Source organism: Trematomus bernacchii, unplaced genomic scaffold (assembly GCF_902827165.1).
Source record: "Trematomus bernacchii unplaced genomic scaffold, fTreBer1.1, whole genome shotgun sequence".
Classification (NCBI taxonomy): Eukaryota; Metazoa; Chordata; class Actinopteri; order Perciformes; family Nototheniidae; genus Trematomus; species Trematomus bernacchii.
Window position 1 is genome coordinate 3847398 of NW_022988043.1, and position 72089 is coordinate 3919486.

General features: G+C 40.9%; 3 protein-coding genes across 11 annotated transcripts; all 3 read right to left on the reverse strand.

Moving 5' to 3' along the window:
* Positions 1 to 3899: 3899 nt before the first annotated feature.
* Positions 3900 to 31202, reverse strand: gapvd1 (GTPase activating protein and VPS9 domains 1). Of its 8 annotated transcripts, none has more exons than XM_034117573.1 (28): positions 30988 to 31202; positions 25711 to 25929; positions 24875 to 25142; positions 23815 to 24387; positions 23639 to 23722; positions 23409 to 23543; positions 22463 to 22655; positions 21776 to 21856; positions 20179 to 20333; positions 19761 to 19890; positions 19359 to 19484; positions 19080 to 19253; positions 16455 to 16592; positions 15129 to 15260; positions 14402 to 14521; positions 13999 to 14073; positions 12874 to 13220; positions 12617 to 12704; positions 10776 to 10847; positions 10194 to 10325; positions 9979 to 10105; positions 9759 to 9871; positions 9121 to 9280; positions 8624 to 8811; positions 7927 to 8140; positions 7397 to 7469; positions 7092 to 7289; positions 3900 to 6795 (listed from the first exon to the last, which is right to left on the reverse strand). In XM_034117573.1, exons 2-28 carry the CDS (start codon positions 25893 to 25895, stop codon positions 6655 to 6657), a joined length of 4422 nt encoding a protein of 1473 aa, XP_033973464.1. In that variant the 5' UTR covers positions 25896 to 25929; positions 30988 to 31202; the 3' UTR covers positions 3900 to 6654. The 8 variants fall into 8 exon arrangements, with proteins under 8 accessions (XP_033973464.1, XP_033973463.1, XP_033973462.1 ...); XM_034117572.1 differs by having other exon boundaries at positions 15129 to 15263; XM_034117571.1 differs by having other exon boundaries at positions 16443 to 16592.
* Positions 31203 to 35672: 4470 nt separating this feature from the next.
* On the reverse strand, positions 35673 to 42036 carry unm_hu7912 (un-named hu7912). The gene is made up of 2 exons (XM_034117578.1): positions 41833 to 42036; positions 35673 to 39056 (listed from the first exon to the last, which is right to left on the reverse strand). Exon 2 carries the CDS (start codon positions 39011 to 39013, stop codon positions 35819 to 35821), a length of 3195 nt encoding a protein of 1064 aa, XP_033973469.1. The 5' UTR covers positions 39014 to 39056; positions 41833 to 42036; the 3' UTR covers positions 35673 to 35818.
* A 7058-nt stretch (positions 42037 to 49094) lies between these two features.
* Positions 49095 to 59212, reverse strand: syn1 (synapsin I). Of its 2 annotated transcripts, none has more exons than XM_034118673.1 (14): positions 58961 to 59212; positions 58173 to 58689; positions 57150 to 57207; positions 56483 to 56574; positions 55794 to 55950; positions 55585 to 55674; positions 55018 to 55080; positions 54787 to 54929; positions 54626 to 54700; positions 54428 to 54530; positions 54201 to 54338; positions 53783 to 53852; positions 53198 to 53648; positions 49095 to 52114 (listed from the first exon to the last, which is right to left on the reverse strand). In XM_034118673.1, the coding sequence occupies exons 2-14, from the start codon at positions 58547 to 58549 to the stop codon at positions 52087 to 52089; spliced, it is 1845 nt and encodes a 614-aa protein (XP_033974564.1). In that variant the 5' UTR covers positions 58550 to 58689; positions 58961 to 59212; the 3' UTR covers positions 49095 to 52086. The 2 variants fall into 2 exon arrangements, with proteins under 2 accessions (XP_033974564.1, XP_033974561.1); XM_034118670.1 differs by having other exon boundaries at positions 49095 to 52152.
* Positions 59213 to 72089: the final 12877 nt, after the last annotated feature.

Consider the following 72089-nt stretch of genomic DNA (forward strand, 5'->3'; position numbering starts at 1 on the left):
AAGACAGTGCTATTAGTCATTGGCTGTCTATTATTTAACCATGGCTATTCAGAGCTACAATAATATAAAACAGAACAGAGATGCATTCAATGTACATAATTATTATCATTGGTATAGTGCCAATTTTTAAAACCAAATGCCCCTCCACACATTTTCTTTTACGCTTTTTCCTAGATCTTGCTTACCTTACCATTGTGGTGTCTGTTTACCAGCTCCAGAGATCAGAGCTCGCCATCGCTGCAGCTTACAGTGCTGTCCACCAGATGGACTGTAGCCTGAATACCAGGCCATGCAGGGCTCATACAAAACACATTTCTGTGCCTGGACATACAAAAAAGCCCCCATCACTTATACAAGTAACATTATACAATTATATAAGTTACTCCAGTTTGTACATTTAAAATCACACTGGTTGTAGGATACATATTGCACACACTTAGTGCAATGTATTGCTTCTCGGTCACAATTAAAGCAGCGTTATTAAGCATGTATCTCAAGGGTAATTTTCTAGACATTCCCAGGAGGAAATATCTGCACAGCCTCTCTTCAGCGACAGAGAGCTTGATCCATCCCGAAAGGGGGATTGAACTCTCACAAGATGAAGACATGACATGTTGGGCTTACTTGATGTCAATGATAGGACAGCTCACTTGTAGATCGGGCATGCTGCCAGCCAGCTCTCCCTGGGTCCTGAATGCTGCCTCTGAACAGAGGCCAACGACACAGATGACATCCGGGGAAGCCCGTCACCTGTTACTTAAGGACAGAATAATCAAAGTAGGTCATACTGGGACGCTGGCCTCACAGTGGGTGCAAGGGCTGATGTGTTCATCTAATGCATGCATGTGCCCGTGAGTATGTTTCCTAAAGTTGTCAGGGCAGCAGTCAGAGCTGAGCCCTGAAATCCACCCCAGTGACAGAGATCATCAGCATCAGCAGAAGATCTTCAGCCTGGATCATGTTCACAATGCGAGCTGTGCCAGGCAGTGACACCGCTGCACTGTCCAGTTGTACAGAAAAAAAATGCCAGCCAAGACATTTCTGAACATTGATTTACAAATGCTCAAACTAGCAAACGTGTGTAAGCAATTTGAGCATTGCTCTAGGCAATGACAAAGGTGGTAGTTTAAATGTAAACAATAACTTCATTGATTTGCATGCATGCAGGTAAGCCATGTTATTGTTGTCCGACTTGCCCTGAAGGAATTTTCTCTTTCTTACGATCCAAGTTTGACACGTCCCTTACAATATTGCTTAATTGCAACCTCAATAAAACATGCATGCACAATCAGGGAGGGAGTTTACTGTCGAATTTATGGAAATGCGTGAAAAAGGCCTGTGTTAGTTGTAGGGTACACCTGCACTTGTCAAGGTACTCAAGTACGCTGGGTAATTGGCTGTTGATTGCTGCCATTAACATCTGATGGCTAAGTGCATCTAATTCCTGTTCTATTTCCGCGGTTCAATTTGATGTCACCACCCACTCTTTCCCTCGCAGGTGATTAGCTGTGCCTGTGAAAATTGTTCTTTTTCTAATGATATCAGCGCAATATAAGGAAGGAGTGGTAGCCTCAGAAGCACCATTGTAACTGACACCTTTGCTTAATTGATATCCTTTGTGGTGAGCAATAAAGGAAGACATGGGGAATGTCATTTATTACTACTATTTTGGACTAAACCCAGTAGGTTTGATGCCACAATAAAAGTGCAAAGGGATGCAATAATCTATATATCTGTCCTTTGGAATGATGCTATAACAGGACTGGGTTAGCATTTTTCCATGGTTTAATATTTGCTCTATAATGAAACAGAACTATTTTGTTATTTGTAACAAGATACAAATCTCCTTTGTCTTTGTCGTTTAAACTGAAATTATTACAGAGAATGGTGCTCACTTTTACTATTTGCATCTATTACAGTATCACCACCTCCAGGCACAGAGACTTGGTATCCCTTTGAGTTTAATCTCCTACTCTGCCTGCATCCTTGCGGCTATTTCATTTAAGTTTTAATATGTGTATTTGACATTTTTGTTCATTTAGGCCCCCTCCCCTGCTGCTCCACACTGTTAATTTAATTGACGTGCTGCTGCCTTGTGTTGTTTATTCTGTCCTTTGTGAAGATTTCCCGCCACCAACAGCAAATAACTCCCAACGAGATATTTACATTATGGACGTGTACCGTGAAGTATGCGCGCGTGATGACACTTTTCACGATATAAAATGCCACGCGGAACCTAAGGCAACAACAGACCATTCTTATGAGCGAAGTAGTCAAACAAAAAAAAGTATTTGACTTATCTGCCTCTGCATTAAGCTTTAAGTGTCAAATGTCCCTTCTACTACTACTAAAATAATAATAATACAGACTATATCCTAATATTTATTAATTTGAAGAATACCCGAATGAAGAATACAGATCCAGTTCCAGACAGCGAGTCCCACTGATTTTAAATGTCAAGCCGTCGTGCCCCGTGGTGTTCTTTGTCTGAGCCGCTCTCAGATCAGATCTGCAGAGCGTCCTCGGGAATGGTGCGTCTGCCATCTGCAGGACACCGAGGGAGAAACACACACTGTACAGACCGGCGAGAGTACAGTCAGAGAGGACAACAGTGCTGATTATGTGATTCTTCCTGCAGCTGCATAGTGATATAGTGTATATGCAAATCATGAACCGCTGCTATAGAGAAAACATTGAACACATATTATTGAACATTGAACAAAGTCATTTCCAGGTAATGTGACTTATTGAATAATAATGTGATGTACTTTTAATCATGCTTTATTGCATTCTTGTATTGTCCCAGCTCTTGGGTCACTTCAATTTAGGCCCACCTTTGAGGATATCTTATCACCCAAAGTTAGCAATTGATTATTAATTATTTTCCATCATGGTGTGAGTGGCAGTTCTACTGTGGAATCTACAGTAACTCTTAAGTGAGGGTGAGCTTTATAAAGAGGCCTACAGGAGGGACATTTGTGTGATTTAATGAGACCGTTCTGTCTTATGCTGAGCTGGTGTACAGTTGAGGAGGGGAATGGGGGAGGCCCTAATTCACTGTACAGCCAGGAAGTACCAGACCAACGTGTGAAGTCATGCACGAGTCCCACTGGACTGATCATCTGTCTCTGCACAGCCATCTGGGTGAGACCTCAGGCCTGTTTATGTCTTCAAGCTACAGAACGACATCAATATAAAACTCATACAAATCTTTCTCACTTTATCCATCAGCCATCACCTGAAAAACAAACTCCAGTGCCCTGTTGTCTTATCTGGAATACATTTGTACACCTTATGTTTGTTTAGTTTATCGCTCGAAAGAGTATCAGACAATCATAAATGTGGAGCAGCATGAGGCAAAACAAAAAACCAAGCCTCCTTGTATCTTAAATCAGCTAAGTGCCACATAGTGGAAAGATCCAATCTCCAAATCTGGCCTATCTAGCCATTGGCTTAAGCAACTAATTAACTTCACACACCAAAATTTGAATTTAAATTAACAATTGAGAGATATCATCAGGGGACACAAAGCACCCCGTGAAGAAGTTTATGATGAGAAAAAAAGATGAGTATTAACCGGTGAAGTAAGGAGGGCTTTTAGATGAGGGGATATCTCCAATTACAATCCAGCGTACACTTGTCAGCAGTAATGAAATGTTTGCTGAGAGGTTGCTATTTGTGACTGCTAGATTGGAAGATGCTGCTCCACTGCCCCCACCAACAATTATATTCCACGCATACATTTCCCGACTCTCTCTTCTGTCGTTTAAACTGTCGGCAAAATATACCTACAACTGTCCCAATAAGCCTCGGAATAATTAAACATCATGTACAGTAGGTACGACATTATCCCCCTTGCAGTGGACATGTATATTAAGAGCCACAGAAGAATAAAAAAATAAAAAGGAAAAACTTCTGCTTCTTTTATTGTTTTTAAAGAATTACATAATGCATTAATCACAGTAAAGACAAACCGGCTTTCCCCGCATGTCATATTGTGCAAGCTTACAATAAAATGTCAAATTAGATGTAAGATGTAAAACTCTTTTTTTTTCTTCTCTGCTCAGCTTTTCGACTCAATTGACCAGGGAGCAGAGCAGTAACGATTTGACAGACTAACAATTTAGTCGGTTCACTTGACACAACTACCCTGTGGTTTGCATACAATCAGAACTTATATTACAGTTTGATCATTATAGCCTTGTGTAGATTTGTGTAAATGATCTGGTGTTTTAATCAGTACTTGACTGGGGACATCTGCAGCTGCTGTGATCGGCCATCTGAGGAAACACTGAAACATAAGCCAGGGCCAAATAATTTCATCAGATGTGTGCAGTATGTATTCCACATTTAGGTGACATCACATAAACCTAATTAGTATAGATGCAACCTGCAACTTGATTTTCCAGTGCATGGTTTTCTCATCAGATTGATTACAGACTCTGCAAGAAAGTATACTGCAAATGCAAATCTGGTGCTACTGTAGACCAATATATATACAATCACATTTGAGATGTGCCCATTAATGTGGAAAATTGAGATAGTAACACATTTCTGTAGTCACAATATGCTTATGTTAAAGGGCATAAGTATTGATATTTCAATGCACTGCTCCCTGTCAATTTCTCAGGAAAACATCTGTGTTGTGCAAAATAAATCATTGAGTTCTGATATGCAAGTATCACGGACACAAAGAGAAGCTTTGCATCCTCTTGCAGGTTCAATTACTGGCCTGTGGCAGATGTTAATCCTATTAAACTGTATATCATGATACAGTATGTACAGACCAGTCAATTACTTAATGCAAGAGGAGGCAGAGGGTCAACCAATCACACGTTCATCTCACACACACTCACTATATATAAACCACGCTCACATACTACACCAACCACGTTAGCATAAAATGAAAAGAAAAAAGGAAATCAGTAACAAGTCAATAGTGTTGATTATTTGCTCTTCTATCCTACCGTGTATTGTGCTGTCAGTTACCGTGAAAAGTAATGGGTTGTGAAAAAACTATAATACATGTGGCACGTCTGTGCACAAAAATGAAGCAGAGGAATTCAAGAGAGAGATGAGTTTTAGTCATTTCTGGATAATTAAAGACATGCTTGTACTATATTTGGAAAGATACAATGACACTGGGATATCACAGCACGCCAAATTGGGGATAAGAAAAAGAAAATATATAAGTGCACATAAACACGAGTCCCTTTCTTGAACTTATGAGGAGGTAGAGAGCTAATATCCAATAGTTCACTAGTACGCCCATTCGGACACATGTGGCATCTCAGGTATAAGATTGGAAACTAAAACATCTTTGTTTGCTAACAAAGTGTAATTTAAGGGTGATGTGAACGCAACAAGCATCACAGCAGGTAGATCACTTCCCCTCCCTGCCCTTTACTGTTTCACTATTTCTTACCAGTGCAAAAATGACCCAGTACTCCAACGCAGGGCAGTCATAATCAGGCTCATCGGTTTTAACTCTGAGGTAGGACCTAAAATTCCAAAGGGGGATATTTGTTCAAATTCAAGTGCATTAAAGGGACTGAGCCGTGACAATCAGTGAAGCCCGTGCTCCTGCAGAGAGGGCTGGACTAAGGTTTCTCTGTGGAACGCGATTGGCCCGTTGGGGAGGGTGTAGGGTGGGGATAATGCCTATGCTGGGTTAAAAAAAGAAAAATAGTCAAAAATAACTACCTGTACAGAGCGCCCCACATCAAAGGCACAATATTTCCAGAAATGCCACCACTGCTCTGTGCATGAGTTGACCCTGTATTATAATCCCCCAGCAGCCCCGCCTACTCTTTGCTAAGGTGCCTTCCTAACTCAAACAAGTTTATTATAAGTACAACACTTGCCTCAGACATCATGAATGGGCATGATATGCATTTTCACTTTTTCTTTTTTTAAATTAAACAAAAGCATTCAATAGAATTACAGAAATAAATACATTTTTATTTCATATAAATATGTGGGCCCTTATGTCCAAATTATCACCGACACTTGTTTTCTGGGAATAAGATGAAGTAAACAATTCATGAAAAAGCTGCCCTATATGTTTGACACACTTACCTTATGAGTATTATGGTTATTGTGAGGTAATCTCAGTGTTAACGAGTCACTAAATCCCTACAGTAACTCACGCACTGTAAATCCCCACGTTACAACGCATTTAATGAACATTATATTGTAATTTAATTGGAAGCTCTTCCCTCTTACTCGGGGGGGAATTAAAAAAAAATCAGTGATCACATCAAGGAAGTCTGGTCCCTTTATATAGGATTATCTTTTAAGTTGATTTAATGTCATATTGGTAATTATGTATATATAAAATTCCTAATACAGACCCCAAACGTGAAAGATGATTGAAGAGACAAAAAAGAATAATCCAAATCAGGTTAACATCTTGCTAATTCTTCCCCCGACGCCATTTTTTCAGCACAGCTAAAACCTGGATTTGTCCACATACATACAGTAATATATATTTTGTACTCTTTCAACGTCTCTGGCTATGTACAAGCTATACAAATAAAGAGCAGGCTGAGGGCCAGGTTTCATAAGCTGTGCAGAGGGAGCAGTTGGTTGGGAAGTGTCCCAGTCTCCCGGCTCCTTCCCCCGCAGTCTGCCCATACAGGTGGCTGTTCTGCTTCACTTGCGATCATCGATGGTCTTAATGAATTCCAGCGCCGCGGTGAACTGCATCCACCAATAGCACTCCTCCCCACTCAGCCGGCTGGCATAGAAATTATTGATGTACTGAACGGTGGACAGCAGGCAGGGCGGGTTTGCCTGGAGGGGAGGAGATGTAGGGATGGGCCCACATTAGCGGCTGGAAGGAGCTCACGCAACGCCGTGTGGATTACAATCATAAATATGTAAATATGTAAAGAATATCCACACCGGTTAGCAGATAGCAGACTTTATGATGCCTCGGAGTTAAAATGCAGTCATTTGGGAAATACTGTTTCTCATAATTATGCTTAGCCTCTATTTATTTATTTTTAAAAGTCAATAGGAGATTAATATGCAAGTTTTACTGAATGCGTTTTCAACAGATTGTGTGAGAGAAGGAAGATCCGACTCACCCTTATGAGGACAAAGACGAGCACAGGGACAAAGTCATCGGCTCCGGGGACTGAGTCCTCGTTGGCCAGACTGAGGAGGTTCATGATGGTGGAACACATGCGCAGTACACACTGGACTTTGTCTCGAGGCGTCTTGTATGCATTGATGGTCCTGATCTCAGACTGGGCGGAGGGCCAGGGAGCCTCCTTCAGGTACACCTGCAACCAGAGGAGAGAAAAACACATTCAAGACAACTTTAAACAGTATTTTCTTCTTCTATAAAAGGCACGCAACTGATATTAAAACAAATGTGACCATAGGATACCTCTGGGATTTGCAGAGCTTTATGATTGGCCGTCACAACTTTTGTGAGCCGCTGGATATGTTCATGGAAAAGCCTGTGTGAGACAAAACAACTTGTGACATATAGTATGACACGTGCAACATATCAATCTAAATATCTAACAATAGAATTGATCTGGCTCTTTGGTTTTCGACTGATTCTGTGGCTTCAACTCCTTGAAAAATAACATTAAAAGGATAAGGGGATTGTTTAAAATGTTCATGGTTTATAGAATCATACTTATTGTAAAAACTATATTGCTTATGAAACTTAATTTCATTCCATTATAAGGATGTGAAAGGTCCTATTCTGCATTTGTTCACCAGGTGTCAAAAGCACAAATTGTGCACGAGAAACAGAGGACACTTTGCTGAGGGTCTTTCTTTGTTTACCACTAACTGCTGTATCAAAGTCCTTTCACTATTTCAGGTTTAAATCTTAATAAAACAACAAATAAACTGGAACACTGCCTAGTGAGGCTGTGTGGTGCTGGTGTGATTCCAGCTACTCACTGGTCTCTGAGAATATCTCCATCCTGGTTGGGGTAGAAGGCCAATTTGAAGATGCGGTTCATAACGCTGCGCTCGATAGCCATCTGGGCATCCTGCAGCTGGTCCTCGCTCGCGTACTGCCAAATGGCATCACGGGCCATGGCGCCGTACAAGTAGCGCAGAAAATCCTCCACTGATGCGGTCTTGTCATCCGATGCTGTGCACCCCTGGAACGCTGCAGGGGAGAAGAGAAACAACAGATGTAAGAGCAGCACAGGACGGAGCTGCAACCACTGCTGTGCAACTATAGGATTGTTTGAAGTGGATTTAGCTTTGATGTGATGTATTTTTTAGACAAGCATCAAATACTAGGAAATAAATGATGTTTTGTAATACAAAAAATGTAATAAAACACTAAATTGTGTCTGCAAATTTTCAATAATTTCACATTAGCTCACATTAAATTATATTAAAACATGCTTTCCATTAAATCTGTTACTTAAATATTTGGGGATAAACTACCTTCATATTTAAATAATCTTAGGGTACCACCACCTATTTTTTTGTTAAGACTGATAAATCATTGTGAAACACAAATAAGAAACGGCAGAAAATAGGATGGCAGGAAGGTCAGGATTCGCTCTACTCTGTCAGCTGAAGGACGTACAAGTCCATATGGCCATGTTTAGCTACACGGAAGGGGAAAGTGTAGAGATACCTTTAATGAAGTCAAGCATCTTGGACTCCATGTGTTCGAGAAGGAGGCGAACGCAGACTGTGGTGAAGTAGCGGTTAGCCACCTCCTTGTCTCTCAGCACCCTCTGGAGGAGTCTCTCCAGGTGGGCCTGAGAGGTCTGCAGGCCCTGGCGACACCGGGTTAGATACGCTATGTATGGTGCCCGCTTTCTAAAAGGGAAACACACACAAACATTTGTATTTTATTAGTGCCACTGAATTGCTGGCTATATCTCTGTAGTTGCCTTATAGGTCTCCTATCATTCAAAATGCACTTACATGAATATGTGTCCATTTTGAGCAAAACACTTCATAGACATGTTTTTTATATATTTGAGACCTATAATATATGCCTAAAAATAGTATAATAGGAGACCTTTCAACAACATAATGCAGTGAAAAGAGAAATGAGAACAAATTGAAAGACTCATGGGGTGCCATAAGCGAGCGTGCATCGACTCTCCAGGCCTCCACAGTTACCTGTAATCCTCCGCGATGGCAGCCATCAGCTTCCTGCTGGTGCGTGCGTCAAAGCGGCTGACGCAGCGCGTGGTCTCCTGGATCTGGGCCATCTGGTTCTTATCCTGAAGGTTGATGGCCTCTGCGAGCTGGATCTTCAGGAAGCAGACGATCTCATTGTCTGAGCGAGAGGACGGCGGGGAGACAGCATTAGACGACACTGCTCACCGCTCACAAAGAGACGGCTGGCTGCTGTAATCTGATCAACCTGCTGCCGCCACATTGACCATGTGACTGATGGCCCCAAAGATTGAGTTTTATGGTTTGACTGTTGACCATTTCACAGGATGTCACTTGATTCTGCCTGCTATTGTCCCGATGTTAGGGAGGTACCCTGCTGTGAGGAATGCTGGACTATTATTAATCTATGTGACTATATCTAGCATGCTTTATTAATGTTATGTTTTTGAACACTTTCAACCTTGCCCCAAACCTTGAAAGGTTGGTCAGAAGGTGAAGGTGCTGCAGAGTTGGCGTCTTGCTAAGGACACTTTCAGCTGCTTGGACTCTTGCCAACATTAAGGGCTTGTACCCCGCTCCCCATGGAGAGGGTGACCAAGGTACCTTATATCAAGTACAGCTAGAAAAGAACCGCCTACCTTCAGATTCCATGTGGTCAGGCAGCCCGTTTCGTGTGGTCACAGGAAGCATGATGGGCAGAGCCACTGAGTCCGCTGAACACAAAGCCAACCTCAACTTCTTCTTCGCATCACTGGAAGACACATAAAGGTAAATGTAATTAACAGCTATGGTTAAACATATCTGCAAAGAAACCTAGAGTGTTGAGTAATTGCTTTTAGGTTCTGTGTTTTTTCTGACCTGAAAGAGAACTTGGTGTCATGCTGCTGGGCTGTCTGACTGGCTGAGTCTGGGAGGTCGTCTGTGGAAATGTTCTGCAGAGTGTCTTCTCTCGGAGAGTCGTGGACGTTGTCATCACCACAAAGATCTGTTGACACACAAACAGGAAGATTATTCAATGTATCTACTGAAAAGTGTGTATTATCTAGATAGAAGAAAAGAGTGTTCATCCTGACCTCCTGTTCCATCGTAAGAAGCTCCACCTGTGGCGCCATCGCTCGGGCTGATCCTCTTGATGTTCCTGTATTTGTCCAGGATATCTTCAGCTGCTTGCGCCTGAGAGCTCTGTCTGGGCAACAGGTCATCCGCTAAACCCACCAAGAGAAAAGATGTATTTTAATGAAAGCCAACACCCTACGTTTGAGTATTAGTAGGGCAGACTTTGTAAGCTTTTTCCCTCTTATCCTTCGAATAGTTGTGTTTTTTTAGGTAGTGTGGGATGGGCATTTATAAGAAAGCTTAGAATAAAAATGTACAGATTGGATTAGAAGTACAGATAGGTATTTAGGCTGTATACATGTGGATATGGGGGTAAATATAAATGTGTGTATATGTGATACACCTGTATATGAGGATATGTAAACATAGATACTCCTGGAAATGAAGTTGGAGTTACAGCACAAATGTTCTTCAGATACATGTACATTTAAAATAATCTAGATAAGGGTTTTAGAAATATTGAAAATCCAAATAAACTATGAATGTATCCATATTTTGTCCCCAATCAGTAGTGTAATTAAAAGAAAAGCAGGACAGACCTTGTGGGACGCGCTCTGGGGGCACGTCGTCCTTCTCCTGCTTGTCCCTTTTCCGAAAGGCAGCTATCGGAGCTGTGGAGGAGAGACGTGATTAGTGGACCGACACCGCTCTCCCTACTGCGGGGTAACAAGCAGATAATGACTGATTCGCCTGCTGACAGCCACATTGGTATTTTGTCATGGTTTGTATTGAGACAAAAAAATCTCAATGTATTATGTATGGTATCATACATTGCCAAAAGTCAATGGTATAACTTTATTCAGAGTAAAGCAAAATAATATTGGAATGGAGAATTAAACCATTGGTGTATATCAGAATATCACAAAGGTCCCCTTTAAGTCATTATTAGGGATGGGTACCAAAACCCAGTATTAAAAGGGTATATCTTTAAATTATTTAAAGACAGTTGTATTGATAAACTTTCACGTTACCGGCTCTTTAATCTGTACTCCATGTTTTGGTGTAATTTAATTTGCAGCATCTCCTTTCGGGGGCTGAGACCCTTCTACTATGCATATTACTTTAGGTACAATAAAACGTTCTGCAAATGTTTAGAAATGAAAAAGAACCAATAAGAGCATTGATAAGAGTTGTAATATCGATACAATCCTAACAATACCCATCCCTACTTATTATAAAAAAAGTCCAGTCGATGCAGATTTACAGGTCAACTCACTGATGCTTATCCTATGAACACAAAGGTGTGAACAGGACACACAAAGATGACACAGGGTCTAAAACTCAATGACACACACGGGAAACATTGGGTGGAATATCTACATCGATATTCTGCATTCTCATTATAGAAAAATGGTAACATACTGTAACAAAAATGACAAAGGGGTGATTAAACAGATGAATAAATGAGGAGTGTGGGCGTTTGAACTCAGGCTACAACCATGTCACATCACAGCTCTACAGCTCTAAAGGCAACATCTACAAAGCAGCATGGGCGCGCAGCCGCTGGCTCCAGCAGGAAAGCTAGCTCAATGACGACAGCGTGAAGCGTTACCTGGGACATCACTCTCAGCCGTCCAATACAGCACTGTGAGGAACACAACAGACAGGGTTGGCCTTTCACACACGCGCTGCCGCTCTGCCGGACAACTGACTGTGCGTCACCATGCAGAGCAACAGGACAAAAAACAAATGGACTCTACAGACGTTTGGATGGAGATTGGTGGTTTTAGCTTTACGGCTCTTTACTTTTTCCTTGTGCCCACAGTCCTCCATTTTATGAATATCAATGTAATGTTTACTTAAGAAACATCATTATCTCAAAGAGTAATAAGCAGTCATTCTGTGTGGGCACAGCTCATTATTTCCCAGACAGATGTATGAGAGCTGGTTGTAGAGTAGAACTGCAACAAGAGATGCGTCATCTATCAGTGCTGATGACAGAAAGGTCTATCTAATGACCATTAGCCGCTGGCTGACAGCACTGCTGGGAGGGCTACAGCCATACAATCTACACCGCTAAAGCTCCTCTGATGACTGATTAGCTTTGAAAAGTCTATATAAATCTGCAGCCAGTGAGACGTGCAAGAAAAAGGACTGGACACGTCTCTGAGGTAACTTCAAACAACAAGAAACATGATTTTCCAACTGGAGCATCAGCGATGGAGTGGACAACATGGAACATCATTCTCTTTCTCACATTATAAATTGGATTTCGCTCTGCTCTTTAAAATGTGATATTTTCTGTTGGTTGTGATTAAGAGTACTTTTTTTCCACAACTAACAAACAAAGCTGCAATCAAACAGATCACTTTTAGATGTGTAAAGTTCATTTCTCTGTTTAGAAAAAGAGGGAATGTTTAAAATCACTAAGTTTCCTTACCTTTGGGAATGGCTGACACAAAACGTTTCTTCCACCATGGCCTGTTGCGGTCCGACTTCTCGTCGTCGCTGTCTTTACGGTCGTCAACCTTTGGATATATATTACAAAGACACACTTAGATACCAGCAGTTATATTATTATAAATAACAATCCCTAAAAGAGAAACTAATGGATTCTTTTAAAACTGTTCCTCAGCAGCATTAGTAAAAACGCAACTCTCTCTGTCTAATGCTAAGAGTGCCGCTGTAGCTCCTTACCTCCCCTTTCAGGGAGTCCTTGCTGGGGGACGAGGACGGTCCTAAGGCGAAGGCCCCGGCAGGGTCGCGCTCTTCAACCGCAACCCGCCGGTTAAGGCCGGGGTCGCTTGTGGGCCGGCGGCCTGGGCACACGATGTCAGAGCTGCGGCTACGTACCAGCCTGTCGGGGAAGGAGTGCCGCTGCTTGGTGTGATCCAGCTCGACCTGGGCCAGGCAGTGGGGCGTGAAGAGAGAGTGGCGCGTCTCCGGCCCCAGGGCACTGGCTTCAGGGATGGGAGGGTCGGGGGGAGGGTGAGGGGGCCTGGCGTAGTGCACTTTGGGCCTCACTATTGTTCCAGTGGTGGAGCCTGAGGCGATAAAAAGAAAAAGAAAAGGGTTAGAAAATTAGAAAAACATGATAATAATAACATCCCTGTGCACTTTGACAATATCTATTATCTTTAGTCTTCAACCACCAGGTCATGGCACAGGCTCAACAAAGACTTCCCTAAGTAGAGGGTGTTAATCAGTTTTTTAAGCCTTAAATATATTAACAAAATGTAGGCTTACTGAGAGGAAGAGCTGTTCTCACTTGTTTCTAGAGTGGCTAAACATAAAAAGCAGTGGGGAAAAAATCACCTCAAAAGTGGGAGAGAGGGCTACAGAGAGATGTTAGTGGGAGATGAGCCCTAGGTATAGGTAGGCCACCTGTTCCAAGGGTAGACTCTCTCTCTCCTGAAAAGCTTCCAATGGCAGCCTGGTGCCATGAGCACAGTGGGACAAGGGGACAGTGCCAAAGAGCCTGGGGTGAGGTCTCTCAACCTGTCATCCCTTCACCTTGCCACAGACACAAAGACCATTCCTCTCTCACACAATATCCACCTGCACTGCACACACAATGCACAGGAAGAGAGTCTGCGAAGAATCATTTTGGATAATAGATAGCCCAAATGAAATGACGTTTAATTTGCTCGTATAATAAGACCAGTAATTGGAGTAAGACACGTGAGAGGGGCACAGGCTCTATTTTGGTTAATTCCACGAAAGCTCAAGCTGTTCTGCGAGCCCTCGACATTAGGGTCGGGACTTAATGATACTAATTTCTAAATCTGATTGGCTGAAGAGCATCCTGGGAGTGCAAATTACCGTCAGCGGAGGAGAGGGGATCGAACATGGCCAGTAAGGAATCGGCCTGTGAGGGTGGAGATGTCGGATGTGCTCCTGTGAAAACACAAGAGGATATGAGACAATTTAGAGCGTTTACTGAATCAAGCACTGACACACAAAAGCGTATTCCTGTTATTAACAAATAAATACATTTTTAACGTCAAGTTAAAAAGACAATAGGCAAGGGACTTCCCAGCCTGGCTTACAAGGGATGTACACTAACTTAATGCAACAATTAGGGTTGCTGAGAACTGAAAGAGTGATTAGAGTTGGTGGCAGCTGTGGAAGGACAGGGATTGATTGCTCTGGCTGATGCTGTTGCGACCAGATAGACACTGGATGATGGCTTAGCTAGCGTAGCGGGGATGTGACACTCTCCTACCGTGGCCTGACTCCTCCCCATCTGGACTGGTCACAGAGTCCTTCCCTCCGAAGTCTGAGCTGCACTCTGACCGCAGGTCCTCGATCTTGTTGGGGATGTCTTCTGAGGTTGCACTGACGCCTGCAGGAGGAGAAAACAACAAAAACAGTTGTATTGACATTCAGGACAACAGAAACTCACCCTCTACAGTAAAATACCTGTCACAAAACAGAACCAATGTTTCTCAAACAAAAGAAGACATTTGTCTCTTGACTATACTGTATGCTCTCTCTCAGATGGGAGACCACTGGGAGCCGTAAATTGGTAGCGTAAGCTCCCATGGGTTAGGGGGAGGACGCGGATAAGAGTGATCATCAGGTGCAGACTATCCATCGGCGGGATCCCGAGGGATGTTTTCCTGTGAGCTGAGCCACGCACATCACTGCTGGCTTCTTAATCTAGGATACTACCTCATGCATGTCAACATAGCATGTCCACCTGAGCTAACTGAAAAGACAACCAGCAAAAACCTGTGTCATACGGAAAATAAATCCCACTGACCCCATTGTACTGCTTAACACACTGCCAGCAACATGACCGCTGTACACAGCCTCAAGAGGGTGAGGAACATGCCATTTATTTAAAGAGAGTTTTGGATCAAAAGGAAAGTGTTAGCTTAAGAGAGAGACAACCTATACAGACAAAGAAGAAGGGGCGAAATAGGGAAGAGAATAGGTTAAATGAATACCTGAGACAACACTGAGGCCTGGTGTGCTGGGCCTCGAGCTGACCTCTCTGACCTCCGTGTCATCGGAGGTACTGCCGACCCCTGAGCAGCTCTCCAGCTCCTGCAGACGCTCCTCCTGTTTCAGGTCGGGAGCTTCTGGAAATTTACCAAAAAGGATAGAAATATAAATACTTTAAAAATCATATCTTTAGAAAAGGAGGAATCTGATACAATAGTGTGTACATTTCTCATTTCATACAACTCATAATCCAGTGTACTCGTGTCTGTTTGCAATAGATGATGGTCAATCTTTTCTCTCCACCCCCCCTCTGTTACGATCATTGGGAAACCAAGTGTGCACATATGTATGAAATCAAACAAAGCATACATTATCATGTCTTATAACTGCCAAACCAAACCATAAAGCTAGTACGGCCAATTCTTTGGCTACCCAACGGAGCTGTTGGTTCGAACCCAGAGGCTCCATACTAACAGCGGTACTCATTTGCATGCTCGTTAGTAATAATGTGTTGGTGAAGTGCTCTTCAGAGTCTAGTTTTCTGCTGCCTAGCCATGAAACAAGCGTTCTACTCCAAGAGAGCCTCCGATCGTGCTATTACAGAGCAGAACAGGAGCAGCAAACGGAACAAAAAGCAATCAAGACACTCATGCATGTCATTTCTGCACGGCACATATTGAAATGCTGTACTACTTCAATTAACATAAGCCCAGGCTTTTCAAAGAAACACTTAACGCTGTTAATAAAGCACTCTACTGATTTCACAAAACACTGGTTTTCAAAAGGGGAAGTTAAGCACATAATTTTTCATTAATAAAATGTTTAGACTATCTTCAATTTGCAGAACAGACAAAGAGAGTATAATTCATGAGTTTGTTTATGAATGTGGATTGACAACTGATGTAGACTGATGCCCTGTGTGTCATAACAGTACACTATGTAAACACCAGCCTCAGAGAAAAGCGATGTTAAGTCTAGTCGTATAAAAAACTGACGTAAACTGAAGGAGGACAGCTGCTGTCCTTTTGCTTCCCTCCCGCTGCTCCACCACAGGTGCAAACACACCTGGTGGTCCCTCTAAGGAAACCCTGTTCTGCCTTTTACTGGCACACGCAGATCTGCCCTGAAAGACAGGCTAGTGCACACAAATATGATGACAGATGCACACACATTTTTGGTATGGATGGCTGTGAAGCCACACCTGGTGTCCCAACCCCCACTATATCCAACAAACATAAATATGCATGCATCCAGAAGAGGGAGTGGACGGATCAACACAATAACCAAAGCAAACAGTAGAAAAGAAAAGAACGAACCTGGATCCCTACCTGAGTCACTGGGGAGGACCTCCACGCTCCAGGCCTCGCTGGTGGTCTCTGAGATGGTGGAGCCATAGGGGTCCAGCAGCACTGATCCGGAGCCAGGGAGACACAGCAGGCTGCCGAGCATGTTCTCTGCAGCGGCCCCTGAGAGCACAGAGAGGGAGAGAGACAAAGAGTTAACCTCCTTCATCTAAATGAACCAGCTTTTATTTGTCTGGAAAACAAGAGGTCACCTGCATCGTTACAAAGTCATCTTTAAGTCACCTTATCGTACTCTAGCAAGCCTCTGTGTGTTGTTATAGCACTGGTGTTGATTCATATTCTGTAATTAGTTCTAATAAATTATTCAGATTTTAATGTGAACTTGAAATTGCCAATACACAAATGATGCCAATAAAATAGTTTAGGTTAAAAATGATGTTTTTCTTATGAATTGTCTATTCAAACTTCTATTTTTGTAATAAAACGAATTTCAACTATGTAAATATAGAAAAAGGTGGCAAATCCTCACAAATTAAAACTGGGGGTAGCAAATGTTTGGCATGTTTTCCTGATGAATGACTGACATGACTAAGGTTTTCCCCTAAAATAATATATCTTCCTTTAGTCCACGTATTTAGGGGGTGATTGTGATCCCTTAGTACTGACTGTATTGCTTTTTTCGTTATATTTTAATTAAACCCGTTCCATCGTATTTAAAATATGCCTAGAGGTCTCAGTTTTCCAAAAACACAGTGAAATGGCCAGAGATAATTATAAACAGTAGAAAAAGCCCCTCTGAATAGTGAGTGGATGGGGCTTCAGTGACAGTGAGCTCTGCATACAGACACACAGAGAGTTGGAGGTCACGTGCATTGCATGCTGGGACCCACAGGCACATACACCACTGTGCCAAAGGTCAGAGGTTAATGGTAATATCTCACCCTGCCTCGGCCTCCAGGGCCATGACTTTGAGCTGTTGATTTTGCCTAGCATTACTCACAACCAAATTACCGCTTCGCCCACCCCCCCCCTCACCCCACAAAGTCCTCAGCACGGAGTCCCTCCATCTCCATTTGGAAAGCCGAGGCTTAACAAGGCGGAAGAATGTGGAGGAGCTAGCAGGTGTGAGTGGGAGTCACTGGCCAAGGCTCAAGACCAAAGAGTCGACCTGTGGTAGCCGCGCCCCCTGGAATGTCTCGCTTCCACATCATGGCACACACACGCCATGAGCACGCATGCATGCCAGCAGCCAGGCAACAGTGTGTGCTGATGTTGGCGGGGGTAGGGCTCTCATTGGCGGTGGGAGAGCTCTACCCCGCTGTCCGTGTTTACAGTCTTCAAGGTAGGGGCGCAGAGTACTTGTCTTTCAGGTGGATGATTAAATGAGTGGCACAACAAGAAGTGAAACAATTAGAATTTCTGCCTCATTATCATGGTAATCTTATCAGTGGGATAATGAGGTATTAATGGATATTTAATGTGCATCTCATAACCCAATCCCTTGGAGAAAACACATAAGGAAATCGCTGTAAATTCACTTAATGATGGAAAAGTCCCCGAACGCCATATTCGGAAGAATGAAAAATGGAGGATGCAAATGAGAAGGAACCAAGGTCAATAAGACTGCAGGGACAGAGTGAATGTCAGAGAGACAGAAGGAAAGCGAGATGGGCAGGGGGAAGGCTGCAAGGAAAAAGAGGCTGAGGCAAGGAGGCAGGAAAATAAATGTAAAGACTCAAATATTCTGTATACGGCTAGATTTACATTAGCTAGACTTCGGATTTGTACAACCTGTGCCTAACAGTCATAGTCGTGGCTCAAAATAGTGCAGAGGTTAAATCTGCCCTCCAATATATACTGAAGAATTTTTTTATTTGATATAAATCATCATATTATGATAATGCATGTATTTACTAGATTAGACACCGTCACGGTGATGATGCAAGCTATCTTCAGGATATACTTGTAGAAATCATCTTGTTTTGCCCCTTGAGTCCAATTTCTATTTGAATGCCTCCAATTCATTACTGCAGTTTACAAGATTGGAAGATAATTGCATAATCAGTAACATCTAAAAGTCAGTGGCAGTAGAAGGAAACAGACAATGGGTATACAATTGGCAGTTTTTGCTTGAACCTTCATTATTATTATTCAAGTAATAGATTATGCAGTTTTTTTTGTTCTATTGAAAATCATAAAAACTGAGCAACTAAGCATTGTTTAAATATAAGATTTGGCAGTGAATTGTCAGAGCCCTGACACTGAATTTGGAATATCAATGGACCAATTTCATAAAAACTCTGTAATAAACCATTTGCACAAAAACAACTAGAAACTAAGGCATATTTAGTTCATTTAAGCTGTACTTGAATGTTGTAATGGAAATCAAATAACTTTTTATCACAATAACAGATATGAGCAGTTCCGTATTTGTGTTTCTTTATAGAACCTATGCTGCACTGAAAATCTGCTATTTCCTCTACATACCACAAGGTGAGGACATTTCCCTTAATCTACTTAATGAAAAGTCAGGTAAGATTCCCATTCATCTCATACAATGTGCAATGATCTCACAGGCTGTGTAGATTGATCAATTTGCCTTCTTACGCAGGGAGTGAATATGGGGAAGTACAGAAAGCCATGCCCCACCTGCTATTTCCTGCAGCCGATCTTCATCCATGTTGGGGTCAAAGTCGCTGCCGAGCACATCGGTGCTCCAGGTTTCGCTGACCGTCTCAGAGATGTCCCGATCATCGGTGAGACCCATCATGTCTCTGATCTCAAACTTGCGCAGTTTGTCATCCAGGTTGTCTTGAGTGGTGGCTGAAGGAGACACAAAGGATGTTAGACAGGGCACATTACAATCTTTCAGCATTCTTGTTTTTCTTTCTTTCTTTTGTTTAGCAGTATAAAAATACACACGCATACCCTGTTCATGCTCTAGAAGCTGTAGCGCCTCCACCCCGTTGCTCCCTGATGGTCCGGCTCCCAGTTCAGAGACAGACTCTCCCTCCAGGTCCAGAGAGGACACAGAGTTAGATCTGTTAGATGGACCTGAGGGGGAAATAATAAATACAAATGTCACTAACTAATCAGTCATATTTGAGTGTGAAATGGAGTTGCATCATAGTCTTTCTCTTGTTGGTTTGTTCATTTGTTTGTTGTGTCCATATAACAGTGACAAAAACATCAGGTGGGACGATAATCACAATAATGTGCTTCCACAAACCAAAAACACTACTTTCAAGTTCTCTGATATCACTCATAAACATAGCAGCAATATGTTTTTGTCATGTTTGAGCTCCATGTATCATCAGACTGCAGACTGACCCTCTGAGATGCCTTCCAGGTTGTCACTGCAGAGGGAAAAGCGCAGAGTTTTGTCTGGTTTACCATGCAGCTTGGTATCATCAGCATGGCCGTCCCCCTGGGCCCCATCAGCCATCTGCAGGTTCAAAACCTAGAGAGCGGTGGAGAGAGAGAAAGAGCATACATTACAAAAATATCACTTATTTTTGGTTGCTATCTCGCCTTGCCATGAGTCATTCTTCGTAGAGCTTTGTTTCTCATTCAAAGACAGCAGGAAACACTTGAATCAGGGAGGTACTTATACATGAGATACAAGGTTCTTATCAAATTCATGACACCGACTCTAAGAAGTCTTTCAGCGACAGAAAAAGATATGACATTGAATTTATCACATCATAATCTCTCCTGTAAATGAGTACATTAATTCAAGTCACATTACCTCATTCTCTGACATCATCCCAGGGACCGACTGAGGACCATTTCCAAGTGAAATCACCAGCACATCCTCTGGCATCAGCTCCTGCAGGGACTCCTGGGAGCTGGCCTCTGCCTCCCCCTCCTGGGCTATGTTGGTACGGCTGCGGCTGCGAGCAGCTGCTGGGTCGAGAGAATGAAACCACTGTTATTATCCGAGGGCACTCAATAACAACATATATCGTTATGTTTTTATGAAAATTAAAAGATGCAGCCTTAAGCGTGAAACTATAAAACCAAGACCCATCTGTTATGTCACACCAATATGTAGCATGTCAAAGAAAGTGAGCTGAATGTCTTTTTTGGTTTCACAAATATTGTCATATTTACCGTTTTTATGATCAAATTACACGGTGCACTGGTGTGACATTAAAGACAAGTCTATATCTCATATTTAGATGTTAGTGCATAATAAACGCTAAGCTTTATTTTAGGAGGAAGATTACTTTGTTAAGTATGAAAATAGTTTTTCCAGTTTTTATGGTTACACACTGTAAACAGATACAGACAAAAGCGCATGATTTGCTTGATGACGCTATTCATGCCATATTATTTAAACATTTGGTATGTCCCAAACTGAAACCCACTGACCTGCTTTCAAAATGTTTCTGGGGTAAAAATGGAAGCGCTAACATAATGAAACACTTAAGCAGCACATGATACTCATACCACTCTAAAGACCAGTCTAAGATATTTCAGCCGCATGTGGCTGTAGCACACGGAATTGAAAACTTAGCTCGATCCAGTGGATTCATTTTTTTTTTTTAAAGTTAAAGTAAAAGGTACTTTACAAGTCTACTGAGGTTCTGGATTCACATGGGATGTCTGGTTCTCACATCTCCAATCATCTCAAGAGAATTATATAACAGGCAATCAAGGCATTTTACCACATGACACTTAACCTGGATTGTGTTTCATTCTGGATGAAAGTGTTATTTTTCTGAACCATGCTTCCATCAAAGCATGAACAAGGAATTAAGTATTTGAAGAAAATTAACAGGATGTGGTTACATCCTAAATCCTCCAATAACAACACATTATCTCAAGTTTCAAATAGCTAAGAGGTCTTGGAACACTCCCAATTCATTTACAAACAAGAAGAGCCAATATACTGCTTGTAAAGCCACGATAAATTGATTTGCCTTTACTTTCTCAGAAATAAGTGGATGCTATAGTGCCGTTTAGAACTCAACCACAACACATCAGAGCACTACTCTCTTTTATTCTGATCACAACTCAGGCACAGACTAGAAACAGGAAAGGTGGACTATATACATTTTCCCCTGACTCTACCTGGTAATGAAAAGCCATATTCAGCTGAATGAGGAAGCAAAAAGGGGGAAAACTTTATAACAAAAACAAGTGACAAAAACATTTTAGGTGTAATAAAGATCCAACGCACAGAGCAGGGTAAAGCAAGCAGGGTGGTAGCAAATGGACAACAACAGTGCTAGGTAACAGTGGCGAAGCAGTGAGATGACGGTGCAGTTAGCGACTTGGTAAAACAACAGCTTCATGGGTTAAGTTCTCTCCTGCTCTAACACGACCGACATGCTACCCACCAAAAGGGGTAACTAATGGAATGTGAGCAGACAAAGTGGTGGTTGTGGGGTCCCAGGATGTTATAGCGGCTAAGTGTTGTCCTGGTCAATGGCAGCACAGGGGGAAAGGAGAAGGACAAAGGTAGGGCGTTGGAGAAAGAATACAGAGTACATCTCAGAATCTTTAAAGTATTTCAAGTATCAAGTCAAGATTGTGTGTATAAATGTCATTTCAGAGTAGCGTGTACAAGTGGTTCATTTCTAATTAAGGGGGTGTTGCTACAACATCATTTGTCTTGAGAATGCTAATGAAGGTAGTCTATGCATCTTTTCCATCCATTCCAATTAAAATGAGTCCATTTATATTTGGTAATTTAATTGGTTGTCATTTCTGTAATTGAGCCTCAATCCAGGCCATGCTAATTATCTTTATAACAAGCTGAGAAGAAGCTCATTAGCTTCTTATAAAACACAGGCCTTTCACTAGTCATCACCACTCAATTCTACTTGTTTATTTTGCTTCCCATTAGGTAAAATATAACAGTTCTATCTTTTGGTTCTTGTTTCCAATTGTGATATTCCTTAAAAAAGGAAAATGTCCTTTGGATCCTCACATCAGGAAACAAGAGGTTCCAACATTTAGCACAATAACATATCTATTTTTAAACGTGGCAAGGAGAAAGAGGCTCAGAGGCCATGAGGAGGTACCTATGGGGAGCCTGTTCTTCTTGTTGGCAGGAGTGGTAGCGGGGGAGAGCTGGGGGGTGTTGGAGGGAGTGAGCTCCAGACTGTTGCTCTTCACAGCTCGGGACTGGGGCACATTGGCTACCAGAGTCTCCAGAGCCATGTGCTCCTCCTCCCGAAGGTGGTCCCCTGCCATCACATTCCGTACAAAGTCCACCTATGCAGGACATGAGAAACATTTTTGGAATTCAACAGGTTTTTCTAGGAAGGGTGTGAGATGACAAGTTTGCACTTGCCAAAGTATGCCTAAACTTTAACTGTTGCTGGCCCAACATGTAGAATTACACATGGCTTTATTAGAGTTCACTGATGAAAGGTGTTTCACAATGAAGGGAGAAATATATAATCAATGGAAAAGACACAAATGTCTTTCATTTTCAAATGAACAAAATGGCTCTTGAGCTACCATAAGTCTTGACATAAACATTACATAGTAATGTATCAATACATATGCACGTTGAGGTCACACTAGAGTCATAAGGTAAATTAATTCAAATGACACATTTCTGCGTTGTTTGCGACTGACTCATCTGCAATTCACAAAGACTATCTAGCCTATTTTTATGTATGTGTGGGTTGCTTTGACAAATGACTTGGAACAGATTGCAACAGTGTAGTTAAGCTTTCGCATAACGTCATTTGCATTCCAGTAAAAATGACTCATCCTAAATTGTCATGTGTGAATTGCTAAGAATTTACTTGTAAAAACCTAAAAAATAAAGTAGTGTGACCATAGGTCAAGGTAAGCAATGATAAAGCATATGCCAAACGCAGAGAAGCTGCAATGGTAATTTATGGGGGGAAAACAGTTAGTGTTCTACCCTGTAGCTGTTGACAACACAAAATAAATCAAACTATCAAACGGTATGCTAATGTCACATTTGGATATCAATTTCTTTTAAAAGCCTACCAGCACAAGCAGCTGATTATGTGTAATATAGACCGCAGTCCTACTGAGGCCTTCTAGGAGGTTCATTGAGGACATGGGTGGGGTCTCGACTGCTCTTCCTCCAAGGACCACATCCAGAAAAGCAGCCACACAACTCTGGAGACAGAGACATAAAAGTATGAATTAGTACAAGGAGAAAATTATGTTGTGCTTAGGTTCAATTTAACTAAACTTCACAATGGGTCTTGTACCTTATCAAATTTGGCCAAACTGCTTTTCCGCCTTGGGTCTGCATCATTATCAGTCATGGCCAACTGCTGCAAAAGCTGACCCACCTGTGTAACAAATGACATGCAAAATGAATCAATACTGTATAAGGATTACCAAATGTATGATATGTGTATTGGTTGCATGCTTTGCCACAAACCTGCATTAGATTGAAGCGAGCTACTTCATTGATGGGGGCGTCTGAGATGATTCCATACTGCTCCGGGTTGACTATAGCTGGGCAGATGAAGCAGGTCAGCAGCAGGTCGGTGCACATGGTGCGCACCTCGCCCACCTCCAGACGCTCCACACAGGACAAAGTCTTGTACATCTGCGACACAATCCAGCGCAGGCTGTGGGGAAAGCAGTAGGTGTTCTGCTTTAAGTAACCGATAAACTTGTTGACCAGAGCTACTAGCTTAGCTTCGTTGGCCTCCACCGCTGACTGCACCCTTTGTTTGTAGCCCTCGGAGCCCTTCTCTCCGAAGCGCTCCTGCTGGGCAGGGGTGAGGCGCTCCGTCACCTTGGCTGGGTCGGTCTCCAGGTGGTCTTCATCTTCCACCAGCAGCTGCATAATGGGTTCATGTAGGGTGGCGGTGAGGAAGAGTTTGGCGGAGTACAGGCCCTCGGTGAAGAGCTTGAAAAGGATGCTGAAGGCACAGGTTCCCCGTCGCAGCAAACGGCGAGGGTTGTCACTTTCCTTCAGCTCAAACTCCACCAGGTAACGCAACACCTGGGAGATGGCAAGAAAAGAAAGTTGCATCAGATAAAAAACATGTAATCTTACAGAAAGGCTATTATTGTTTGTCCAATATGTAAAGAGCCATCCACACCCAGAACGTTATCTATAATAATAACTATAAATAGTCAGCTTACACTGTCAAAAACAATAATTAATATTGTTGCACAATAAGGAAATGTTATGTTAACTGAAATGTCAAATATTTCCAAAGACCATTTTACTCATCTACATTCCTGCGTGGAACAACACCTTTGTATTCAGGTGGGTTTTGATTGGCTGTCAGTGTTACTATCGTAAATGGCTCTGAAAGTAATCCCAACAATATCCATCACCACTGACATCCTCAATATAGTTTGAATTGACTCTGCTATCCACCTGAGTTAGAATTGAAAGAAAAAAATAAAGGTATCAAGTAATCATTATCTATGGTTCTTGGTGTGGACAACCCCTAACACTAAAGACAGTTGAGGCTACTGACCTGTAGCAGGTAGCTCTCATCCTCCTGCATAATACAGTTGCCATAAAGTGAGGTGAAGACTGTATGGGTGACACACTGGTTGTGCTCCTGGTTCAGCCTCTCCCCGGCCACCAGACAGGAAGCCACCAGTCTGGGGTTTTCCCTCAACCGGGCCAAGAACTCTCCATAGATGTTCTCTTGGAAGCCCAGAGTCTTGTAGCCATCAACAAACTGTGTGTCTTCCAGCATTTTGGCATGTTGGCAGCATTCCGCTGGAGAGGCCTCCGCACTGTAAAAAAAAAAAGTGGTGTCATTATTAATATACAATGTAAATAATCTCTTGTACGAACAACTATATAATAATACTGTAATTTCTCTCCACTATGAAAACCGGATCTCACCCCACCTACAGACAGGATGGGTCCAAAAGAGTTTATGCTAGCTTCTGTGGTGAAAGACGACATATCCTCCAACCTAGTTCTGACTGACATCTATCCACCTTGCATGTGGACAAGCATGAACAAGTATTATATCACATGCTCAACAGGGATGCTCTTGCACTGCAGGCTGAAACTGACAACTGATCTAAACGGTAGTGACAGGGCCAAGTGAACACAAGAACACCACACAGTATCAAACATGTTCTTGTTCAGTTTTTTTCACATTTGCCACATCCTCAAATTTGAAACATGTTTTAGCATTGGAAATGTTTCAGTTTCATTATTTGCTGACAACCTACTGCATAATATTATCTGCCATTTATTCAAAATTGCTTTCCGTTACCAAAATAAAATGAGAAAGCACAGGCATGCATAACAGGAAAATATCACTTCAGTAAATAGGAACACAGGTCTGACCTTGTGAGAATGAGGCGATCGAGGTTGATCCTCTGCTGCTTGGCGATCCATGCAGTCCGGTACAGCCTCTCGGCGGTCTTCAGCACGTCACTGTTGAGCCTCTGGATCAGCTGCTTCTCCGACGCCACATACAGCCGCTCCTGCTTCAGGTGGTGGGCCAGAGTGTGGATGTCTGGCTTCACCATCTTCACCAGGTCACACAGGCAGAGAGGTAAATCACTGGAACACAAAAAACAGGTAAATCAGGTTAATATGTGAAATGGAAAAAACTTAGTCACATTAGCAGGAAAAGAAAGTGTTGACAGTCAGGTGTGGTAAATAGGAAAACCTTTATTTGTCATGGATAGTACAGCATGTGCACACAGTTGTATTAAGTCCATTGTGGCTCTGGAGATGCTTTGTCAAGTTTGAAAAATAACCCCAAATAATGTCATTAGGGATATCTTAGCAGGTGAATTGGAACTACAAATGTATGAAAAAGAGGCTGTGTTTTGAGTTGAAACAGTATACAAGCAATGGATTAGTCAATTCTCAAAATGGTATTATAACCATTTTGAAAGTGGATTCTTATTCAAGTCATTTTTCATAGAAAGACACCAAGCAATCTCTGGTTCTGGCTTGTTCAATGAAAGGATTTATTGTTTCTCTCTGTTTTCTATCATTGTTGATTGGGTTTGGAATCGTTAGCCAGACATTTACATTGATAAACATTTAAGAAGTGATAGGAAAAATCATGATAACACATCTGCTGCTTCAGACCATCATTTTTTATCTTTCTCCTTAAAGCCCTCCAATGTAAGTAAATCACAACAATTCTGAAGTATTCCTTTAAGATTCAATACAGTGTACTCCCAGAATGTTTTTCAAAAGACACGTCAATCAAAGAGTAAAAACAGCATTTTTCCTGTCAGCTTAACAGCATGTCAATGTTGTAACGATGTAGCCTTAAACTTGTAACAACGCTGTGGGACTGTCTAGTATGTGTACTTGCCTGATAGAAATACCCAAGAAAGTAAGGATTCGGAAATTGTGGTTGAAATGTACTATTGAAATTATAAAATGTGCTAACAGTATCAATATTCATTAGTAGAGTAAAGCTGCATTTGAAAGTAACTACATGATGCTTGGGTCATTCAAGGGAAGTGGTCATTTGCATTCCATGTGCTTCACACGGTGCCTCAATGACAACAACAAAAGCACGCTTTTCACAAGCTTCAGGAGACGCTACATAGCACATTATGCAAATCACTTTTCATTTTCCAGATATACACAGCCAAGACATACAAACCAAGCAGAGTGCATGAAATCTGAATGATTTCTTGGTGCATCCTTTGCACAAAAGCCTTTTTGTGGCTGTATGCAAACATAGCAAACTCAGATTTAACTGTGGAGTTATGGCTCTGGGAGGACAATGAGACTAGACTGGAGAAAACTGCCTGAGAGTGGGAATGACTGCAAGGCAGTGTGTCCACAAGCTAACAGACAACCACGACGTTAGATATGATGTGTCTGACAAATCAAATTGGTTATGCGGATTTAAACGCATAATAATAGGCTCCACATTGAACTCCCTTGGCAAACCAAGAATAAACAGTGTTGTGATAACCGATCTCTAATGACTGTGATAGTGTCATAATTTTTGTCAAAAACAGGTCAAGTTAAAAATCTATTTTAGTTGAAAATCTCTCTTTTACGCATTCCGAATGTTTGTTTTTATGATTTGTAAAAAATGCATATTCTTTGCAGGGTACAGCTGCGTCCTGGGTGCATTTGACGAAATATAAGTTATTTATCAGTAAAAAATACAAACATTAGCTATTTAAAAAATGGTAGATTCATAATTTCAAATCATTAATATTATAAATGGAATTATTTTTGCTTTGCCTTTGAAGGTACATTTTCCTCATGAAAAGGTCATGAGGATAACATGAGTGGGGTGCTAACTGGGTGTGAAACTAATGTTTATTTGCATTATTGAGTAATCTGCATTTATTTTTCCTATTTAATCAACTGATATTTTGTCTCTAAAATGTCAGAAATATGTGAAGAATAACCATCACAATTTACAAATGTCCAAGCTCTTCAAGCTGCTTTTGGATCAAAAAAGCAGTCCAAAAGACACCACAAAAGGGAGCTGCACTTAAGGAGACCCCTTTTCGGGGGGAAATGAATCGATCTGGGGGGATCTTATAAAAGGCTAATAAAACAGATACATTTTGTCTTAGATTTATTTTGCTTTCATTTTAGAGGTGAATGAATTGACAGGTAACTGGCTACTGAGAACACTCAGGGTGCACTTCCACATACACTCTCATGTTTCTTAAACAAGCACATTCCTCACATACTTGGAAGGAAGTGAAAAACAAGTAGGCTATTAAGTGGCTAGTAGAGAGGTTAACTGACATTTGTCGTGTCCTCCTGTGTCCATCAGCTCCAACACAAAAAACTGCATAAAGCCACCTGGTGAGTCAGTCATGGAGAGCACTGAGGAACTCTAAAGCAGAAGAGAAACCAAACAGTGTGAGGCATAATCTGCAACCTTCGTAGTTGTGTGAGTAGTTGGCAGAAGAGCCACTGAATAACAAAAAAGGACCAATGGTTCACCCATAACATCGGTGTAAGCACTATAATCACAACGACAAGGTATCATAAGAGACAGGTCAAAGACAACACAGAGGATTTCAAATGCAACGGGCAAGTCTCACTCCAAGTTATGTAGTGACACGGTTTAAAAGTTGGATATTGTTTTTGAAAATGCATAGATCAAAACAGCACTCCTTAAAGTAAATATCCTAGCACCGTAAAGGTGTTTGGAACACAGCCCACTCTTTCCACACACCCACAGACCGACAAACGGAACAAAGTGCTTTTTATAGCTGTTCAAAGGATTTCACTTTCTACAAAAAAGGTATTCATGTTTCTGAGCCAACATCCTCTTCACACTTCCCTTTCCGATAATGTCTTACATTGCTCAGCAAGGAGACCAAGTACATGAGGTTTGAGAGTGAACTTTCTCCCCACTCGGGCTGGCTATTGAACCCTGACTACCGATTGAAATCGGAGTGTAAACTTCTTCCGACCCCTTTTCGGACGTGTAATGAGCTAAAGCTTTGTTGTTTATTGATATCAGACAATGATACTACAGATTATTCAATTATTAATTAAATGTTTCGTTTTGTTATTGCATTCATTTGTATAGTACTGTATCATGTCTGTATCACCTTTTGTTTCATTTGTATTTTCTTTGGTTTTACACGCTCGAAAAAAATAAATAAACTAAACTAAACTAAATCCATACTGTTAAAAATACTGTCAAGCATTGAAAGCTAGCTTTGAGCATTTTGATCTTACTACCACCCAGATGTATCCTGCCAGTCTGTGGGCTTAATAAGCAACATAATAGCCACAAAGCTCACTTCTCTAACTTTAAGGCCACCACTCCCCAAAAGGAATGTTTGATAATGCCCTCCAGTTTGGGCACAACAAGCTCTGTTTGTGGCAAAAACTGAAAAAAAACATAATGCAGAGTCGTGCTAAATCTATGTTTCTACAACAAACACAGTAGAGAGGGCAGATAAGACCGATTCTCGTGACTCCTCGATAATCCGTAGAGAAAACAGTATTTAAGCTGGACTTCCTGATTAAACTACGTTGTTTGTCATTGTTATCAGCTTGGGTATAGTTAATCACAGGGAATAACATGCAAGCTTTATGGATAACAGTATGTACCATTAAGATGGGTCACTGTAGGCAGTTCGATCATCGGCTGGAGTTTAATGTTACGACTTGTACTGCAGACTCAGGTATCATGGAACTTAACACAGTTTACCTGAGGTGCTGTCATTTTATCTGCTGTCTTGAGGGCAAATTCCTACTCTTAGAGGTCTTTGATTGCACCAGTTGATGAGGAGCACCAGAATTAACTATTAGGTTGGCTCTGAGAAAGGAAATGGGTATTTTTGCTTAAGACATTCAATATGAAAAAGGGACTAATATGGCTTCAAATTATGAAAACAGTGTGTAGTATGAAGACAAACATTTTACCCAAACCAAAATATTTATGATTTCACAGCAGCTGTCATGAAAGAGTGAAGCAAACAGCGGAAAATGCATATTGTGCGAAATGTATATTTGTATATATATATAAATATACATGTCGGGCTTTAATATTGTGTATCCAGACATACAATGAACCTATTCTGATCAATTATGAGAAATCCAGTTAGCAAGCAAAAAGAGTGTGAACCAGGCAATATGTTCTCATCAAACAGAAGAAAGAAGAGAAGAAGAAATTCCTGTTGACCAAGCCTCACTCCAGGATTAAGACTTAATCATACAACAAAGTGAGTGACACTAACTTGTGAGGAAATTATGTAAAGGCATGATTTGCTTCGTAATGTGGCATGGGAAAAAAATGTAGTGCTTTTGTGATGGGCAGTAATTCAGGACCAGTTTTCAGAACCCAGCAAATATTTACCCTTTTAACTTAATAAAATAACATATATTTGTCTATGACTTATTACTACGGTTATATTGGACAGATGGGAAGGCAATTACCTCTATGCTACTAAGAGCAAAAATATCCCAAATTGGGATCCATAAAGTACTATCTTATCTTATCGTTAATATCCAGTGTTTAAACATTAATGATGTTAAATGGCAGTATGCTGCTATTGCCCAAGGCCTTACAAGCCTTAACGTTACAAATAGTGTTTCAGTGGTTATGTTTTTAGGCTAACAACTTTAGCTAAACATTACCCTCACACACTCAGTATGAGGGTGGGAACATTGACACAATAAGCTGAAACATTTGTATGTGCTAATATGCTAGTGTATAGTGTCCTTGATTTGCTGGTATTGTCGTTAACAGATATTTAACAGAACAAATCAAAATGGTTAGTTTAAGTTCAGGTCTGTGACTGCTAGGTTACCTCAGCTTTGATTACCACCAGACGATCTGGGAATCGTATCAAATAAAACACGTAGTTAACGTTAGGTCAGCTAAATGCTATGACGGAAACTAACAAAACCCAGCTGTTAGCTTCGTTGGCAATTGTGTCTGCAGGGATTTGTGAACAGACAGCAAACTGGTGTTCTGGCTAACTGTAACAGCAGCCTGCTAACGTAAACCTAGTTAAACACGGCTAACGCTTGCTAGTAAACTAGGGTAAGCTAACGTTAAGCTAGTTAGCTACGTTAGCTTAGCTTTAGGCTGCAAGCTCCTGAGTGATCAAATATGATCAATAAAAACATGCCAACTTAAATTCAGCAACTTACCAAACGTTATACGCGTGTTCTGGTTGTCCACTTTTTACCTAAACACAGCCGATCATCAGATTTCTCGGATCAGACGAGCTGTTTGCTGGCGGTTAGCCGTCTCACCCTGGCTTCTGCAGGAGCGAACAGTGCTGTCATTTGCTGTCATCACGAGGAGACCTGCGCAACCCGCATGCGCAAAGGCCTGTTAACGGAAGCTTTACCTACCAACAGAAAACATTCGTAAAAACATACATGCCTAACCCACACACAGGGGTGTAAAGTAACTAACTACATTTACTCAAGTACTGTACTTAATGTACAATTTTGGGGTTCTTGTAGCTCCCTTTCTCTAGAACTATCTTCCTGTTTTTATCAGAGGCAGAGGCAGTGTCTATACTTTTAAGAGTGTGCTGAATACCTTCCTTTCTAATAAAGCCTAAATAGTTAGAGCTGGTTTCAGATTATTCCCTATGTTTGTCTTCCTAGGTCCTACATTTTATGGTATTTAATTGAATAGTTTTATTATATTTGTATTTTCTTTTGTTTTATTTGGTTTCATTTTCATTTTATTGTACACTCTATCTTTTAATAATGTTCCTGTAATTGTATTTATCTTTTAGCACTGACAATCATGTTTGTTAATCTGTCAAACCCACTGAGACAAACGTGTTTTGTGATATTGGGCTATATAAATAAACTCTGATTTGATTTGTACTTTACTTGAGTATTTAAATGTTTGCTATTTTGTACTTCTAAATTCTACCCCTCTACAATTCAGAGGTAAAAAAGTGTACTGTTACTCCACTACATTTATTTAATCCCTTTATTACTTTGCAGATTTTGAATAATTATGTGAGATATAATAAACACTTAAGTAAGACTTAAGTTTATTTTGATGTTAATACTTTTGTACTTTCACTTGAGTAACTTCTTGCAATTTCTGTCAGATAATTAAATTGAAACCACACACTATAACGTAATCGTACGTGATTTTTCTTATTAATTTCTGTGAATATCCTCACCTTAAATGTTGAGGCCCTCTATGGTTTTAAACAAGACTGTAATTTTTTCATCATGAAATATAACAATGTTTGCTTCATAGTCTCTCCAAAATACCGGCAGTGGCTCAGTCAGTAGGGGCTCGGACTTGGGGCTGTAGGGTCGCCGGTTCAAATCCCCGACCAGACCTAAAATATGGAGTGTGGACTGCTACTTGGAGAGGTCCCAGTTCACCTCCTGCCCTGCCGTGGTGCCCTTGAACAAGGCACCGGACACCCCCCTTCCCCCCCTCACTCCCATTGCTCCCCAGGCGCCGTACAATAGCTGCCCACTGCTCCTAGTACTAGACTCCTGGTAGGATGGGTTAAATGCAGAGAACACATTTCACTGTGTGTGCTGTGTGCTCTGCATGTGTGACCATTAAAGAGGGTTTCTTCCCTCCCTATTCTATACCATACTTTATGAGATGTTTGACTAATAGGCCTCCTGTTAAATGTGTTTATGTTTTGATCTAATTATGGCATTAGATTTATTTAATTTTATGTGGAAATATACTGGATAAATAACATATGGATAAACAAAACTGAACAAGGCAAATTATATAAATAGAAAAGGAGACATGTAATGCTGCAAACAATTCAGAGCTGAAAAACTATTCTGAGATTTAGCCGAGCAGGAGTATTTTCTAATTGTGAAACAAAAAGGACAATAGCTCATAATCTTTATGGATTTTACACACTACTGATATACAATGTATAGTTCAATCAATCAATCAATCAATCAATGTTTATTTATATAGCCCAATATCACAAATGTTACATTTGTCTCAGTGGACTTCACAGTTTGTACAGAATATCAGTATGACAATACGACACCCTCTGTCCTTAGACCCTCACATCGTACAAGGAAAAACTTCCAGAGAAAAACCCCACAGTTTAAAGGGGAAAATGGGAGAAACCTCAGGGAGAGCAACAGAGGAGGGATCCCTCTCCCAGGACGGACAGACGTGCAATAGATGCCGTGTGTAAATCGAAGAGATAATACATTTTACAGCATAGGTAGACCAAATGTTTGGAAATGCATGTGTCTGTAATAATAAGAATAATCCACGAGGATGTCAACAATCCTGTGGGAGCCATCAGGGAAGTATGATGAGAGTCAGGCAGGACCGCAGAGACAGGTTCAGCCACGACTCGAAGTCCAGGACTCAAATCCAGAACTCAGGATAGAGGATCCAGGACACAGGAGCCAGGACACATGACTCAGGATCCAGGACACAGGACCACAGCAACAGGATCAGCCACGACTCAGGATCCCGGCGTAGATAGACACCAAAAAGAAATTTGGCGGAAGCTGGGTTATTCGGAACATGAGAGTACACAGGTACAGACAGAGAGAAGGAAGAAGTAAGGTGTCCCCCGACAGTCTAAGCCTACAGCAGCTAAACTAACGTGTCTACGTATATGCACTCCCTTAGGTTGAGGGAAAGGGGTAGCAAGTAAGAAGTAAGGAACAGTGGTGGAGAGGCACAACGTGTCTACATACATGCACTCCCTTAGGATAGGTTGAGGGAAAAGGGTAGTAAGTAAGAAGTAGGGAACAGAGGTGGAGAGGCACAACGTGTCTCCATACATGCACTCCCTTAGGATAGGTTGAGGGAGAAGGGTAGCAAGTAAGAAGTAAGGAACAGAGGTGGAGAGGCACAACGTGTCTACGTACATGCACTCCCTTAGGATAGGGTGAAGGAAAAGAGTATGGAATTAAGATGTATGCGCCACATCTATACCATGAGCACATTGCTCCTAAAAAGTGTTTTGGTACTGACACCATTCAAGTTGTGCGTCGACTCGGCAGGGATCAAGGCACGTATATGCCTCTCCCTGCTTCCACCGTCTACACACACAACCAATTTGCATCTATACCATGAGTGCATTGCCCCTAAAAAGTGTTTCTGGCACTGACACCAATCAACAGTTATGCGTCGACTCGGCAGGGATCAAGGCACGCATATGCCTCTCCCTGCTTCCACCGTCTACACACACCACCACAACCAAATAGTTGTTGTTTTTAGGTTTTATTTTAAGTTTTTACTTATAACTGGGTTTATAAATGTTCAGTAAAGGATTCTTAATAATGCCATAGGCCTATATTGTAACTCTGCCACTGTACTATGCTGGATGTAACTCCTGCATACATACAAAATAAGTTTATTCAAATAAATATTCAAGCTGGTTAAATGAAGTTTCACATTTTTTAAAGTCCGTTTAAATCAATAATAAGGTGCACTGCTCTTATTTGAAAAGAAAAGAGTAATACATGCATTTTCCACTAGGTGGTAGTCTAATAACATAAAATACACTAACCCTGCAAATACCTAATAAGAAGTATTGAGGATGAGAAATAGAAAGCCACAAGGTAAATCTTTAAATTCCATTTATTATATATTTATATATGGGTTATAAACATCACAAAATAGAAAGTTCCAGAAGGTCTTGCACAAAGATATATATAATCAAGTAAAAGAGCAACCTTATTAGTCAACAGCGGCATTGGAAGCAGGCATAGCATCATATCTGGGTTCAGTGCTGCAGCTGTTAGGAACATTCTTGTTTTATAATTTATGTTTTAGTGCAAACAAAGTCTTTGCAGCTCTTGGCTCCAGGGAATTCTTTAATATTCATAATAAAATAGCATTTTACAATATAGATGTTAAGGTTGCTCTTTTATTGCATATAGTTTAAGAACTGGTGTATTAGTTACAATAAGGTCTCAAGATCATGATGTTCAAATTATCTAATATTCAATATATATAATATACCTCTTTTATTTCTAAGCATCAAATGGTTTCTCTTTAACATAATACATTTTATTATAAGCAATATCCATATTAAAATACCTGAATAAAAATAACATGCTTTAAGCAAAATAATTGTTCATTTACATCAGTATTTCAAACAACCTAAGTCAAGATCTCCCAAGCGTTAAGAAACAGCTAAATCATTACATACATTGCCTTTTGTCAAATGCATTTTTTTTCCGACAGAAGGCCACTTTCAAACAAAGCAATTCCTACGAGAATGACATCAAGTCTTACCACAAGATGATATAAGTTCCAACTTAAAATCTTAATGAAGTGGGAAACAAATAGTTGGTTTGATTGTACTTCATATTCTATCAAACAAAAATGAATATGGTAATAATAAAAAGTTTCCACATAACTATAGTATACTTAGGAAAAAATACTTAGAAACAGCTGTAATATTACAACCACTGTAACAAGGTATAATATACATTTCTTATATAACATTTGTTGGAGAAATCAATAATGGATGAATGTTTCAGGCTGTGCCTACTATATTGTGTTGGCATTGAGATGTGTACTTCATAAATAGTGTGTGCTTCATACATTGTCAGTTGAAACTGCACAAAACATACACGTTCAAATCTTAAACACCTGGATAACTTGCCTAGTCTACATGCAGGCTATAAACTCTTCTGAGTGCAACAGGATCCAAACCAAGCCAAAAACAACAACATCGGGCAACCTTTAAAAGTGAGAGCATATTGGCCTGTGGGTGTGTGTGTGTGTGTGTGTGTGTGTGTGTGTGTGTGTGTGTGTGTGTGTGTGTGTGTGTGTGTGTGTGTGTGTGTGTGTGTGTGTGTGTGTGTGTGTGTGTGTGTGTGTGTGTGTGTGTGTGGAGACAGAGAGAAATAAGAGAAGACAGAAAGAGAGATTGATCACATACTATATAAACATGTTCCCATATCAATGTCCAATTTGCTAAACAACACCATGTATTTACAGCATGTACAGTTGCTGACATCATAATCTTTACGGTTTAGTGCTCTACTATATAATATCATCCAAGAGGTGAGGGGTACCCACCCAGTCCAGTGTTCTTGGCTCGGACGCAGCCATGATCATGCACATAAACTGTTTACCTGTTCTCCGATCTATTGGGTAAATTGTAGTAGGAGTGAATCTTTTGTTGCTCTCCACAAACTCACACAGCTGATTATAGATTTTGGGGTACTCGTGTCGGAGGAAGACTCCTCTCGTCCTGAGCTCCCGCTGGATGTTGACAAAGCACACCTCTCTGGCTTTCCTCCCCTTCTCCCCTTCTTTGTCAATGTCCGGTGTGCCTGGAGGCGGAGTGAGGATGAGGGTTTCCATTTCACTATCCTTCCTGAGTACCTTTTTGTCAGGGCTTGAGGAGGCCAGGGAAACCTTTGCATATTTTCGAACTGTTGGTGCTTGGACCCTTGGTGAAGGTCTGTTAGGCACTAGTTCACCAACAGCTACAGATACATTCAGAAGGAAACATTCATTGGGGTCATACTCATTACCTGCCAGCTGCAGATCCTTGCAGTATTCGCCTAGGTTGTCCTTAAAGCCATCCAGCTCTCTGAGAGATAAGTATGTGGGAGACATGAGGAGGCTCTCAAGCCCCACTTGGAGGAAGTTGTCAGCGGTCTCTGGATTAGCAAAACCCAGAAACAGAACTCCTCTCCCCCTGGACAGGTAGCCAGCTTTAGCAACGCGAGAGAAGGCTTTGTGGATCTCTGAATTCTCTCTGCAGAACTTAAGAGAGTGGCGGCACACGCTGGTCACCCGGCCATACAGACAGGTCTCTTTATGGATCTCCCAATCATCCCTGCGACAGTTTCGTGAACAGTAAAATGTGTAGCAACTGTGGCATGATTTGAAGTACAAGCAGGCATTGAACATACTCTCAACCCGGTTGCACTTTTTGTTAGCGCACACCATAGTGTCGTCTTCATCTGTGCTATGGTCTGGAGAACATTCTTCTGCACTCCTTTGAAAAGCATCACATCCACTATCAAGGTCTTTGAGTGTGTCTGGGCTGGATTTGGAGGATGGGAGTTGTGAGTTGAAGTTTTCAATACCAGAAGAGTCCCTGTCTTTGCCGTCATCTTCAGTAATGAGTTGTTTCAGCTGGTCTAAAAGGTCAACGCTTGATTTTCTGCTAGTTGGTGGTTTGTAATCAATCACCAAATCAGCTAAGAGTTCGTCCAGTTGCTCTAGACTCTGCTGGAGGGAGAAGTTGTTGTGTTTCCTCTCTTTGGTTATGTCAGGTGTATTTTGTTGCTGCTTAGGAGGCGATACTCTCTGAGATGGTTTCTTTTCACCGTCCAACATATCCCAGCTGACAGTGTGCACATCTCGCCGCTTTCTGCCGGCAGATATGTCATTATCTGTTATGGTGATCTCAGGAGTTACAAACCAGTGGCCGCTCTTGGTATTCCTCCACGGATTGCTTGAGCCCCTTTCTAAAGAGCTTTCAGAGAGCGAAAGGGCAGCATAGCGCCTTGGTGAACTTGAGAGGTTAAGAATAACAGGCTGTGATGTCACATCAAAGGATGGTGCTTGCTTTGCTTGATGAAACAGGTTTTCATAGCTCCGTCCACGAGGCACTGATTGCTCCCTTTCGTGCCGTGGATATAGAATATTGTCCCAAGACTTTGAGTGGTTTTTGACCTCTGCTCCTAGTTTACTTGTCTCCGAACAGCTGTTAGTAAACCACGGAGGAATACTGGGGTCTTGCCTAACTCTTGGTGGTGTGAGCTGAGAAGACTGGTTAGAGTAACCAGATATACTTGAGCGATACCAGTCATCTGAAAAGGCCTGCGACATTCGCGGGCGTCGACGACCCTCCGTATGGTATGGCCTTGGTGGATAGTACTGCTCCTCAGGAGAGCACGGTTTTGAATAAAACAACCTTGAGTTACTCATATGGTAGGGATCGAACCGGTTCTCCTCTCCATAGTAAGATCTAGACAGTGGAGTTTGAGAAAAGTATGATCCTGCCTCACTTGTGGAGTAAGGCCTATTATATACAGAGTGTGCTGGCTCTCTGTTAGAAACGTTTTCTGTGAAATAGGACCTGACAGGAAGGGTGTGCACCCATCGAGTCCTTGGATCATACTGACTAGTGACTGTACTACCATGGCTGGTTAGACTGGACCGGTCATCCTGAATGTATGCTCTAGAGTAGGGATGGACAGGATACCGAACAGGGTCCTCGGTATAGAAGAACTTAGTTGGTATATTAGGATTTGAGTAAGCTCTTTGTTCCTGACTCAGATATGGTGCTGTTGGTGAAGGCATTCTTTGCATGTCTAGATGCTGGTATGAGATGGGAGACATACTGGTGGTATAGTGGTATCCTTGTCTAAAATCTCCACTGTAGCATTCGCTAGGAGTGGGCGTTGGAGAGGAGACAATCTGTCGAGGTACATACAAACCTCTACTGCTACTGGCCTGGGAGAATCTCTGCCAAGGATGATCAGTCCGTGCATTGGGAACCTGCCTAGATGTATGCTGCAGTACAGCAGCGTCCGGTTTAATGTCCACACGGCACCTGACATGAGGGGTTATAGCTGGTTTATCTGGTTTATTCCCATCAAAACAGTCTGAGACATAGAGAGGAGACTGAGGCTGCAGTTTGATAGGGTGCACCTCATTCAAAAAAGCCTTATTTGAAGAGAAGGATTCTCTATGTGTTTCAGAAGTCCTCAAGGTATCTGACGCAGCCTGAGACGCATCCCTCCCGTTCCTGTCTCTGGGAGGAGACACTGAGATGGGCACAGGAGTGAGGGTGGACTTAATTCTTGGAGCACTTCTAGATCTTGTTCTCTTTTTAGAGTCTGACCATGTAGGATTGCTTGTTTTGTCCTGGGTGGTTTGCTGCTGGAACTGCCTGGTGTTGAACAGATCGGGAGACGAAAAGCGCAGGTACCCCGGTTGATCTATTCCATTCCACATTTGGTCTTTATGTAATGTCGGATTCTCAGTCCTCTTGTAAGGGTACTCCATTGATGAAGAGAGGGACTGTGGGTCATCCAGTGACTCAATGAAGTCAAAGCTGCGGCAGTGTCTTTTGTTAATGATTTCTGGTTTGTCGATCATCTTCAAGTCACATTGCTGGGAGGAGTGGACAGAAAAGGTGTGGTTGGTGATGGGATTAGAGAAGTCCTGATATAGAGTTGATGCCAGTATATCTGGGGGATGTGTTCTTGTCATCTTAAAGTAACCTCCATTCACTGTGATTCAAGATCAACACAACCTGTAGAAAAAAGAGAGAGAAGAAAACAAATACATTTCAATGCAATTTAATGTACAGATGTGAGGTAAATGTTCTGCAAAAAAGAGAATGTTGTTTAAAGAAGTAGTCGCATGAGTTTATGAAACAAGATTGCAATTAACATGTTTAAATCATTCATCAAATCAATTATTTGTATTCAACAATTAATTAAACACATTGAATCAGATGTTCATATATTAAATGTAAACTGAAACTTGAATATATATATAAATATATAACCAATTAACAACATTACAGTAAGAAGTGTATTTTCATTCTAGTGTGTCTGAGTGGGCATACTTGTTTTTATATATTTTTTATTTCAAAGGCAGTGCAACAAAGCATATTTTATTTATACCGTTTCAATTATTCAAATATTAAATAAATGATGTAACCACAACTGCTGTCAATCTCTGCTTCAAGAATCCTGAGTATTTTTAAAGGCCTTGAAATATTTTTATTTGAAGACAATAATGTTTCTGTTTCCCCAATGGATGTACAGTATGTGTCATGGGCTTCCTTGTTGGCACACATCCACGAGCTAACCCTGAGTTACCATCTGTTCACCGTGATGAGAGAGGACTGACCAACCATCTCCCTCTCCTGTCTCCACAACACCCCTCAATATCACGTCCTTTCACACACGAGCAACCATGACAGACAAACCATTATTGTTATTCTCTGCTTTACTTAGAATTTAAAGTTACAGAAACATATTATAAGATATGTGAATTTGTGCTGCTCCAAATCAAAATAAAGTAAATGTCTACAGTTTATGTATGTCATTTAAAAATACTGTTTCTAGATTTGCATGAATGTTAGTAGGTAAAAGCATTACAAATGAATAACAGATCACCGATTTATGTGGGAAGATGGATTAGCTACATTTAAGATCATAATTTGTTCATACATCAATCCGTTTCTCCTTATATTTTTTATTAGCGTTCTTTTCCGATTACATTAGATAGTAATAAATACTTTTAAATCATGTTATAGTGTTTGTGTGTCAGATGCTCAAGTAATCAAATGCCTTAATTTGTCCAACAATTGTATGGCAATGTATGAAGTAACTGCATTGCAATTTAAGAGCAAATTACCAAATGTTGTGAAATGCTTTAATAAAAATATATTTTATAATAAGTCTGCTGTTCTTAAAACTACAGGTAACATAATTGTACTATGACCAGCTGCTCCATCACCGCTGTGACTAATGCTCAGTAATATATTAATGGCTCAATGTCATTATGATATGAATACCATCTGGGACAAATATCGTGTCACTTGTGCTAATGTAGGAGGGATAAGTTCATCACTAATACCCCATCAGTGAATAATATAAAAATAAAGACAGAGTACCTAAGTTTGAACTTGCCAATATAGATGAAAAAAGTTCCTTAGATCAATCTTGCTTTTATTCTCCTTATTCTCTGAGGTTAAATGAATGAGGTGAGATGTCAGCAAGATGGAAAGGGCCTTGGTGAGTGAATGTTATTAAACAGCGTAACAAAATAGGCCAAATAAGGTGCAGGATGGGAAGGCTGAACACTCAGTGAGTAGTTCGCTTCTACAATTTACAGTATCACTCAAACAGCTATCCAATACATTTTATCAAATTAAGTTGTAAAAGGAGATATGGATGGTTTAGCAAGGCTACAGTAAAGAAAAGCCCTGCTAAGCTGCTCTACAAGTCCCAATAGGCACATTGCAGTATATATGTGCCACTAGAGATTAATAACACATCTGAAATAATTATGTAGGTTTCGAATAGGTCAATATAAACTTCTGACAACCAAAGACACACATGTTGAGCACTTTTCTACTTTTCTAGTATATATATATATATATATATATATATATATATATATATATATATATATATATATATATATATATATATATATATTTATAAGTGTTAATGAGTAAGGATAGAAGATAAGACTAAATAGCACATTTGTATTTAAAATGAGAGGACAGGATTAAAAGCTTAGGGCAAACTAAACACATGCATTTCTTCCTCTACTCATCCTCATGGTCTAAGGCTGTTCTTGAATAGAGGGACTACACTTTCTTGCACAAGTAAAACCACATGCCACATACTGTCTCCATGGCTACAGCACACAGCAAAGAAACCATGAAACACTCCTGGAGTTGCATACTGAGCTAGGGCACAAATTCAGTCTGAAAAAATAACCAAAGAATTGGCTTATTGTTGTATGTGTGAGGGTAAAATCCATCTGTGACAACAAGTGCAACTTTACATTGACCTTATCAGAAGATGTACTCATGATATTGATATAATAGCTTATTTATAGAACCAAAGGCTGTATTTTCCTGTGCTTTATTTTTTTTTGTTGTGTGATGTTTTATTCATGCAGTTAAATAAAAAAAATGACTGAGTTGTTAGTGTGAGACTAAAACTATAAACTTGGACTGTATTCTTCCATTTTGCAAGGTTTTTGAGACAATACCAAATGTGATGCAGATTCGCCTGAAACGTCCCCATGGGGCCATGCCGAGGCGCATTCAGCCTTGAAGCGTTACCAAATACTTGCTCTACGCACCCCTTTTATTTTGGTGCTGCGGCACGAACGGCCCTCCATCCTTTGCGACTGACCTAATGCCTTTGAGCCCCGAATGACATCATTTGCTGATAAAGAAGAAAGCAGCTGATTCAAACCGGGATGGATCCCGCCGAGATAGAGGGAATGAGTTCGGCTAAGTTTTTTAAAAAGGAAAGATTTTACGAGAGGGGCCTTACCTCCTCGCCAGTGAGCAGATCGGATGCGGGGGACATGGTGGAGCTTGTTCCCTGCGAGGAGCAGCTTCTCTCCTACCGCACCTGCTGTGAGTCTCCCGGAGCAAAGCACTCGTCCCTCATCCTGCCTACATGTTGTCTTCACCCGACGATGCTCTCGCACTCTTGGTTTCGCGTGTGTGTACGTGTGTTTGTGTGTGATGGAGGACTGGAGGAGGTGTGTCTGTGAGTCTGCGCTTGGGTGCGTGCCTCTCCGGAGGCGTGGTTGTGCGTGTTTTATGAGGAGGGAGGGAGGGAGGAGGGGTTGGGGGTGTTGAAAGAGGCTGGGTGAGTGATCAGTCTCGGAGCAGCAATGCGGTCGTCTCTCCGCTCATCTCCGAACAAGGAGACCTGAAGACAATTGCATGGGCATTTCCGGGAGGACTGCTGGATGTTTGGTCTTCCTGTAGTGTAAGGAGCAGCTTCCTTCATCCTGAAGCAAAGTGTTATTGATTTATAGGCCTACTTTTTCTGTTCTTTTTTTTTTACAAGTTTGCAGACAAACAAAATTAGGCCTCTCCCACACTTGACTGGTCACTTCTGGTCTTCCTCCTACACTGTTGCACATGCATTATACATTGTGCCAACATGCTGTTATTCAGGACTTTACTGTGATGGAAGTAGATATGTGATGTAAGGCTGCTAAGAATTGTTTTCATTATCCTTAACCACCACACATTTTCTTAGGTCATTTATTAAATGTTTGGTCCATAACATTGTAAAAATGTCTGTTATCATTTCAGATAGCCGAAGGAGACATCTTCAAATGGCTTATTTTATTCGACTAACAGCCCAAAATCCAAAGACATTTGCATATGTAACAAAGAAAATCATATAATCGTCGCACTAGCTCTTTATTTGTCATAATAAAACAAATCACAGGAAGTATACAATACCTAAAGGAAAACAAATAGATGACAAAAACCCCTGAGGGCTAAAGGAACCCACCTAACATTGAAATGAAAGATTGACAAATTATGCTTGACACCATTTTGCAAACATACATGAACAAATAAGTATAAAAAATACATAAAAGTAAAATTTCCCAAAAATATATACTAGAAAAAGGTATGGTAGAGCGGGTCAGAAATAAGAGCAAAGATTACAATAACACATAATTATGTATATATTATGTTCACGTCTTTCATACCACATTTGCAGTGTATGTCATTATGAAAAGTTGTTTAAGATGTATTTTAAAATCAGAAGTTACAGGTGACTGCATGCAGACAGATATGGAGCTGAAATCCTAAAACGTATAGCTCAAACTGACACCTTAAAGTACCTTCTTGTAATCCATGGTAACATTCTTTAATACAACATGTTTTTGAACAACACATTGTCTTTGTTGTTTGCAATCTTGCAAGATTAAAATTCAGTTACATGATTCTCCTCTCCTGCTCTGTGTCGCACACATCTGCCCAAAAGTCTCACCCCACAACAGGCTTCTGCATTGTCTGAATTGATGATAGGGACAGCTGGCTGTGAGCCCCAGCCGGGAGCATGTGACTGCCGCTGGAAAACTGCTTACTGAAGCACTCTCAAGGCAGATAGAAATCACTGCCGACAAACTATGCTGATCGGGCTGAAGATCGCAATGATATTTAGCTTTGACAGAGCTCATTTTGTAACAGGACAGACAGCTTTACACTGCTTACACACAGCAGATCCGATCTTTTTTTCTGTTATCTATACTTTTCCTGCATCTTTGTTACAAAACACCACAGCTAACCGAGCCTCCATCTGTGACATACCACGTGTATGAGATATGATTCAGAATGACAGTACAGTGAATCTCACATTGTAAAGCATCCAGCATCCCTGAGAGTGGGATCTATCTGAGCATGTGTGACTCACCCTCTCCAACACAGTGCATTGGTTTGGCATCAGTTTGTGTCAGCTGTTGGTTTGCAGGCATAAGTGTCTGTCAGCTGGCTGCTAGCAGGTGTCTCGGGCACCTTGTAGGCTCTGTGGAGAGGAAATCAATGGCTCCCTGTAGATTAGAGGCCGCTTTGACAGGGATCAATCAGGTTTATACTTTCACAAAGTAACAACATTAAGGCAGAACACTGCTTCGCTTTACGCCTCGATTGCTGAAACAAGCCTTCACGCTGCTTTGACATATCTGCAATAATGAGCCATAAGGAAGAATCTGGACGTTCTGCTTTGTTCTTGCACTGTTTCGCTTTGATGCTGGCACAGTAAACAACTGTCAGTTCTCCAGCTGTCTCCAATTAACTCTACGTAAGATTAAGTGACTCTCTACAAACTTTTCCTTCTGATTTCTCTGTTCCCATTGGAGGGAATTACATAAGAGATGCAGGGATGCGCACAGCAAGGCCCATTTGCTTACAAAGTCCATCCCAAAATAGCCAATGTGGCAGGGTAATACAAAGTACCTCTCAGAATCGGTTATTTTGGAGTGTAATGATATGTCAGAGGAAACAAGGAAAATGAATTAGAAAGCCACTTTAAGGCAAATGCATTTCAACTAGACTCTTTCACAAGGAATCTCCATGGAAGCTGGGGATGTTATCCACTGTCGCTGGAGTGGTGAATATTTCAAACGGCCAGAATTAGACCTCTTAGATAGACATATGTCTGAATGTGGGTGGTTCCCTCAGATATTACAGGACCTTTCAATGCCTTTTATAAAATATGTATACACTGATTCGGTGGACTCAGAAGGGAGTGAAATGCAGCAGCTGTGAATCTAAACACTCAGTGGGAGATGCACCAGTCTTCCCTTAATTCCAAATGAAACCTGGTTAAGTCTTCAACAAATTAAACCACTCAATCTGCTCCAGCCCATATAGAACGCTTGCCATTTAGACCAAGTGCTTCTGTGAGGATTAGATGCGGCCACGTTAAGTATTTGGATATTTTGGCTCAACAGAGAACCGAAGAATCCACATTGGCGTAGCTTGGATTCCTGGTCGATCAAAGTAGATTATTTTCAGAAGATTTTAGGCTTTTCCTGAATGCACTTTAGTGTCTACAGTCACTCTTACTAGTATCCTCATGTAGCTAACACTGCATGTTGTAACAGTGGCACATTTCAAAAGATCCCTGCATGGAGAAACCTTTAACCTCTGTGTTTTGAGAATGGACAGCAGGACTTTTACTCATAACAGAGTATTCCTACACTAGAGTACAAGATCTGAGTACTAATAAATAAATAATAATAACAAATAATACACCCATAGTTTATGGTCATTAAAATCACAAAATCAAAATATAAAAATGCATATTATAATGCACTTTTGCCAGTAGATATAGTTTGATCCTACACACTGCACCCGCTGCTGCAGATGTTCTACCAGTCTGTGTACTCTCCTTTGCCGTGGTGTGCTGGGGGGGAAACACCGACAAAAGATATAAGATTTGCACTGTTTGAATATGACTTTCACCTGCACTCGCATCTGCACACATACATGTACATATATTTAACAGTCCTAACTCAACTGATCCGTTTTTTACCTTGTTATTGTGTGTTTTTCAAACCGTTACTTACATGTAAAATCGTATTATTTATTGTATTATCCTTGTGTGAACTCTTATCTGTACTGTCCTGTGTTTCAATCTTACTCTGTTGCTGATACAACACCTGCATTTGAACACCTGGAGGTCTATCTCATCTCATCTCTAAAGAATAGAAAACAATTGAATAGAATAACCAATACAATGTCGTTTTCCCAGGCTTAATTAGCACATTTTGTTTACTTTGGCTGCACAAAAAAAGAACATTCCTATCCCCTCCAAGTAATACTCATAAACAAATTCATCTACAAGCCAAACCATTTGGGAGCGGTATCCATGGTAACCAACACTGAGTAGGAGCAAAAGAGACTGAATTGATTTCAAAGGGAGTGAAGTAAAGCACTGATGGGAGTCTTCCATGGAGACCATAAAAAATCTACGTCACGAGGATGAGACATAGGGAGGTGAAAATTGCTTGTCAACCTTCGACAATCTGCAAATGCATCGCAGGAGGGATTGAGCAGTGTAGCTTCGTAACTGCACATGTAATAGAAACATGGAGTGTCGTTGTCTCTTCTGTCCAAGATTATCTCCAGCAGAGGTTGACAATTTAAAGATAACATAAGGTTTACCATAAGGAGACCCCCTCTGGCGGCCTCACGGTGAACAAATGACGAGAAGAAGGACTCATCTGGGCATATTCTTAGATCCTCCTGTTAGTACATGTAGGTCAAAGTAAGAATAGAGTAGATATTATTCACAGCTGCACTGAGCAAACACAAACTCCTCTGTCCTGGTCTCTGGACTCACAGTAAGACATCCCCATGGTGAGTCTTAATTAAATGTTTACTACACACTCCTCTTTCATCCTTCATCATTTGCTAATTTGGCATCAGGAATCACTTGGTCATGTGTGCAACTTTATTAGAGAGGAATGCATTTGGAACGAAGGGGCCTCTCACCGGGTGCAGTTTCTTTCCGAGGCGTCCTGATGGTGTGAATTATTTGTGGTTGTGCATTGTCACTAGGATATTGTTATGTAACACAACAAGGAAACAGAATGCAGCTACATTACATTCTGAGTGTTTCATCAGATTTTCAAACTGTGACTGGGGTCAGCAGTAGGTTTTATAATGCAGGGCTGTCATTAAGGCCCTGCTATTCAAGACTGGGCAGACAACAAATCTTTTGTTCCTCAGTTAGGAAGAATCAATGAGGTCCTTCTAAATATGTATATCTCTCTCTCCCCATCCCACAACAGTACAATGCAAAGCAGTACTGAGTTGCACTAATTGTCCGAAGCTGTAAGCCATGTATAATAGCTGTAGCAGTCACTGTTTCACACACAAAGAATGCGATCTAATTTCTGAATTAAACAACAAATTGTGGCCTGACACATTTCTTCTTCCTTCATAAAAGAATGATCGAGAACACTTGGTTGTAGGTTTTCTGTTCAAGTATTTGAAATGAATACAAACAAATGTGACCTCGTTGTCTGGAATCTTCCCCATTCAGACCCTGCATAGTTTCCACACACACCCATCAAATTACATGTGCAGATCAGTTTTGACACCTAATGTATGTAATTAGGCTTTAAGGTTGGCAGTTGCAGCCATCCATATGCACCTGTGCTCGCAGCTTTTTCCTGGCTGTTTAAATGGGTCAGCTCTGGAAATATCCTTGCTCAGAGAAGAAATGGTGAGTGCCCCTCCCGTAACAGAACAAGATTACTGCTGGCAGTACCCTTGAATACTTTGTTTGTAACTTGCAAAGTCATAGGAGTTGTATTAGAATGATTGCACAACACCTCAGGAGTGACTGCAGTGGGATGAAATCACAATTTCTGTAGTTTTCTTGTGAATGGATGGATTTTTTTGCAGAATTGCGTAAACTCAGTCCGATAACAGCATGCTGTCCTCTACTCTAGATACCAAAGTCACTCCTTTGCTGGTGAAGGATCAATATGTGAAGAGGTATTTGTGAATGTTGCTGATTTTCACTTTTAAAGTGTCAAAAAAGTTGAATGTAATCGTTTTCCAGAACAAGTTCAATATGAATTTATGTCTTTAATCGAGCATCCTAACTGTTAACCAAACATAGATTTGTGAGAGCAGAATGTATGGCCCACTGGGCAGCTAGATAGGAAGAACAGAGCTTTAAAAAAAACAAAAACACTGACCTTTCGTGCGGGAGCCGCTATATAACGTACTGGCCTGCAAATTGGATTTTGCACTCCACACTGCGATAAAAACTTTCAAGGGAAAAATAAATTGATCCATGTGGCGATTAAAATTGAGCTTTCTCCCTCACTGCCTAAACCCAACCATCCCAAAAGTGTAGAAAGGGCAAATCGTTTAAAGTTTGACGAGGTGAAAGTAAAATATCTCAATTTTAATGAATTTGTTTCAGCTGTAGTCATTGATTCGTACAATAAAACACAGTCATTATTTTTGAATTGATACCATTGGCCGCTCTAAGCTGCAGCTGCTGCATTCAGATGTGCAGTCATAATGAAAGTCCAAAAGACATTGGAATGTGTTTTTTCCTCAAATTAGGTCATTATTCTAGAAGAAATGATATGCTATGATGAGAAGGCTTCAGAGAGCTATTTGTTAAAATGTGCCAGATTAGTTTTGTTTAATAGGATTATGCTCACATTGGTATTTGTCTTTTTGTTATGTTTTCAATGTGATTATCAACTAAATGTCTCAGACACAATGTAAATGAGACCTCATTGCATTGATAAAAACTGTAGCACTGAGCATGTTTTTATTTGATGCATCCGTTTCTTCAGACAAAGCATTTTTCAAATGAAAGCAGTAATGCTATGTGATCATGCAGATACAGACATTACATCAGGGTAAAATGTATTACATAATCTTGTGCATGATTGAGGGCTATTGTGGTGAGACTGCTGGCAAACACCACCTTGTGGTCACATTAGAATCACTGCCACTAAAACTATTGTTCAAACACTGTTCAGCTGAGAAAAGTGTGCTCAGTTAACCGTCTGAAACATGCATTTCATTTCATTTACAATAACAAAACAGTCAGTGTTACATATACCACATCATTTTGTCAAATTGTTCACTATTGTTCACAATTGTCAAACAAATTCTTCCCAATCCCTTCGTAGGATGGTTTTCTGTGCAGAGGATGTCACCAATGATACTGGGCTGTATAAATGAACTGTAACTATACAAATAATATCAATAATCTTGTTTTCTTTTTCAGATGACAATATTGCACATAAATTATGCTAACATTATACCACAATGGTTGTTTCCTAGTTTATTCAGGGTATTTTGTCAGTTGTCATAATGTGTGAAATAAGTTGGTTGTGTGACGGTTAGCAGGGCACACTCTGAGGCCAGTTACGTTTTTAAAATCCTTTTCCTGATGTGATGTCAGGTAAAGACTTTTCATAAGTATTAAAACAACACTATGTATTTAATACGAGGAGAACAAAACGATACAGAAATACAGCTAATGCACACAAAGTTACAACAAGATTATGCACTTCACTCAGGCATGGCACTTTAAGCCTTGAGCTTTGGCATGACTGTGTGTGTATAATCACTTGGGAATTACTTTGGAGGGAACTTTGGGTTTTTAGCCTTTGCAGACGATTTACATGCACCAAAACCTATATAACACACTAAAGGGAAACCCCAAAAAGCATAATAGGGCCTCTTTAAGTTAACTTGAACCCAGTGTTACTATTCAGAAAACAAACAAAACGGTGATTGTTGTTCATAGACTTTATTAGACATGTGTGTTTTAATAACATATTCATTTTCACATAATATAGCTACATTGCATATAACATCAATTTTTTTTTACATTTAATTCAATATTCCACCATGATTTACATTTTGCAGTATCTGATTTTATAACAATAACAAAAAAACTCAGATTTTTTATTCTTGCACTTACATTGATGATGTACAATTTGAAATCTGGCAGGCACGACTTCCACTCATATTTGTAAGGGTTTTATCTTTTCAGAATGATTATACAATGCATTTAGAAAACAATAAAACTAGCAGTAAAAAGAATGAAAATAATGTACATTCAGTCAGATACATCCACCATAAATAATGTAAACTTTAAAAGGAATCTGATCAAATAAATAAATAAAACGACTTCTTTGCATTGCTGTCAGAGCTCATCCTGTATGTCTCAGGAAGTGAAACAGCAAATGGTATGACTTTATATGGCCAACAGGCCTCTGAGTGCCAGTAGGACATTTTTCAAAGTTAACCATCCATACTGATTGTGATGGCTCATTTTCATAAATTACACACTCAGTGTAACAATCACATAAAGCTGCTATTACTGATTTTCTTGGCATAAGGCTGTGCCACAATAAATCCAACATGTCATGTACTGACACTGAGTCACTGTAGAGTTTAAAAATGGAGCCCTGAATCACTACTGCATAAACTTACAAGCTCAAGACAGTCCCCAGATAGAAAAAAATTAAGCAAACACAAAGAACACATATAATATCAACCAGCACAAATAGCAGCAGGGGATAGAGGAGACAATCTGCGTCACTCAGGGCTCTGTACAACACAACTATTTGGCTTGACCAGTTACAGAACGACATTCATACATATATGCACCATTGAGCACAAGGGGTCACTGTGGCTACACAAAACACAGGCATCATGGAGAATCTACAGGGGAACCAGGACTTTCTTTTTGGCTATTGGGTCTTCTCTAAAAAGCATGATATTGCCATACTACGTCGACATTCAAATGCAAAAACACTCCTTCTGGAAGACATGTGTACTGCCTGGAAACAGAATCCTTTTTCAGAAGTCAGAGTGAGAGAGGGCTTGCAGGAAGTACTTATTCTACTGCAGGTGTCCAACCCAGAGTTGACATCCCTATACTTTTACATGATTTCTTTATTGTATAAACTCTTCTCACAGACTGTTAACCCGCTGAAAACCGCAAGGCGTATATAGAAGCAGAAAGTCTGTTGCACTGCATGATGCATACTCAGGTTTGGAGTTACTTAAGTGCAAACATCATTGCATTGACTAGCTGCTAAATGAAACCTGACATAATCCACTCACTATCTGTACATCCACTAAATTCATAGCTGATCTACAGTCAGAAGTTCCATTACATTGCTTATTAAGGGAATATGAAATTAAACAGTCTATAAATACTCACTAAGACTTTTCAATACACTCTAACTGTACCTGAACAGTTGTAAACCCTGCATATTTGTGTCCTACCTTACTGCACAACAACCCCCTGGGGTGGGACCACCAAGTTGTTACTTTGTCAAGTGGCAGATGAATAAACCTGAAGAATATAGACTCCATACATCAGTCATTGTCACTGTATTCAAGAAGTATCATTTTGCATTATACTCTGTGTGCAAATGCATCTAAAATAATAGAAACAAATTCTACCTCATTTAAATGCATGCTTTCCTTTCAATATTAGCTAACAGCCACAATACAACTGTAATGGAAGACCCTCACCCACAAACAAGAGTCACATTCAATGGACATCCCTGAAGCAACTGCATCTGATCTGACGTTCTTGTCTGTGTAAGGCATGCTTTTCAAGGAGCTGAAAACGGGGAAAAAGTGGCAGCAACAACATACTCACAACACCTACTAGGTTACTTTTTACAAACTAATTTAACTACATGTCACGATACAGTTACAAGCACCAAGCGGTTGGAAAATGCGACCATTGCCTCCTATTGACATGCAGCTAAGACCGTGAGTGGTCGACAGTGCAAACAGATCTAGCATTAGCTAACACTGGACATCCTATGTGTGCAGCTGTGCTGAGTTAGGGACTGTACAAAAAGGGTAAGGGGTGGAAAGGGAAAGTTAAGGGGAAGGAATATTGTAACTTTTGTATTTTTAAAAGGGAGGGGTCTTTTTTTTTATATCTAACCCTATCTTTTTATTTTGTATCATATTTTTGGTTTGTGCAATGAGTTGTATAAAAATAGATAAAATAGTAAATCATAATGATGGTTTTCTTGTGTGCCATGGAAGTGCATTTTGTGATATGCACAGTATGTAATAATAGTCTATTTGCAAGCTCAATTAAAATAATAGAGAGCCGCTATATGTTTTATAATTTGTTATTCTTGACATAAATATATTATTTTTTGATATTGAAAATTGCTTCTTTACAAAAAGAATATTAGATTCAGCACCCTTCCCGCCCCCAATCATTTTCATACAGTCCCTTAATTCAATTGGTTGGTCGGCTAACCAGCCACACTTTAAACATTTAGATCACAATGACTTTACGGCACCAACAAACAAGTGGGAGAAGTACTCTGTTGTTTTGTTTCTTATTTTGTGTATGTCTGTTCATGCATATACAGGCTTTTATGTGTGTATCGTTTGTGTGACACGAAAAGTAGATGACTTACTTAAGCTTGAGGCAAGGCAAGGAATGTTTCAGATATCAGTGCCTACAATTACTGTGTATTCTACTTTTTGTTCATTTTCAAAGGTGGTAACTGTTTAGGCAGTGTGTACATTTTCATATCAGGGTTAATGCACATGAATTGGAAACGGCATCCTGTTGGTCCTTGTTCGTTGGGGGGAATTTGTCCTTAAGTTTGCCTGTCCATCTTTCTGTCAGTAGGAGGAGAGGAAGGGGGGGCTTTTGCCATCTCAGTCTGAGAAGAGACTGGCAAAAGATTTGCGTAGATTGCGTATGGTTTCAGCCTTCACTTCGTCCTGGCTAAGGTTGGCTCGTGGCACTGGGATTTCTGGAATGTTGAAGGTATTGGTAAGAGACTGGGACTTGCTATAAAGAGAGGAAATGGCAATAGAGGAGAGGAAGAGGCTATTAAAGTCATGCAGCAAACCCATGGAATGAACCGACTGGAGCAAGGCAAAACAGAGAGAGATGCAGCAGAGGAAAAGGCTCGGGAAAGAAGATAAAAGCGCATTCAGTTCCTTCCCTATGTTCATTCTGTATTCAGTATAAGTCATTTGTCCATGAAAGCCATCAGCCTGGGAAGGTAGGAGCAATGATACAGATTACTTTGCAGCGAAAAGTCTCTGAATACGTTCAACGAATACAGATACAAAATATAAGTGTTAAGATTTGGTAGCTGAGATCTAAATGAGTTGTATAAGCTGTGGGTAGTTGTAAAGTCTGTTTTTGAGTTCAGTTTATACTGTTTATTCTCATGTGTAATGGATTGGTTCAAATGTACTTACATTATATGACAATAATAATCTATTTGTTAATTGTTTTTCAAGAATTTGTAAGATCAAAACGGCAAATTAGATTTTTCTGTGTCAGAAAATATTGCTTTATACTATATAACAGCATGTCAACTTAAGAAGAGTATAAATATAGAACAATTTACAAAAGATCTTAGAAAATCTGAAACAAAATACAAATTTGAATAATTCAGAGCTTTACGCTTTATTAAGAGTTGTTAACCTTCTTCTATCCATGTCTGCTTCAAAGCCAAAACTACATTTAAAAGTAGGAATTAGCGGATTTGTTCTCTGTGTCCTTCACACAATTGGATAGAGATGTTTGTGATACATTCATGTGAACAACTCCAAGCCTGCAGCTAATTGTTGGCTAAATGTATCACAATCTCTGGAGACAATCTGAAATGTTATGTTTTGTGAAAATGCTGCTGAAGGACTGAAAATGTAACAATCAATAACTCATGCACATCCAAGAAGATTGTTGGTCAATAAAGAGAATGAAAGGATTTCCCATGTGGCATGCATATCTCAATGCAGGCAAACGTAAGAAAGGATCAGCTGTAAGGGCCACTTTATGAGAAGTGAGAGGAAACAATGATGTATCTTACACAGATACTCACTTTAGCTGTGGAGAGCCGCCCATAGCCGGGTTGTCCTGACTGGGCTTCTGTGGGGGCTGAGGCTTCTGCTGCATCGGGGGTCTCCCTCCTGGGCCCCCTTGGCCTTGGGCAGCAGGTCGGGGCTGCTGAGTGGTGGTTCCTCCAGGACGGCCCTGCTGGCCAGGAGCCCTCTGCTGCTGTGCACCCCCCTGTGACTGCTGCCTGGGGGGATGGGCGGGCCGCTGCTGACCGGCTGGAGGTTTCTGGGGGAGGGACTGCTGCCTCTGAGCTTGAGGGGAACCTCCCTGGCTTCGCTGCGGAGCCCCCTGACCTGGGGGCCGGGGCTGGGCTGCAGGTCCCTGGTTAGCCTTGGCCGGGGCCCCGGGGTCACTGGTGGGCTGCTGTGCCGGTGCAGGAGGTTGGCCTTGAGGCTGGGGGCGCTGCTGAGATGGAGGACTTTGCTGTGGACCGCCTACAGGAGAAAATGAAAAGGCTGTAATCATATTCAAAAGCGTTCCTAATATCCCTTCCTGGACTAGGAAGTAAAAAGAGTTGATTTCTAAACAAGAAAAACATGGTTTTATTTCATTTGGATCAAGTTCTTACCCTGGGGTGGGGGGCGCTGTTGAGTCTGTGGTACTTTGGGCTGGGAGACAGGCTGAGGAGACACTGCCTTCTACAAAACACACAGGAGACAACAGGGCAGAGAGTTCATGTAAATCAACTGAAAAAAGTACGAAAACAGGATATGTGTGTAAAATATTATGCGAGACATTTTTTGAAATGATCAGTGCTTGGCCCGTTGCTATTCATTTTTATGTAGACTTTTGGTAATAATTTGTATTTCTACACTGATGACACTTAACTATATGTACCTAAATAATGAGCCTGACATCTATCCTTGAGACAATTTAAATATATTTGAGCTCAATCAATGCACCTGAATGCAAATGATAGTAAGACTATGCACTTATTGGTATATACACATCAGACCTGACATAAAATAAACAAAGTGTTTGAGCACCTGTGCTGGCTGGCCGGCTGTGGAAGAGCTTGAAGTGCGTGGAAGAGCCTGGGTCATCTTAGAAATCACCAGCTCTACAATCTGAACACGATCCTCGTCCTGCTGGTCCCCAATCAGTGGCATCGAACAGTCATCGACCTAGAAAAATTCATATATGATGGATTCAATTGATTTCCCATATGACCAGAGACAAATATTCCCTTTGGTGTCGTTATACTGCCTTTTACCTCGATGATGTAGTCCTTGCCATCTTTACCATGCAGCGCCTCAACAGCACAGATATCCAATCCTCCAAAGATGTCGGAGCAGGAGTCCACCCACAATCTGTACCTGTAAAAATGTGTGAATATTAGTGTATATATTAGTTTACAGTGAAAAAATATAAGATTCACATGCATTACAATCTTTGGATTTTAAGCTCTTACTTGTCTGACATGGCCACCTGCTCGAGCATAGATGAGCCAGTGTTGGTTTTCCAGTTCCCAGAAATTGATGTTCTCCTGTTGAATTAAAATATATATATTATTACATTTATTATAAAAATATAACATTGTGTTTAGCTCTTTGGTAGTAGTCTGAAACTCACATGTAGGCTCTGTAATTGGTGCCAATCTTCTGGATGCGGACATCATACTTTGCATCAATGAAGGGCTCAGATGTGGCATAAGTCTTGGTCAGTGCCACAACACTGGCAATATCTTGAAAATCATATTGATTGTCCACTTTCACCTGGAAATATAAATATACTAGCATACATTTCTCCTAGACATTTGTGTTCACATTGAATTGTGTAAAAATGTGAGTCCTTTGGTACTACCTTTCCCATTCCTGAGTGAGCATGGCCCATCTTGACCACCACAGGGAAGCAAGGGGAGGTAATCTGTAAAAAAAAACATCATCACATTCTCAGATTTCTCCTTATATACCTTCGTAAAGATCTCTAATTATTTAAAAAAACGTTTTTCTATGCATTTCCGTCAAACCGAAGTGACACACAGCACCCCTCCTCTATTTCTGCATTAGATTCTGATTCATATTGATGACTTGAAAGCCAGCCCAGTATTGTCAGCCTGTGACTGCAGGGGTGGAGATAACGGCTCTGCAGCAACAGACTCAGTGTTACTGTACTGTCACTGACTTGGCAGAGGGAAAATCTCTGCCTCAACTCGAAACAGAAAAAACAAGACACTCCCAAGAAAATGAGATAGGTCTCGGTTGCTAGATGAGACAGAATATTGACATGGAAATTAATTACTTTCCCAACATGTGACCCGTGAAGAGGGATGACCGTGTCCCTTTAATGGTTTAACATGAAGACAAACTCATCAGCACAAGTGGGAAGGGGGAGGAGAGAGAGAAGGAGAGCAGATGGGAAAAAGCTCACCATTTCCTTGTGGTTTGGATAGTAAACCTGCTCTATCAGAGGGAACTCTTCCTGGCCCAGTTGCTTGTGGAGTCTAGACATCTGGGCAAACTAAAATGAACACAAGTGTTAACCATGCAGCATTTGTAAACCAAGTGTTAATATGTCCATACAGCTGAACTTAATGTGCAATATTGTTTCCATTAGCAAATTAATGAATTGATACTTACCACCCATGGTTTGTCACAGAAATTGTAGAGAGAGTGCAAGGAGTTAACACTTGGCAGTCCAGCATACTGCAGTCCAATCACTATGTTCCTGTGGTCCCCATTCTTGTCCATGCTGAAGGCGTGCTGTCTGATCAGCACAAAGTCTGGCTTCAAGGATCTAGGAGAGAGGACATTAGCAAAATATTAAACTGCATTACCAGACAAACTGGGCAGTTATTAGGTAGTTTAAAGGTAGGGTAGGTAAGTTTGAAAAACCGGCTCGAGATACACTTTTTGTTATATTCCATGGAATGCTCTTAACATCCCGATAGCAATGAATATCTTAAGTGCTTTGACAAAAAATCCATTAAAAAATGTCATCTGTGGAAGCCGTAATACTGTAAAAAGTACGACCAATCATTTTAGCCGGCCCGGCTAAAATAACTGGATGGCCTACCTGCCTGTCAGCCTTCCATCTGTGCACAAACTTATCTCGTGCCCTCATTGGTCATGTGCGCGTTTGTGTGTGTTGGAGGAGGGGCTCTGTAAGGAAGTGGCAGATTTTCTCCGGTTGTGTATTTTCAAATTCTAGCGATCTCGAGACGGTTTCTCAAACTTACCTACACTACCTTTAATTGAGGGTATAGTTATAGATTTATACAAAATGTGCAGCACACATGGGAGTATAAACTATTCAGCAGAGTACTTACTTAGTAAACTTATGCCCATTCCTGATGGCATCAATGTCCACCCTGTAGGTGCCTGTGGAATTGACCACCAGGCTGATTTCAGAGAATTCTGCCTAAAAGGACGATGTGAAGGTTTATTCAACACAATACAAAACAATGTGAAATAGAAATAACAGCAGTGAATTACCCCCTACTCTACCTAAACCAGGTTATACAGGGTACAATTATAGGATTTCAAACGTTATCTAAAGTATATTCTTCCTTTTAAGAACCAACCAGGGAAATAATGGAAATATCGGCTCAGCTTGAGGTAGATTAACAAAAAGGTAAGGGAGGAACTCGCAAGGAAAAGATCTAAAAATGATAAGGTTTTAACTGGTCCTATAAAAATGACAATGCATTAATCTTCAGATAAAAATGTACCCATTATTCCAGTTGCTAGGTCTTGACATAAAAGTTGTGGTTATTTATTTTTAAAAACACAATCTATTTATTTCTTATGAAAAATAATGTAACATCCCTCCTACTGAAGTTCACACTTTGTTCACGAGGCTCAGTAAATAGGGGCTTGTTTATTTATAATAATCTATTCTGGACTGTATCTAGAAAGCTCCCTGTCCTCCTAGTAAGATATACAAGATGTAGTCAAACACAGAACAAAGCAAATATTTACATGTGTAAAACGTACCTGTTCAACCTTGATGTCAAATTCACCATGAACCTTTCTTCCTCTGAAGACCTTCACCCTGCATGAAAAATAAGAATTTGAATCCACCTGTTGTATCCAGACACAAAACATGAATTTGATTTAACAATTACTCCTGTAATCGACAGCTGACATTTCTTCCAGCATGTGCAGAACATTACAGAAGTCACTGGAACAAAACGCAATTTTTTCACAGCTGCTGGTGGCGGTATGCTGCATTCTGTCATTACTGTAGCTGGTGGGGTGAGGATGTTTCACAGTCTTTTGCAGGCACCATGAAACATAAACAAAAATGTAAAGCCATATTACGCAGTATAAGTGTTGTTATTTTACATACCTGGGGCATAACATATAAGAATTGGACTTAAGGATATAAATACTGGCCCTTCACTTTCTCATGAATTATAAATGTCCACATAATGTCTATTGTAACCGAGGTAAAAGAGCTGCAGAGCCTCTGTACTGTGAGATAGAAGGGATTTGATGTAATAATCTGCATAGTTTATTCTCACTAGGGTGTGATGCTGGGACAAGAGTGCAGTGTTTTATCACCCAAGCTTGGTGCACAAAGCTCCAATAGGCATGCATAATGTATACCGGAGAGGAGGCTTGACTAACCTGATGCATGCACAGTTTGCTCTTACATACATCCACTTTACTTGAACATATATGTATCATCATGGTAACACTGGCCCATACCCAGAGTGTTGGCCTTACATTAAGCATGTCTATTGTAAAATGCAAGATTGTTTCGACATGAGCAATAGGTGTTCAAATACAAATGGCTTCTCTACTGTCGGTTGGTTACGCTTTTGCAGTGCCACTACCAAACACATGCAAGGTGTTTCAGGTGTGAGCCACAAGCCAGCGGTTGTAACATGTGATAAAGCTGACAGCACCGGTTGAATCATATGACCTTCTGGATGTTAGGCCACTGCAACCCAAGGTCTGTCACAGGTGTGTGTCTGGACGGGGCACCGCGCTGGTTATGCGCACTGCTCTTACCAGTCGGTCTGCTGGTCATCGATAACCAGGAGGATCTTTGCGCTGCTGGAGACCCCTGCCCGGTCCGCAGCCTCGGATAAGGTCGCAGCCGCAGCAGCTGTGGTCTGTTTGACAGCATTGGATATGGATGAGAAGAAGCTCGAGCCTCCACTTGCAGCCTGGGGTTGGGTCTGGGGCTGGGGGGGCTGCTGCTGGGGCTGGGGCTGGGGAGTGGTTTGGGTCTCGGGCTGGCTGGTGGACTGGCGCCTCTCTGTCGGCCCGGGCGACACTGCGGGGTTTTCCTGCGGCGCGTCGGGGCGTTGGAGATCCGTCATGTAGCCATTAGGCAGGTTGGACATAAAATTGCTGTCCGAGAGTCGCCGACGCAGGAAGTTCATGATGGAGACTTTCTAAAATGACGGGGAAAACGTGACCAAATATCCTCCCAACTGGATGCGACTTGCAACTTAGTGATCAGTGAGAAAAAAATGAATGACTAGGCTACTTTTCCATCTACAGCGACGTGGACCAACGTTACCTAAAGAGAAACAAGTTGTGTGTTATCTATTGGTGCACATTTTTTACATCACATTACCGTAGTAAGGAATCGTGACTGTGTAGCTTAAGGAATTAGCCAAGGTAGAGCAATCACACAGCCTCAAGAATAAATAAAGATGCATGCCTGACTTGATGAAAATAAAACATTAGCACATGTAGCGTATATCAAATGGATTGTGTTAATAAAGCCACGGATCACTGTAGTAGGCGAATCAGTAGTTACAGTCATAACAAGGCAGGATGAAGCCTACCTGGGAGTATGTCCTTATCCGCCCCAAGGATGAGCTGATGAAGCTTTCTTTTTTATGTCAGAGGGAAGGATTACATACAGGTTACTCTCATGTCCTCTTTGCAGGGGGACAGGCAGTGGGTCGGTATTGAACCTGTGAAATATATAAGCTAGAGCCCTCTCAGCATCACTGCTGTTTTCCCTGTCCTTCTTTAACCTCAAATCCTAGTTTCTTCCGTCTGCCCTGCGTCACTCCTCATCGTATGGAAAGGAGGCTGCGAGGCTGCACGAGAGTGAAGTTAGGCAGTGTGCAATACTCAACTTCCGGTTGACGATTTCAAAATAAAAGCATGTTAGCTATGTTTTTGTTAAAATGTTACCTAACAGGATTTACAGCATGAGGTGAGGAACGGGTACCTGTACCTGTACCAAAACATTAACACGATATTTCTAGCAAACACGTTGTTATCTTTTATTTTATCTTACATCAAGTTATTAAGACCCCAAACATTTGCTGGACACATCTGCGAAATGTGAGGAATGGCGCCATTTTAATTGTATTTATTTTATTGGTTTTGGGCTCATCATTGGTCGAATAAGGCACGCACACTATGAATATGAAAATACACACTAAGCCGATTACCGGTCCATTAGGTGACGCCGGTGTGTGTTTTTTGGCCATGTTTTTTGCGGTTGGCCATAGGGTGTGTCCCGCACCCGCACCGTATACATTCATGGCCCCGCAAGATAAGCAATTTGGCCCTGCCGCCGATCCAAACAGGAAAATTAACCAATCTGATTGGCTTGTTGAATTATGAAATGTAATATATGAATTTTGTTTATTTAATACTCTTATACTAATCACTTCCTGTATTCCCGTGATAAAAGGGACATGCGCAATAAAACGTGTCACTTCCGATTGAAGCACAGCTGATGGTGTATGTGTGTATTTATTCCTCTGTCACGTTAAACTATGTTCACGGTATTCCTGCCCTAAGATCATGGCATCGCTAACAGGTTATGGGCCCAGGAGGGACCATGGAAGCCGGTGGAACCGTTTGTGTTTCGACGGAGATGAGAAGAACTACGAGTTATGGGAGACAAAGTTTTTGGGTCACCTGCGACTGCTAGGATTGAAGGCTGCCATCCTAGAGGAGCCAGGTGTAGAGGATGAGGCTGATGATCAGAAAAACGAAGAAGCCTATGCGGAATTGATCCAGGTACTGGACGATAAAAGCCTTTCACTGATCATGAGAGAAGCAGCGGACAACGGAAGAAAAGCGTTACAAATATTGAGGGACCACTACGCTGGGAAAGGGAAACCACGGGTGATCAGCCTCTACACTGAACTAACGTCGCTGCAGAAAGCCGCTAATGAGAGCGTCACTGACTATATTATTCGTGCCGAAACGGCAATTACAGCACTGATAGCCATGATTTTAAAGGGACTGCCAATCTGTTTTAGGCCGTTTGCCATCCACATTACACAAGGGGATGAGAAGCTAACTTTTGGTGAGTTCAAAACAAAGTTGAGGAGCTATGAAAGCACAGAAAAATACAATGCCAACTTGAGTGAGGAATCTGATGATATTATGAAAGCGAGTGGCTGGGTGAAGTGGAGAGATGGCCCCAATATCACCTGCTACAACTGCGGTCAGAAAGGACACCGGGCTCGTGAGTGTCGAAGTGCGAGTAGCAGCAACAGCAAAGACCAGAGACAGTGGTGCAGTTTTTGTAAAAATTCCACACATATAGATGCAAACTGCAGACGCAAAGAGAGAGACAATGCTAAACAAGCAACTGACGTTGAGGACCACTCATTTGTTTTTAAAGTACGTGACAGTCCAGTAACCGGAGTTACACATAAAGGGCTGATGGTCGACACCGGAGCAACGTCACACATAATAACGAACATCGACAAGTTTAAAAGGTTCGATGAGACTTTTCAACCGAAAGACCACTTTGTTGAATTGGCTGACGGGACAAGAACAAGTGGTGTCGCTTTGAAGAAAGGAGAGGCGGAGGTCTGCCTGCAAGACACGGAGAGACGACGAGTGACAGCGATGCTGAAGGACGCGCTCTATATACCGTCCTATCCACAAGACATTTTCTCTGTTAAAGCAGCGACAGCCAACGGAGCATCAGTGAACTTTCGTCAGGGTTGTAACCAGCTGATTCACCAGAGAGGTAAAATATTTGACATCAAGGAATATGATAGACTTTATTTTTTAAACACTGTGGACTGTGAAGCTGAGGACGATGCATGTTATGGATGTTATGACATTCAAACATGGCATGAAATACTTGGTCACTGTAACTATGATGATGTGTCACAACTGGAAAAAGTCACTGAGGGGATGAAAATTAAGGGTGGGATTGATAAATCTAACCTTAACTGTGAAGTGTGTACTCGAGGTAAATTTGCTCAGAGTAGGAACAGACAACCAGATGCAAGAGCTAAAGCAGCGCTCAATCTTGTGCACACTGATTTAGCAGGTCCCATTGAGCCAGAGGCTAAGGAGGGATTCAGATACACATTGGCTTTTACAGATGACTTTTCAGGGGCAATATTTGTGTATTTCCTAAAAGCTAAAAGTGATACTTTCAAAGCCACAGAGAAATTCATTGCTGATGTCGCACCTTATGGTAAAATCAAATGTATAAGGTCTGATAACGGTACAGAATTCACCGGGACAAACTTTCAATCGCTCCTTAGACAACATGCAATACGACATGAAACTTCAGCACCTTACTCACCCCATCAAAATGGGACAGCTGAGAGAAACTGGAGAACACTTTTTGAAATGGCAAGATGCATGCTTCTTGAGAGCAATTTACCAAAGAAGCTATGGACATATGCCGTCATGACTGCAGCTGTAATACGTAACAGATGTTACAACAGACGTGTAGGACAGACACCTTATTATATGCTGACAGGACGTAAGCCGAACCTCTCGAAAATGAATATATTTGGATCTGTATGCTATGCATACAAGCAGGAAAAGAAAAAGTTAGACTCGAGGTGTGAGAAGGGTATTTTTGTAGGGTATGATAAAAACAGCCCAGCATACCTAGTCTACAACCCAGACACTGGTAGTGTTCGAAAACACAGGCAAGTGAAGTTTGTCACAAAAAGTATAGTCGAGCGACATACACAGACTGATTTTGAGGCAAGTGATGATGATTTTTATGAGAAAAGGTTTGTATCCACCAAGCCAGAAACCCAGGGGACTGACTCGTGTCCAAAAGAGACACAGGAGGCTCGAACTGAGACAGATGACACAAACACTCAGACAGGAAAGGGAGCAGAAGGTCAAAATAGAAGCTATCCCCAAAGAGAAAGGAGGAGACCTCAGTATTTAGAGGACTATGAATGTAAAGTACAGTGTGACGACCAGAACTATGTAAATATTGACTACTGCTACAGAGTAATGTGTAATGTACCAAACACCTTTAAAGAGGCCATGAATTCAGCAGAGTCAAAACTCTGGACTGATGCTATGCAGGAGGAAATGAATTCTCTTAAGGAAAATGACACATTCACATTGACCACACTACCAGAGGGCAAAAATGCAATGGGGGTAGATGGGTCTATACAATCAAAGAAAACACAGAAAAGACTGAGATATATATATATAAAGCCAGATATGTTGCAAAGGGATATAGTCAAGTGGCAGGAATAGACTATAAGGAGACATTTTCCCCGACTGCAAACATGACATCAGTACGAAGCTTGATGCAATTGGCAGCTCAACATGACTTACACCTACATCAGATGGATGTTAAAACTGCATATTTACACGCTCCAATTGATTGTGAGCTCTATGTACAGCAACCTGAAGGTTTTGAGGTCAAGTCAGACACTGATGAAAAGCTAGTCTGCAAGCTGAATAAATCACTGTATGGGTTAAAACAATCTGGAAGAAACTGGAAGAAAATGTTGCATGATCATCTCTGTGAGAACGGTTTTGCACAAAACCCAGCTGATCACTGTGTCTACAGTAAAGGAATAGAAAATGAGAGGATCATTCTGATTATTTTGGTGGATGACTTAGTTATCGCAGCTAATATTCACACAATTAATACTGTGAAAGAAATGTTGAGCACAAAATTCAAAATGAAGGATCTTGGGAAACTTAAACATTTCCTAGGCATTGACTTTACTCAGGAAAAAGGAGAAATAAAGATGGGTCAAAAGAAATTCATTACAAAAATACTGGAAAAGTTTGGTATGAATGACTGTAAGCCAAGGTCCACCCCATGTGAACAGAAACACAACTTTGATGATGATGGTGAAGCTGTTGATGCAACACAATATCGTGAAGTGGTAGGCAGCTTAATATATTTAATGACATCTACACGGCCTGATCTAAGTTGGATAGTCAGTAAACTGTCACAGTATTTTTCAGAGCCAAAAGAACAACACTGGTTAACTGCTAAACATGTATCGAGGTACTTAAAGGGCACAATTAATCAGGAGCTATGTTTTAAACAACAAGATGAAAAACTGAAACTTGTTGCATACTGTGATGCGGATTGGGCAACAGACCAAAATGACAGACGGAGTATAACAGGGTACTGTTTTAGTCTAACTAGCAATGGGCCTGTTATTTCTTGGAGATCAAAGAAACAGCAAACAGTAGCTTTGTCGACATGTGAGGCAGAGTACATGGCACTGGCTGCCACAGCACGAGAGTTTGTATCTTTTGCAGCTAATAGAGAGCATGGATAGTGAGGGTCAATATACTCCTGTGAAAATCTTTGAAGATAACCAGGGTGCAATTGCTCTATCCAAGAACCCAGTATGTCGTCAACGATGTAAACATGTGGATGTCAAGTATCATTTTGTTCGAACTGTACTGAGTGATAACATGATAACCATTGACTATTGCCCTACAGCTGATATGGTTGCTGATATTTTCACTAAGCCTGCAACAAAGGTAAAAAGTGAGAAATTTGTAAAGTATTTGTTTGGAATGTAAATAACCCCAGAAGTTTAAAACACTGTGTTATTGTGCAAGTGTATAAGGTGTTTACATTTGAATTCATGTTGAGAAATTGTGCAGTATAAGAGTAAGTGGGGGTGTTGAATTATGAAATGTAATATATGAATTTTGTTTATTTAATACTCTTATACTAATCACTTCCTGTATTCCCGTGATAAAAGGGACATGTGCAATAAAACGTGTCACTTCCGATTGAAGCACAGCTGATGGTGTATTTATTCCTCTGTCACGTTAAACTATGTTCACGGTATTCCTGCCCTAAGATCATGGCATCGCTAACATGGCTGCAGCGAATCGGTGCACAGGAAGAGAGGAAACAAACAAACGAAGAAAGTGAAAAGGTCACTCGTGTCTTTTCATTTGTCTTCTTCCCCCCCCTCTGATAATTCTCGAATACTTTCACAACGCCATGCCCTTCTGATATGCATGATATCTAAGTGGTAAGTGAAAGTGTTGTGAAAATTGTCAACAAACGATGCTTTATTAAATGTGTTTATCAGATCGACGGCAGTCTTACGTTTTCCGGTTTCCCTTTTTCAAAGACATTACACCCCCTGCTGCTGTTAAGGAGAGTTATTAGGCTTGTTTGAGACAAGCGAGACCTGCGCAGACCTGCGCAATTGCGATCAACGTCTTGCTAGTGCGTTGCATGATGGTTAGTCATTTTGTCCGACTTGCTCTGGAGGCTCGCCTACATGAGACGTTGAAATCTCGCGGGACAAAGACGCCCGCAGACTTGAGAGCGAGCGCAGTTTCTCTCCACGGGCTGCGGAAGCGAAATGCTTGATGGGGAAACGACTTGCTGGTATCTCGAGCTGAGCGCTCATTGGTGGGTTTTACCCATAGACTGTATATATAAATGGACGTAGGGTCCGTGACGTCACCCATAGGATTCTGCAGAGTTGCCGAGAAGCCCTTAGTAGGCGGAGTCGGCCACTAACGGCTCGACAGTGGCGTCAGAGTTCCACTCCCGCCTGCTCCAGCCTGCTCCAAATAAGGGCAAAGAGGCGGAGCCGAGGCGGGACCTCCTGCCTCCGGGCTGGAAGTAACAGAGCTAGCTGAAGCTACCAAGCTAAGCTAACATGCTCACCATCTGCAGAGTTGCCGTCGCATTGTACGTTTCTAAGGTAAGCGGACATGAGACTATTCAGCAAAACTATAAATAATAATCTAAGTTGAGTTTTTAGCATAATACTTCAGAATCTTAAAATCCCTTAACGTTTGTATGCAATGTGCTAAATTAAACACTGGAATCAAGCAAAAATATTAATATGTTTGCATGACATTAGTTATTTATATTTTGCCATCACTTAATTATACGTTTAATACATTTAAGTTAAGCTAAGGTACATGTGATGATAGCTAGTTAGTGCTCTTACCTGTGAGGCCTCCTCCAAACAGCATTATAACCAGACTGTATCATTAAAACTACAAGTACCAGTTCTAAATCCTTGACTTTAGACAAACAATTCAAAAGACAAAATGTATTTAAAGACCAATCTTTATTTGAAGGTGCCTCTTAACCTGAGATATTAGTTGTACAGTAATAGTATTGACAATCTAAAAAAACTGAGCAACTCAACAGTCAACTTTATATTTCTTATTGTCTAAAGCATTTATTATTTTCATTTTTCCCCTCTCATATTCAGTGTGGACGGATTGAGACAGCGTGGTGTCCAGAGAGCTGCAGAGACTTCAGGGAGAAACCTCCGTGTGATGGACGTCCTGTCTGTTGGTTTGGAGAAGACTCAGGGTCTTTCCTCAGCGAGGAGGACCAGGCCTGATGGAGGAGCCCATGCATAGCTGATACCACCTGATCAGGCCTAGTCTGTCACTTTATTTGACTAAATGTGTTTACTTATACATTTAATAGGTTTACACCTTCTGTCCATATGTGCTTTTTATTTAAAACATGTTTGATTAACTTTTGGTTCACATTTCAATAAATTGAATTTGTATTTGCACTCCTTTTGTCCATTATTCTTACTGAAAATGTTAGATTACACATTCACATCCGAACGAAGATTGGCCCCATTTATTTGCGTTGCAAACTCTGTGCTACAAGGTACATGTTGTGAAGCTCATGAAGTGAGGCAAATAGAAATAATCAGCTGATGGAGTGTAGATGTGGAAATAGGTGCATTCGATCAGCTGACTGTGTTTTCACAATAAAAATGGTTTCTTAGTGAATGTCCTGTACTGGTCTTAACATCTCATAACATCAGCTTTTAATTTTCCTATTGGATGTTTTTCTTGACCCTCGGAGAAAGAGGAGATGCTGAGTCGTGTCTTTCAGGCATGTCCTTTCCTAACAAAAATTACAGGAAACATAAAGCATATTATTGCAGAACAAGTGTGTTATTTATGAAAGAGGTGTGCTTGTGTTTAGGGGCTGTAGATATAATTATTTTGTAATTGTAATGTTTTTTTTTTTATTTCAACAGTGAGCTACAAAGACAATCAGATTATGAATGAACAGTATGAAATTCATCAACATTGAAATGTATTTTATTATCAAAATAATATGTAACTGTTATTAAAACAAGCTTGCTCTGTTGTCTCACTGAAAGAATAACTTTTACTACGTTTTTACAGACAATATTGAGAGATAAATAGCAGTTGTCACTATGCGTTAAATATCTTTGCCTTCAATACCTTAAATTAGAAAGCTGACAGTCATATTGCTTGTTAACATCTAAATGTAACCCTTTGCATGGAAAAAACCCTCAACTTCACTGATGTGTAGGTGATCTAGTATTTAGTATTGTTTAATGGAATGTATAGCAGTGTATTAAAGTCAATACTTCATTTATTTAAACCAATATCTTTCTTGATTCTTTGTACAGTATGAAAAAAGAGTATTTGTACCTGTGCTGAAGTTCACTGCTGTGAGGAGTCCAGTTCTGTCTCTCACTCTCTGGTCCAGCCTGTCGAATCACCTGGACACTTTAAACAAACAGATATATATGTAAAGAACCATGTGTACAAACAATATAACTTATTATCTTCTGTTGAACATGTTGGATTGTGTATTGTCCGAGTCAGGATCCTTATTATTTTACTGTAACTTTGGAAGTTGTGTTACCAATGCTTACTGTTTATTTGATACCAATTTGGTAATGCAATTAATAAAAACAACAAGGTTTGGGTTCGTTCTTCAGATGACTGTGACGTTAACGTGTAAGCTCAATAATGAACTCCAGCTCAACCAACCATATTGTAATATCTAAGTAATCATCTTGAAATATGACATTAATAATTGTAATATACACACATCTTATTGTGAGGTTGATTTCACATACACTACTTTGACGTTAGCTTGTCTACATACTTGAGCATAGCCAATTTAAATTAACCTAAGCGATGCATAAAGTTCCTACCTACATAATAAAATATCTCTCTAAGTTACAAGGATGACCTTATTTTATCAACCTCAAACAGAAGCCTTTTGTTCTACAGTATTATCCCACTTAACGCTTAACACTTGTCTATTTCGTTTGAACCTTTATATATACAGTCTATGGTTTTAAGTTAACTTGGAGGCTAAGATTAGCATCGTTAGCACCGATGTAGCTACCACTCACTTACACGCTAACCCAAGCCTTAACATTCATTACGTAGCTGATTGAAATCATAAACACATAAAGTACTCGAATGACACTTACCGCAAAACGGCATTCATGCACCGTCTGTTTTAACCGCAGAGCGAGTCACAATAGTCCCATATATAAGCATGAAGAACAAACAAACACGGCCGGGGTCAAGTTGTGTTCCCTGGATGAACTGGGCAGGCAGAGGGTGTTTCTCAATTGCGAGTAAAGCTGCTTCAGAGCCACTATTTCAAGCATACTACGTCATCGAGTGCCGCCGAAGTACTGTTCCAATCTCCAGTATACTTGGAAATCTACCGAGCCCGGCGTACTCCGTTTGGAGAAATATCGAGTGTGCACATGAGTAGACTTCGCGGTCTTAAAATCCCCACAATGCTTTGCGCACGGACCAATTTCCCCAAATCTGTGGCGGAAGATGTAAGGCGGGGCCTCTCATATGACGCACACCTGCACACTTGCTAGCCTGTTCCACTCTTTGTTTTCCGAATGTCAGGAAGTATTCTTGACTCGCTTCTGAAGCAAGATGCTCGGCAGACATGTGCTACCAAGCAAGCGTACTCGCGATTGAGAAACACCCAGAGTCGCTGTAGCTTCACGGAGAGGGAGCAGCTAGCAGAGAGACAAAAAGCTAACAGCAGCAGTCACTTGACAGAGCTGTCACTCAATGTGACCACGCCCTAATTTATGCAAAAACTTTAAGACCTAATATAAATAAAAGGGTCATGTTAGAAAACAATTCACTCACAGATCCATAATCATGAAGGTGGAATCTAACTATATACATAATAAAATGTATTGCAGCCAGGGCTAGAAACGTTTTTTTTCTGCTGTGAAATTGGGCATTTTAACATGGGGCTCTATGGAAATTGCTCCTTTCTGCAGTCATCGCCTATCGGCCAATATATGAACTGCAGTTTGTGGCACTTCCGTATTGGCGTCCCGGCTCTTCCCCAGAGTTTGCCGCTTGGTTTTACCCCGTGCTGGGGATGAAACTCTCCATTGGCTCGGCAAAAGTGTGTTGTTGTTTTGTGTCAGTTTTACGTCGCCACTTCCATTCACATTTTTCATCATTGTTCCACAATGTTTATCATCATTAAATTAATATCTATATATTTGTATACTATACTTGCACTGCTTACCTTTGTCATACTTTATATATCTTAGCACAGGGTTGTCAACTTTGGGTACCTGGCTGGAGTGAGATTTTGATATCATGGGTTTAATTCGGTTTAATTACACATATGCGCACGAAATGACTGCTATCGTGTCAGCAGCGAGACCTTAGCATATATATAGGATATATATACAATATATACAAATACACAATAATGGACACAGATTATAAAGGGCACACAGTTTCATTCACTAATGAAAGTCAAACATGTTTGTTTCCACTGTTTTATTGTGTGCCTGTCGCGATAAGCAATTAATTGACTTATCGTATGATAAATAAAAATGAACTCGATAACTTTTCTGACCTCGATAAATTGCCATTTACATGAGGATGTGACTAGCAGTTTGAAAGGATGTACTTGAATTATTATTATATATTATCATTATTATGTCAGTGGTCTAAAATGGTCATACAACGGTGCCGACAATATTTCCGGGAAAATGTATCCAACAAAATGAATTATCGTGAGAGGCCTATACATGAAACACACACACACAAACAAATCTACAGACTTACTCCAAACTGCCAAATATATTAATTAACACACTCTCACTCTCATATACTCTTCGACTCTATTTTGGCCTAGTAGAACAATAAGCAGCAGACTTTTACTTTTTTTATCATTTCTACTGGATCTTAGATCTGCGCATGCGCAATACGGGTCGGCAGTTGCGGCTCCAGAGTATTTTTGTTGGGTAATCTATGGTAGGGCTAACCCATACAGTGGTGGGGCTCAAATCAGTATTTGCAATGTAATTACATACACGCTCCCCCGACAGTGAAACGCCATGCGTGAGGTTTAGATTATTTCCCTGTCTCAATCCAAATTGAACTGTATGAAATAAAAAGGCACATTTGTCTTGTAGTAAATAAAAAGGGCGACCTGGAGCCAATCCTGCAATTTCCCCACAAGTGAAAGAGTTGACATGCTGAAAACCCAACCCCTGCAGGGGGGTCTGGGGGGATTCTCCCCCAGGAGATTTTTTTAAATACTAACATAAAATACACATTCTGGTACTCTCTTGAGAAGAAAAATAAATAAATCTATTACCACACGACATATTTAAAAAAATGAATGCCATTTTAGTTTTTTGTTACTTTGTTCTGAAAGCTGAACCTGCTGCTCCTCACAGAGAGAAGAGGGAAGAGGCTGTGTGAATTACTTTACATTGTGGATAAGGGTGGATAGCCCCCATTGTTCTGTGTGTCAAAATGAAAGACAGCCCACACACCTATCAATCATCAAACCGTGGGGTCTTATTTCATTACGTGTTGATTTCTATCAACACGTAATGTTGTATCGATGTATAGAGATGTACTACCGCAAAAGTATTCTCCGTCGGGACTTCCTGCAACAACACCACGCCGTTATCGTGATTCTGATTGGCCAGAAGACATTATCAAAGATGTTCTATTGAGAAGACCATCACTACGTGACAAAAGTTTTCAAAACCGTTTCTAGTCTTCGGTATTCTTGTTTTTGGCGTGAGAATAGTTTGGGCAGCGTGAGAGCGTGAGGTTGAGAGTGAAAGCGTGTGTCACACGTCAGATGCGTGAGAGTTGGCAACCCTGTCTTAGCATATTCATACAACACACTGTTCATACTAGGCTAGGCTACTGTGTATAGTGTATTCATACCCCTCACTGTTTTTTCATCATTCAATTCATTCTATATTTTATTCTGTAGATTGTGTACATTACTTTTCACTTTACTGCTTTATGCACTCCTGGTTAGAAGCTAAACTGCATTTCGTTGTCTCAGTACCTGTAATCTGTGCAATAATAATAAAGTTGAATCTAATCTTGAGCAGGAACAAATGTATTTACTTAGTACATATCTGACATTAACGATTAAACACATTTGTCCATTCTTTATCAATCAATCAATCAATGTTTATTTATATAGCCCAATATCACAAATGTTACATTTGTCTCAGTGGACTTCACAGTTTGTACAGAATATCAGTATGACAATACGACACCCTCTGTCCTTACGTTTCACATCATACAAGAAAAAACTTCCAGAGAAAAACCCACAGTTTAAAGGGGAAATGGGAGAAACCTCAGGGAGAGCAACAGAGGAGGGATCCCTCTCCCAGGACGGACAGACGTGCAATAGATGCCGTGTGCATTTATAAATGCAAACCGAGTCAAGCCGACTCCGGAGGTGGCAGTATGCACCTTAAAGTTGTTTGAAATCCGCCAAAAAACCGAGAGAAGAAGAAGAAGAAGAAGAAGAAGAAGAAGAAGAAGAAGAAGAAGAAGAAGCCGATGAAGAAGAAGAAGAAGAAGAAGAAGAAGAAGAAGCCGACGAAGCCGACGAAGCCGACGAAGCCGACGAAGCCGACGAAGCCGACGAAGCCGACGAAGCCGACGAAGCCGACTCCGAGCTGTCCGACTTCAGGCGAGCTTTTTGAGACCTCCCCCGGCTGCGATCGGCTATTCTCGTCTACTTTCGAGGCGAGCCGCAGCTCGTCTCAAACAAGCCTATTCACTCTTACGCAGGCGCAGAGCACACGAGAGATAGCTATGGTTGTCATTAGACTGTTGGACTTTGTGCTGTCAATTGTTTTAAGTCTCAAGTCTTATGTCGAAAGGAATATTGTTAAACTTCCTGTACTGTTCAGCCTGTGTCTGTCTGACTTGACTCCACTCTGTGGTCGGGATATGATGGGGGTGTAGATGAGAAGAGTGTGTCTGGGGCGTCGCTATCTGTTTGACATGAGCATGCTGTTGACTCCAGGGGGGGGCTTATGAGAGTTGATGTGATATTGCATCCTGTTGTGTTCAATAATGCAGCATTGGAACACTTACTGTTTGGCTTTCAGGCCGCTGACACAGCATGGCTCTTTTGATATCAGTCGATACAGATTGAGAGAGAAGCGCCATCTGTTGGTGACACCAGAGTCAGTGATCAACACTCAGCCCCAGGGAGTCCCACCAGGCCTCTGCTATGGAAACTGCACTTTGATGAGGTGAATGAACCCTATTCCTCCCACTTTCCAAGACTTTCTTCTTGTGGCCAAACTCCTCACACAGCTACACATAGCTCAGGGCACTAACCTTATTTCATCTGCTAAACCTAGCAGAAAAAGGTATATCTGTTTGTAGTGGCCAAAATCATATATAAATAAAACAGATAATTAACTTAAAATAACACAGCCGCTGAGGCACCAGTTAGTACATCTTACGCAGGGCAATGATCCAGGTCCAGACAAGAATCTCCGTTTGTGCATTTATTATATGATCCAATATCATTAACATAGAACAATGAACAGGTTTTCTATGTTTCGTTACTGTACTTAAGCCTTTCCTATGGCTTTCCTTTCTTCTGGCTTGAAATACCCTGGTAAAAAAACT

Bases quoted from the DNA above. Each gene is read 5' to 3' on its own strand.
- unm_hu7912 (XM_034117578.1), bottom strand. From the start codon at position 39,013: ATGACAAGAACACATCCCCCAGATATACTGGCATCAACTCTATATCAG.
- syn1 (XM_034118670.1), bottom strand. From the start codon at position 58,549: ATGAACTTCCTGCGTCGGCGACTCTCGGACAGCAATTTTATGTCCAAC. The intron at 55,675-55,793 runs GTAAGTATCAAT...TGTTCATTTTAG, and splicing joins TCTGTGACAAACCATGGGTG to TTTGCCCAGATGTCTAGACT. The intron at 55,081-55,584 runs GTGAGCTTTTTC...TTTTTTTTACAG, and splicing joins ATCCAAACCACAAGGAAATG to ATTACCTCCCCTTGCTTCCC.
- gapvd1 (XM_034117570.1), bottom strand. From the start codon at position 25,895: ATGGTGAAGCCAGACATCCACACTCTGGCCCACCACCTGAAGCAGGAG. The intron at 19,891-20,178 runs GTAATGTGACTT...ACCGCTCTCTAG, and splicing joins GGATGATGTCAGAGAATGAG to GTTTTGAACCTGCAGATGGC. The intron at 8,141-8,623 runs GTATCTCTACAC...TCTCCCCTGCAG, and splicing joins GATGCTTGACTTCATTAAAG to CGTTCCAGGGGTGCACAGCA.